The sequence below is a fragment of the Primulina huaijiensis genome, chromosome 3 (assembly GCF_012295235.1).
Source record: "Primulina huaijiensis isolate GDHJ02 chromosome 3, ASM1229523v2, whole genome shotgun sequence".
Classification (NCBI taxonomy): Eukaryota; Viridiplantae; Streptophyta; class Magnoliopsida; order Lamiales; family Gesneriaceae; genus Primulina; species Primulina huaijiensis.
In genome coordinates, this window is record NC_133308.1 from 18,742,291 (window position 1) to 18,806,500 (window position 64,210).

Sequence of the window (64,210 nt, forward strand, 5' to 3'; positions counted from 1 at the left end):
TTTCACAAATTAAATTTATTAATCGATTAAAATCTCCAAAACATTCAACAAGTCATTTAATTCTCAACTTTAAAAACAAACCAATTATTCGACTAATTCTTACTCCATACTTATCACAATAACTTCAATAATCAATGTTTAACCGATAATTCTCAATATAATTGCACAAAAAATTTAACATACACTGGATTCCATAAAACTATATTTTATGAAAGTATTTGATTTCAAGATTTTTCAATTTTTTTTGTATTTTAAAATAATGATATAAAAATTTTCAAAAAAAATAATGATATAAAATGTATGCAATATTATAATCAATTTAAAATCCACCATGTATGATATTAAATACAATAACTAAATAGAGAAAGAAATTTGTTTATAAAAAAAATTGGAAACACAAAACTATTCGAATTCAAGAAATTTCCGATTCAGTTAGACGAAAAGCTTGTACAAATACCTTATATAATTATATACAAATTAAGATACAATAAATTCCATTAAACTAAATTTAACCATAAAACTATTCATAAGTTGTTTAACACAGCTTATGAGATTTTTCAAACATATTTTAAGATTATAAAATAAGTTCTTTGACAACTTATAAACTATTATTAAAAAAAGTAACTTCACACCTATTTTTTAGAAAATATCTTATTTTAATGTTTTACTTCTATATATTATTTTTATATATTTTCTTAAATGTCCATTATGTCCCATTCATTTTTCATATAAACCTAAAAAATTAAAAATATTTTTTATTTGAACATATTAACGATAACATTAAATATTTTTTAAAAAAATTCCAAAGAATAAAAGTTTTTTAAAATAAAATTATAAAATATTTTTATTTTTTATATATATTTAAAATTTATGATAAAATTATATAACTATTTTCATATGTATATAATTATTTAAATTATCTTCATGGTATTATATTCTTTTTGATAATAAAAAGATCATATAATATCAAACACATCAATATCTTTAAGTTGTTAAAAATAAGTTCATCCAAACATTTTAAAAATTTATTTTTAAAATAGGACATGACAGCTTATAAGCTCCTAAAATAGCTTATAAACAGTTTTAATAAGCTTAGCCAAATAAAGATTTACGAATTTGTTTATATTAAAAAAAAATAACTATATAAAATGTATGCCAACAATATTATACTTTGCACATACCACGTGGCTTAATCAGCCAACAATCGACAACCGAGGCATGTGTGAAATTCATAAATTCAAACAAGGGCAACTTATGATTCAGTACCCTAAACCTTTCACTTTTGGTTTTGATACCCAATTTTCAAATTTTTCCCAAAATACCCTTCAAATCTTTGTTCTTAAATAATTGATTTTCTTTTTAAATAATGGCCCATCATGCTTCCGTAAAATAAATTAAATCTTTTACCTTTTTGACCGAAGTGACACCGGGTTATATCCACCGTATTTTACGAACTGCTCCTCATAGTCCAACCACGTGATTGCAACCGATGGTTACCGACGCAGATTCCTTCAGCAACACTTAGCACAACCCTAATTCGTTTTCTACCTTAGGGTGTACAGTAAAAGATGAAATTTTGAAAATAATACATGAGAGGGACTGAGAGCAAAGATCTCTTTATTCAAACACAAACATTTATTATTACATTGAAACCTCCTGCAGAGGAGGAGAAACTTGTTTAGCTACTTATAGTAGCCGAACTTGAAAAACACATAAACTAGAAAAATATTATAATTGGTTTTGAAAGAAATGAGAGAAATGTTCGATGATCTTCACTTCTTTCTGCATGTCTTATTTATAGAAGGCTTCTTCGGATTTGAAACTCGGATTCCAAATCTTGATAAGCCTTTACAGCTTGCACATGGACCATGTAGTGGTTGAATGGTCCATTGAGGTGGTCCCTCCATGTCTTTTTCTAGATCGTTAATCTAGAAATCAACTTTTCTTCTTCTTTTATTTCTTTACAATACCAGCAGAGATGAGCTTGTAAGACATCTACTGAAATCTCGTCTCCTTTTTCTTTATAATGTTTAATTATCCATCTGAGAGCTTCCAGCTGATCTCTATATTTCTTGATTCTTCTTTTCGAAACTTTTAGATATGTGAAATACATTCTTAAGTTTCGTTTTGGTGTGGTTTTACTGGTTCCATTTACCCTTATTTATAGTTGGGATTGGGTCCAGTTTTCTTGTTTTATTGGCTTTTCTTTAAAGATAAGGTATCCAATGTTACTTTGTTCTTTACTACCTATTATTGGTGGTCCTCGTGTCTTTTACCACTAATTAGTGGTGGTTCTTGTTATTCCACTCACATGGTGGCTTTCCTTTTTGCTAGTGGGCTTGGTCACATGTCCACTTTAACTTTGTCGGGGAATCTTTGGCTTTCGAGGTCCCCGAGAAAAACGTGTATGTGGTCCATCACCACTTGGTCCTGTTTCGGCAAAATGTTTCCGATCAAATCTCGGCTTGAAACTTTTACCGAATTCCGGTTCTTTCTGGTTTTGGCATTCAGGACAGATGTTTTCTGACCATCTTCCTATATGTGCCATATTACAGAATTTTCGGCGAGTTTCTTTACTGGCCGACAGCTTGCTATTCCACAGAAGATTTCTTTTCTTTTCAAACAGATTTTCTGCAAATCTTGTTGTTTTTCCTGTCATGGTATTTAACAGGAACGATCCATTTAAAAAATTTTGATAAAACTTAAATGAAAACTTGACTTTGTCTATCTCTGTGAGACAGACCCATATACCCCAAGCTCTTCTGATAGAAATATCGTCTTCAGAAATTGAAGCGACCAGAGGTTTTTCTTCTGTCGGAGGGTCCTTGATAAATTTTTGAATATTTGTATCTGGTCTCCTTAACTTGATGAAATGAAAGGCTTCGTGTGAACCTTTCCCTGCAGGTTCTGGTGCTGCACTGAAAAAGTATAGCTCCAAAATATCTCCTCTGGACAAATAATCATTATTCGCCCAAGTTTCATGAACAGCTTCTTGAATCCATTTAGGTAGTTCTGAAATTTCTGGAAAGCTGGGTGATGTGGTATAAACTGAGGCGAGAGCCCCGAATTCATACCAGGCTTTGACCTGCTTGGGATATGAATTAGGTTTCATCCGTATCCTAGGATATTTTCCTGAAACATCAACCCAGTTGGTAGCTGGGTTAATGCCAATTCTTTTATTTAATTTCTCCCAATTCTGTTGGTAAACCTGAAATGGAGAAATTACAGCTTCATTAGTACCAACCTTAGTTTTGCCTTTGTCAGTATGAGGCCTAAGGTTGATCTCTCCCTCTTCAATCCCCGAGGTGAAGGGTTGACTTGAGGACTCGAGATAAGGATCTGGAGTCTCAATTTTTGTTTCATTCGGCTCATCTAGAGATGATCTCGACTTAACACTTGTGCTAGGGGTACTTGAATCCCTTGCTCAAGGTATAGAGTCCTGTACTCGAAAACTCTCCATTTGAGAAACCAATGGCTTCTCAATGCCTTGGAGGATAGGCCTTTGCATTACAGACCATAACTGAGTATAAGCCTGTAAACATCCTATAATTCGATCAGAGACAATTCTCTTATCAGCTTATTGAAGCCTTTCCGCAGCTTTTGCGTTCAGTGCTAACTTGTTAAACTCGGTTTGAAGCATTTAAAGGTGTTCCCTTAAATGCCTCTGCATTTTGATGATAGCATCAATGTCAATGCTGTCCATCTCTTGTTAAAAAATCTGCAAGAATGTTTTCATGAGATTTAATTATCACAATATCAAAAATGTAATTTTGACATAATGCTTGCCATCTTAATAATCTGGCCTTCTCAGGTTTAGACTCGATTCTATTCCTTAAGAAAGCTTTCACATGTGTGTTATCAACTTTCAAAATGAATTTTTTTTGCAAGTAAAAATAATGGCCATTTCTCAAAAGCCCTTTTTACTGCATAAAATTCCTTCTCGTTGATATGCCATCTGATGGCTTCTGCATCTGAGAATAAACCACTACAATACCTGCATGGTTGTTCTCCATCTGATGTGAGCTTAGTAAGAACTGCTGCCCACCAATGATCACTGGCGTCGGTATAAAATACCAGATCATCCTCATCTTGAGGAATATCCATCTTTGGAAGATTCTTACAAATCTCCTTTAATTTGCATAGTCCCATTGTGTGTTCATCCGAACATATAAATCTAGCATCTTTTTTCAATAATGGACTGAACACTTTCCTGTGTTTTGCTAGGTTTTTGATAAACATCCCAACAAAATTAACAACTCCTAATAAACTTTGAAGTTGATTCTTGTCTTTGAGACTTTCTGGAAAATTCTGCACTTTTTTCACTATGTGTTCTTGCAGAATAATTCATGACTCATCGATTTCAATTCCAAAGAATTCAATCTTTCTTGTGGCAATGACTGCTTTCTTTTCAGATAAAACCAGTCCTTCTTTTTTACAAACATTAGAAAAAATCTCCAAATGTTTAACATGTTCATTCATATCTTTAAACGCTATTAAAACATCATCAATATAAACAAACATAAATTTAAAATAATCTTTAAAAAGATTATCCATCTTTCTTTGAAATATCTGGGGTGAATTAGTCAATCTCATTGGTAATACTTCCCAAATATAATGTCCCTAGGGTGTGAAGAAAGCTGTAAATTTCTTGCTTTCTTCCTGTATCCGAATCTGATAAAATCCGGACTTACAATCGAACTTAGAGAATATCTTAGCATTGCGTATGCAACTTATTAGATGTTCTCTACTAGGTATAAAATACTCATCAAACTCCAGAATCTTAATAATTTCTTGATAATTAATAACTAATCTGGGTTTTCCTCTTTTTATCTCACCATGATTTCTTACCAGAAAACCTGGACTGCTATATGGTGACATTCCTTCTTTGATTAATTCAAGTTCCAAATGTTTCTTGATTATAATCTGCATATCCCTTTGATCAATAATGTTCATTGGGATAGGCTTGCAACGGACAAATTCATACTCTTTGCCTTCCTTAATTTTAAAGCAAGCTTTGAGTTGATTTCTGTTCCACCATGCCAAAGGATCTTCATTGTAATTTTCTTTGATCCTTTTCTTGACATCTTCTAAGGATACCTTAGATTCAAACTATACTTCATTCTTATGCAGAGTTATCTTAAGGTATTTCATATCTTCTGGTTGGAGTATTTTATCTGCTCTCAATTGGAGCATTGTTTCTCCAAACCTTCTAGAATCTTTCATTTTTGGGTTCAGAAGTTGTCCTGAATCACCACGCTTGCTGCGAAACTGGATCGACAATTTTCTATAAAATGCCTCTCTTAGTCTCTGGACTATGATTTTGTGGTTACAAGGAGTTGTAAACACTAATCTTCTAGTCTCATTTTCTTGAGTATAGGACTTGAACAAATGTAGGAAATTGTTTCCTAGTAAAATGTCAGCTCCTGTATCATGAAAATAAATTGGTGGTGTCCTTACCTTGTACCAAGGTGTTTGCCCAGCACCGCCAATCATGATTTCAGTCCTCTTATTCCCTTTACATAAGATTAAGATTCTTCTGGAAAAATCTCTTCCAGGAATCTTGGGTAGTTCTTCTTCCATATTATTTGGAAAAACTCCTCGTTTTGCTGTACAAATACCAGTACCTGAATTAATATAAGCAGCAAAATATTCTGCCTTATATTGTTCATATAACATTCCTACTGGAATGTATATGGAGAATGGACTTGTGGTCATTGGATTTTCCACATCTTATCGTCTTCCATAAACTCCATTCCATACTCTAGTCGTTTCCAAGGTTTATGTTCCTCGAGAAACTCTAGTCCAAGAACCAATTGATCTGGTTTTTTTCCTGGAATCCCTGTGATATGAACTTCCAGTTCTCCAACTTGGATCATTTCTTGGTAAGTTCCTATCATAGGTTGTTCTAAATAGTAGATGGTATTACAAGGAAATTGATTCCTTTGTTTCGTAATATCAAATACTATTTCGACTTCCTTCCACCCTTCTGGGCATTTAAGCTTTCCTATTGTTGAAAAACTTTTTAGCTCCTGTTGGGTTTCTTGGACAGGGGTTTTTCCCCATCTGTAGCTTGTAATTCTATCTTCTTGAAAAGATAGTCTTCTTGATTCCAATCTAAGACTTTGATTCCGTTGTAGAATTGGTTTGTCTTGTATTTGGATATCTGTTTCCTGTATTACAGGAAATTCAATTCGTTATGGATAAATTGCCTGAGCAACTTTTCCAAATATCTCAGGTATTTCAATGAACTCATTTCTAATAAACAATTCTGAATGATGTGTATTAGATAGAGCATATGAAATCTGATAAGTAATAGAATATGGTCTATTACCTTCCTTCATCAGCCTTTTTTCCTTGAAATTTTGATGTAATGTCAAGGATCGACTGAAATCTCGATCTGCCAGGTTGTAGGCTATCCTTGGATAGATAACTTCTACAATTTTTCCTGTACAGAGATTTCCTGAGATAGTTCCCAGTACTGAATCTTGAAGGTTCCCCATTCTTTTATCGCATATAGCAATATCAATATGTGAATCTATACCTTCTTTGAAAGCAGCTTTTATCATAATCTGGATCGCTCCAATATGAATCCAGGACATAGTCCTTGCTACTTCGATCTTGAGTTTTCATAATTCCTCCTTAATTTCTTCAGAAAGAATTAACTGCATCTCCATTCTATTTCGAGTAAGTTCCATTGGGATTGCCATTTCCCTTCTAGAAACTTTATAGATCAGATGATGTTTTCTGTTTCTTAAGTCAAGATTTCCTAAGAACTTTTTTACCTGTCCTGCAGAGAATCCTTGGTATCTCTGTAGAATAGGATTTTCTTTCATGATCCTTTGGACCATGTTATGAGATATCTTTGTCTGGCTAAAAAATCCAGTCAAATCCTCATGTGTTTCGTGTCGAAACACCTCGTCTTTAGTCAGATTCCGATTCAGTTCCATCGGATTCTCCCTGACTTAGAACTTCTTCTTCTTCATATATACTCTCATCTGAGGCACTGTCCTCAAATCGGTATACCTGAATAAGATCTTGGTAATAAACTGCTTCTTCATTATCCGGAGTTGGATCAAATCGTTTAATACCTCTTTTTTCATTCTCTGGACAGTTGGTCAAGATATGACCCCTTGCTCCACTTGTCCTGCAATTACAATCCTTAAACCTTTCATTGGCTCGTGTATTTCTGAAAGTTTTCTTTGTAGGTGTTCTTCCTGTGCTCCGAGATATACTTGATACTTGGGAGGATGTCCTACTTCTGGATGGTCCGCTTCTTTGTCCAGATTTATAAGATCTGGCTTTCTGTCTAGACCAAACGGTTCTAGGTTTCCAAGAACTTCTTCCACTTCTAGCATAAGGATGAGTCCTGAAACTTTTCCTTTTATGCTTTCGTGGTTTACTTCCAATAATTGTTGGAAGATCATTTTCTTTACGACACAAATGAGTACGTTTGTTAATACCCCTTAATCGTCTGTAATTCTTTTGTAATGCTGCTAAATGGCACCATTCCGCCAATTTTCCTGTAAGGAAAGAAGCTCTTCGTGCCAATATATCTGGATTTCCAGGTACATATTCCCTTATGAGCATTTCTCTCCAAAGACTTGGCATTTTTGCGAAGAAAAGCTGTATAGCTATATCTTCTTCAACTCCTGAATTCTATCTATATTTAGTGAATAACATAGTGGGATGTATTCAATGATGAGATTTAATGACTTTCACTGATTTTTTTTAAATGATAGTTTTTCGTGGATTTGGTAGATTTTTATCGACTTTTATAGAATCTCACAGATTTGTAAACAGAATTTCATGGACTTTTGCAGACTTTTTGCAAGATTTTTGTAGACATTTGGAAATTTTTTTTATTAATGATACAAATTTTGTACTTTTATAAATAAATATTTTTTTAAATTTTTTTTGAGCTAGTAATTATTTGACATAAATAACATCTTCATTTTGAAATAAAATTTATAATGTAAATAAATTTAATTATTTAAAAAATAAATATGTTTAATATATGAAAAAATTTACAATTAAATTTAACAAAATCAAAATTTCAATCCTCTGTCTATTTAATATGCATAAATAATTAATCAATAAAATTTTAATTTATAAGCATATATATATAACTAATCAAAACATTATGAAATTTGATAAATTTTAAGCAGTCTTTATGAAAAAATCTAATGTTCGTTATTATCAATATGATCAATGTCACTCCATATTCGATTTGCTATAGCATCCCTCCATGCATTTGCATTGCATTTGCTCATTGTTGTTCTTGAGTGTCAAATATTTTATCAAAGTTATTATCTTCGTAAACTTGTTCTGATGAAAGTTGCGGAACTTCATTATGTGTTTCAACTAGAAATTCATCATATCGACTCTTCTTTCGAAGAAAATTATGCAATCTGGCACAAGCCAATACAAGCTCCGCATGTGCTGTATATGGAAATGGATGAGCAGTTTTGAATGTTTTGAACCGCAATTTAAATATACCAAATATCCTCTCAATTACGTTTCTCAAACAAGAATGACGAAGATTGAACAACTCTTTTGCCTCTTCAGGGTGACGACCTTGGCCAGTGAATTCTTGGAGATGATAACGAACAATATGTTTGAATCAAGGGAAATACCTATCATGTGCTCTTGGAAAATTATGTAATGCGTCTTCAATGTTTCTCCTCTCCAACCAGTCAGTTGTGCAACAAACCATCTTTATTATATATTTCTAATTGATATAAATTTAAAATAGTTTATAAAATCCATTCCAAATAATTTTAATTTAATATAATCTGTAATTTTTACACAAAATATCAAGATTTAATACTAATTAATAAGCACATAAAGTGTACAGATTACTAATAGTTATAACATATGTCCGTGTTGATGATTTAAGAGTTTTTTTTTTCAAAAAAATTATTTAGGTGTTAGCATCCATACATAACAATTGATCTCTGAATCATACCAAATACTTTTCCCTGAATATCCCTCCACTACACTACTCGTATTCTTATGGCAAAAACATCATAAAATAAAAGTTCAAATACAAAATTAGACGAGCAAAAAAAACTCAAACATAAATATTATAATTTATGTACAAATTATTATCCAAATTTAAGTAATCGATTTTTTAATTGTTGAATAATTGGTTTGAGAAAATACAGAAATCGAAACAGATTATTTTTTTAAGAAACTGAAAGTCTGATGTACAGACTTCTCCATATCACATTATACGCAAAAATTTAGAGCACGCACATAAACAGACAGAAACAAACAACGAACGGAACACAGAAAGAGATACATAGAAATCATAATATGTTTTTGTAATCAAATCAATAATGATTCAAGAAAGGAATCACACCTTTGAAATTCGAGGAACCCTCGACTTGTCTTAGAGAGGCGAAAAGTGCCGTTTTTTAATGAGGAAGAGAGATATATGAGTAAGAATGATATTTTGTTTGATTAAAAGTCTACCAAAATCTCTAGGGTGAGTAGAAGACAATTTTTGAGTTTTTAAAGTTGTACATAGAGTTTTAAGGTTTGTACTTAAAGAATTAAATTAGAATCATTGTAAATCTATGGAAATACTGGATACCTATAGATTTTTATGGATTTTTAAAAAGTCAAGTTTGAATACCTCTAAACTTTTTAAGACTCTATAAAAATCTAATTTGAATACCATTAAACTTTTATAGAGTTTATAAAAGTCTATGTTCAATACCTCTAGACTTTTAAACTCTACAAAAGTCAATAAAAGTAATTAAATTTCCAAGATTGAATACGCCCCCATAATATATTCATCCACCAAACATATGTCATGTAATTCAAGACTATACAGAGCTTGAGTATATTTCTTCATCTTCTCTGTATCTTGACTATTAAAATAGTCTACCCCTATAAATTGTGCTTTAAACAGGGTAGCCATTCTTCCGGCTATCTCGCTTAGAGATTCTCTGGCTAGGACTGACTCTTTGGTTTCCACCGAAGTCATGTCCCAAGTAATTTTTACTGATCCCATAAGACTCATTTCCAAGAGTTTAATGAATCCTTCTCTGTTGAGATCAAGTGTTCCTGCTGCAATCCTCATAGCAGATGTCCAATCGTCTATGAGTTCTTCTCTGTTTTTGAAATCTAATACATCAAGGTTAAGCATAATCCCGTAAGGATATATAGGATCTAAACCAGTTTTCCCGTAGGGTGTTTGGTGCAAGGGAATTTGATTTTTCCTTGTCCTTGTTCCCGCTGGGTGTGATCCTCCACCAGTATGGAAATCAGGTTGAGATTCTCTCATATTTATATTTTGAGATCCCACACTTTCCCTTGGTGGTTCCTGAGAAGATGACCAAGTTATAGCAGGTGTTTCACCTCCTGCTGTGTTCATCTTTAGATCTACAAATTTGAGATTTGCGAAAGATTCCGCAAGTTCTTGTAGATCCTCCAGACCAATCCTTTCTAAAGTTGTTATCAGATTAATTTCTTTTCTGATACAGACTTGATTAGATTGATCATCTTTTGTTCTTCAGTCAAAGATTTCGACACTACTCTGGCTTTCCCTTGTTGATGTAACAAAGGTTCAGTACCAAATGATGGTGGTAACCAACCTCCTGAAGTTCTTTTACTAGAACTGGGTTATTGTTCTAGTTTTTGAATTCTTATTTGAATGTCCTTTAATATTCCAAGAATTTCTTCCTGGTTTTCAAGGATTTTTTCTACTCTTTGCGGTACAAAGTATAGTATGTTGCCATAATTTTGTACTGTCTTCTGAATTTCTCTAAGATCTAAAGAGAGCTTAGATGAATCTGGTACTATTTCTATAAACTTATTTGATTGAATCATAAGTTTACCTGATGGTGCTGAGGATTCCCTTTCTACTCTGGATATCTAACAATAATTAGATGTTCTTGTGTACATTCCAAAATATTGGAATAATCCTTGTAAATTATTTTTCTCGAACATAAGTTCGGATTCATAATTTTCGAAATTCTCCTTCTCAAACATTTCGTTTCTTTATAATAATAAATTTTGTGTTTGAAATAAATTAACCTTTGGCTCTGATACCATTTTTGAGAAGCGCGAGGATCAATTAAAATCAAATAAAGAATAAGGGTATAAATGACATTTTTCAAGATATTTTCTCTCTCCATGTATTGGATTCTAACTTTAAACATAATAGTTACTGAATCGGATGTTACCCTTCAAACAAATAAATTAATGATGACAGTGTGGAACACCATGCCACGTATTTGGCTGAAAGAAAATTTTAAAATAAATATTATATATATATATAATATATATATATATAAACACACACACACACAATAAGTGTTCATCAACTGTCCTCACATTTGTTTCTATTAATGAGGTGATACTCTGTGATGAATCATATCAAAATTGTATATACAATAAGTGAATGTCACCTTTAAAATAAATATTATTATGACTACCATAATATATATGTATATATATAGTTTTGTTACGTTGCATATCAACCATGTACACCTTTGTGCCTATATTCTATTCCGTTGGAAGAACTGACTCAAAACCAATATATATTCATTTGTTAGAGTATTTTAATTATAAAAAAAACACATGCCTAAATAATATGATGCTCTGAAACATTTTCTACTCCAATATCAATGATAAACTGGAAGTACATAAGTTGCTTAACAAGTAAAGAAGTAAAGACTAAGCCTTATTTGTCAGAGAGAAATCTCTTAATCAATGATTTAATAATTTTCTATAAAAATTATTAAATCATTGATTGTGAGATTTCTCTCTGACAAATAAAAATTTGTTAATTATACTCCGGGCATAATCGGTGCTATGTTATTTCCCGCCTCCCTTTTATAAATAATGGCAATTGCCGTAAGCTGCAAAACATAAATATAAAAAAAATTAGGTTCTCTGAAAAACTCATAATATATATAATATTACTAAAAATTTTGTGTTATTCATGATCCAAATACTATATATGCTAATTTACAAAATAGAATTTAATATACACTAAATCCCATAAAAAATTTACCATCAAATTATTCGAACTCAAGAATTTTTTAGTTCACTTACACGAAAAGCTTGTATAAATAGTAAATATGCTAAATTTTTTTTAACATACAATAGATTCCATAAAACTAAATTTTAATTCGTTTTCAAGATTTTTCAATTTTTTTTTTTATTTTAAAATAATGATATAAAAATTTTCAAAAAAAATAACGATATAAAATGTATGCAATATTATAATCATTTTAAAATCCACCATATATGATATTACATACAATAACTAAATAGAGAGAAATTTTTTTAAAAAATAAAATTGGAAATACAAAACTATTCGAATTCAAGAAATTTCAAATTCAGTTAGACGAAAAGTTTGTACAAATACCTTATATAATTATATACGAATTCACACAAAAAATTAAGATATTCTAAATTCCATCAAACTAAATTTAACCATAAAACTATTCAAATCAAAATTTTGCGAATTTTCTTATATTTAAAAATGAAGATATCAAATATATGCAATATTATATTTATTTTAAAATAAACTATATATATAGATATATATATATATATATATATATTGTAAAACAATAAAATAGAAAAAAATTGTTTTCTTACATGGATTTATATCAAACACAATCCCGAGTTCTTTCCAACAATAGCCTGTCAGACGATAGTAGGAATTGAGAACGAACGATGCATGAAAGTTCAAGTTATTTGGCTCATAGCACACACCCCCTGGCTTAATCGGCCCACAATCGACAACCGAGGCACATGCGAAATTCATAAATTCCAGAAAATCATCAACGGTGGCAATGAACGCTATGCACCATGTGTTTGACTGAAATAAAAATTTAAAATAAATATTATTACGACTACCATAGAATACATAAATATATGATTTTGTTATGTTACTCATCAACCGTGCTCATATTTGTATATACCAATGAAATGACAGACACTTACTAAACGTGATCATGGATCATATCAAAATCGTATATCCAATAGATGAATGTCTTCTTGTTGCCTATCTTTGTGCCCACCATAGCAACAAGATAGGAAGACAAAAAATAAATAAATAAAATCACAGGCTTTCATTCATGATTTTCGGGGTACTAAGAATTTTATGACATATCTATTAGTTTTTGGATTAGATGGATTCAATGTAAGAAATCTTCAATAAACAATAACAACTTACTTGCTCTTTAGCATAACATCTCCGCGTAACAACTGCGAAAAAGATTGAAAAAAGAAGTAAATAGATCTTTATCTTTATCATTTTTTTAAATCTGGTTTCGTTGTGTGAAGAATTGCAGTTTATATAGCTTTGAAATAGTTGTAAAGTTAACGACAAATCTTTTCGAATCCCAAAAAATGAAATTATATCAATGAATACCATATCTTACTATATAAACTATGGTCGATTATATTATAGGTAATAAATCATATTATTAATTTAGAAGCACGATTTAGTCCATAACTATAAAATCGATTTGCTGGTGAAATTTGCAACAAAAATGAAAATCGATTTGCTGGTGAAATTTGCAACAAAAATATTTCATTTTTATTGGAATGAGATTCTATGCTACACTGTATTAAATTGCCTGAAATAGTACACCGATTTTTTTTATATATATAAAAGTTATATTATCGAAATATTTCATGGAATTGAGAGATAGTAAATATTTAGTTATATCATATTGAATCGATTTTTTAAAATTAAGAAATATAAATTATTTTACTATAATCAGAATATTATCTAACCAAAATTTTCAAGATCAACCATCGTTAAGATTCATTCCTTTTTTTGTAGGATTCACAAAACTATAACATATATTATTTTGATAAATTCTTAGATTTATTTTATTATCAAATCCTTCGACGGTTTAAAAAATTTACTCCATAAATAGATATTTCAAATGATAATCATTACTACTCTCTCATCTCTGTAATCTTAATCTCTTCTCTATATTCTTTATTTTTCACAACAATTTGTTTAATAAAAAAATTATTATTTTTTAATAAGTAATGTAATGTGTTGCACCCTACACGCCTAAGACCCAAAATTCGTATTTTAAGATATTTTCTAATAAATTATGGTTATGTAATATATGTTTAAAATTGATAAAAAATGTTAGGACCAAAATTGTTTTAAAAAATGAATAAACCTTTTAAATTTTTTTTAGCTACAATAATTCATTATTGAAATGTTCATAAATAAACAAAATATCGAAAAATTATATAGAGTTCAGTTTTCAAACCGAACGGAAAACTCTCAACATAATTACGTAGTCTAACTAAATATTTTGGAAATCATTTGAAAAAATGCAAGTTTAAATAATAAAACAGTTTGGTGAAAGTATTTTATCAAATAATTTGTGTGTGATATTTTGGTATTGTACCAAACACATCAAATGTTTTAATAATATATCTCAAAACGATAACAAGTTAACTCAATGAAGCAAAGAGCCACAAATTTGTTAATGAAAGTTCGAAGGCCAAATCTTTGTACTACTACAACAAAAATTACTTTTCGCGTGGCGCAAATAGACTTTCTGTAGTGTACATTGTACACTGCACAATTAAAAGCTGTTGAAAGTTATACGTATTGACAGTGCGCACTGCACGCCATGGAAGATAATATCCGCAGTAGGCCCTACACGTCATGGAAAATGGCATCCACAGCATGTTGCACACCGCGAAAAATGGCATCGACAGCGCACTGCACACCGCGAGGAATAGCATAAACAGCCAGCTGCATGCCGCGGAAAATGACATCGACAGCACACTGCACGTCATTGTGTTTATTTTTTTATTTTTTAATAATATACAATAAAACTTATATTTTAATAGAAAAGTTAATAAATCAAATTTCAGATAATTATCAATCTATATATGTTAGGATCAGGAAAGAGTTCAAAGGGGGGTGAATAAACTCTTTAAAAAATTATCGTTTTTAAAATTTTTTTAAAATCGTTTTTAAGCGGTTGAAACTTTTCTCGAACGGTTAGAAATATGAACCACTTGAAAAGTGGGAAAACTGTTTAGAATTTCAAATGATAGCTACAACCAGTTGGCTATCTTGTTAACAAGAAAATGTTCAAAATGTAAGTGTTTGCAGAAAGTAAGGACACATGATTTTATGGATGTTCGGAGATAAAACTTCTATGTCACCTCTTGTTCCTTTTTAGGAAGCATTCCAATAAAAACTTTGGCTTTACAAACTGTTGCAACAGCCCAATCCAATCAGGACTTATCACACTGTCTGTTTTGAAATTCTTAGTGATCACTTTACACTTTTGGATATTTAAGAACCCTCGGTTCACTAGACCAAGCAGTAAATCAAATTACCAAAGGGTACTGATATAAAGAAACAATATGTTCTGAGTAGCACGAAGTTGATCCTTGAATGATTAGATGTATTTCTGATGAGTGCGTGCTTGATGAGCGATGAAGTATGGAACTTTAAGTGCGCTCAAAATCTTTAAGTATGCAAGATTAGTGATGTGGCAGTGTAGCAGTTTGAAAAGCTTGTATGTCGTAAGCAGAAATCAGCTCACTTCTTCTTTTCTATTGTGTTCTTTATATATCTTGCATTCTTCAATTCTTCATTTATATAAGCTATCATTCCAAAGGTCGACAAAAGATGTGTAACATATACCTGTAGCGTTGAGATGATGTGTCACTATCAGCTGCAAATAAATTTAATGTTTCTCAGCAAATATTTAATGTTTTCTTTACTTGTGCAACTTTGATTCCCGTTCCTCTGAAGAGTTGCTGCTAGATATCCTTTTTAAAGTAACTGTTAGCTCCATCAAAACTTGTAGGATATTTGCATAATCTTTCCATTTTTTGATAGTGTCATAAATGAATATCTTTATCGGGACTGGAGCAAGACATGGTTGACTTGTAGCGATGCAAAACCATTGAATGTCCTGAGCCGGTCAGAGAATGTTATTCATAAAGAGTTCAATAAAGAGCTCTTTTAAATGAAGAGGTTGATGTCTTTAAGTAGCCGGTTGGAAAACTTCTAACGGTTCAGTTGAGATGCAAGAGGTTTAAGTGTTCCTGTTAGACAAGATAAATAACGGCTGTTTCCTGAAAAAGTTAAGTGTTGTTTTGATTTTGTCAATCACCAAAAGTTAAGAGTAATAACAATATCTTAACAATTTCTCCCTTTTTGTTGATGACAAAACCCAGCCACAGAACTATATAACCAATTACAGATAATCATGAAAGCGTAATAAAAGAAAGGTTGTATTTCATTGAGTGAGTGAAATTACAAACTTCAAGCGACTTCAAGCGATACAAATAGTTACATTAACCCAGTGCATTACCCTTTCTTTTCTGCTGGTCTCTTCTTCTCTTCTTCCAGTTGTTTTTTTTATCAAAGCTTCATCAGCTTTGGCACGCTCTGCAACTCTTTTTCTTACAGCCTCTTTCGCTTTCAGAACTTCCTTCTGCCTCTCTCTTTCTCCCTTTTTGACATCACCATGCATAAGAAATTGCATGATTTCAGTAAGCTAAGCTCCTTGGGCATCCATACACTGATCAACATGTGCTTGTAATCTAGACATTTTCCCTGACAACTCAGTGCACATGTTGATATGCGAGGAATTGTGCCATTCTTGTCGGAGGGAAAGACTGTTATTCATCGCGAGAAATTCCTTGGAGAGGTCATATTTCATAGTCTAAAAAGCTTCCTTAAGATCAAATTGCTTCTGGTTGAGGGAAATAATCGATTTATCCATAAGCTCCATGCGGTCCAAAATTAACTTTTGGCTGTCTTTCTCAACAAATTCTTCCTCTGGTTCGAAGAGTTTCGATGAAGATTTCGGAAGCTAGGACATCAACCGCCTTGTCATAAGCAATAGAATAAATAGGAATGGCATCGCTGGGGACCTCTTGTGCCATAAGACCGATCGATGGATCATCAGGAATAAAAGAGACTATAGGTAATCAAGTGGTGTGTGTCAATGACATAAAATTAGCCCCCACTTGTATCTATTCTACATCCCACAACAACTACCTAAATGAAGCTTATACACTTATTGTCTTACCTAAATTTTGAGAGAAATAAGTTCATTGGGTGTTGTAATGATTCGAATCCTCCTTGAAAAGAAAGAGAAAAATTAAATGTGCAAATAGGAGTTTTTAAAAAAAAGAACGTGAATCAAAAGTGTTGAAAAAAAATTTTGGGAAATGAAGGATATGAATGAGAAGAAAACAATAAGTGGGTGGTGAATGAAAAGAGAACGAAAATGAGTGAAATTGATGAAGTTCAAATATTTCTCTCAAATTTTGATCTCCATACCTTTATTGTAGCCATGAGTCGTAGCCGAACGTTACAAACCTACAAGACATATAATCCTTATCACATTTGTCCAATATACTAGTGGAGAAAAGTTGTTCAAATCAAGCTTATGGATACCTGAGAAACATGGTTAACGAGTATAGACTTTAATCGTTTGCATACAAGCATCCCATTGTGTGACTTCATCTTTGGTATACCCGTGTTGAATATCTTATGAGTCAAATATTCACCAATAAAGTCCTTGGTGATATGTGTAAGTAATTGTGTATTTTAATGAAGTGTGGGTTGAACTGAGCTGAAGATTGCTTGAGTTTATAAGGCAAATAGGTGTTGTGAATCTATTTGAGCATTCGATGAGGTAAGTAAACATTGACGTATCACATACGTACATGACTCTCGTGTAATTGTGAATCACATGAAAATAGATAAGTCGGAGGCCAATATCACTTTTGCATATCCATGACTTTAGTTGTTAACATTACTTCTTTCGTGAATCTTATTTTTATTGTTATTTTTGCTCGAGACTAGCAAAAGTTCAAGTTTGGGGGGATTTGATAAGTGCATTTTGTGCACTTAAATTATCCTTATAATTCATATAGATTGATAGTTTTCTTGGGCGGAATTATGCGTTTTTTGTTATCTTTGGTGTGATTGCAGGAATTTAGTTGAAGATACTACATGGGCGTAAAAAAGGGCGAAAAGGGCGCTTAGAAGAAATTTGTGTTGATGCCCAGCTTCAAAATCAGAGAGACCCGCGCATATGCGCGAGTCAAGGTTGCGCATATGCGCGCATGACACAAGGCAAGACCAGAAGGACCCGCGCATATGCGCCGGATAAGGCGTGCATATGCGCGAGCAAGGAAATTGCGGATGCACAACAGAGGACTCCGCGCATATGTCGCGCATATGCGCGAGAGACGATCGCCCAACACAGAAATAGGCGCGCATATGCGCGAGTTTTGGCCACGCATATGCGCGCGACGCGAGGTTCAGAATTAAATAGGTTTCGTCGTGGCCTTAGAGAAGGGATTTTTTGGGAAAAATTAGACACAGCCGACACAGAAGAGAAAAAGAGGCGAAAAAATGAGAGACAACGGAGACGGAACGCGAAGAACGGAGATAGAAGACGCTGAATCCGGACACGGAGACGCACTTGCACTTCTCCTCAACACGTTTCTAATTCGGTTCTTTACTTTTACGTTTTTAATTATTACAAATAGGTTTTGTATTGATTTAAATTCGAGTATGAATTAATTTTATTTTTTAGAGATTGACGTAGTCGTTGTCGAACCTATGTTATTGACGTTTTGATTATTCATTGAATTAATTCATCGTGTTTATTTGTGATTTCTTGTTTTTAATGCTCTTGGATTACTGGCCATAATTCGATTGATTAAATAATCAAGATCTAACACTCGAGAGAGGGGATTCAAATTAGGACAGGGGAAATCACATCGTCAGATGTTTATAACGTGCAAAAGACGTATAACTCTGGTGAATCCATAAAAAGTACCTTGGTTGCATATATTATGTGTTACGTGATTTTGAATAGACATATTAAAATCAGTAATAGATAATACAGTTCTATTTAACACTTGAAAAAGAGAATATAAAAATTGCGAGTTCTTGGTTAATAAACATGATGCAATTTAATTAAATGTTAGTCAATTTTAATTTAGCATAGGGGAAACCAGACGAAATCATATCTCTAGATTGATCTATTCACTTAATTTCGGCTGTGTGCATAAGATTTACCTTATTTGTTATTTTCTTTGAATTGATTATAAACTCTCTCTTTGATTTTCTAAATAAAGTTGAACAATGTTAATTATGATACTTAATATATAGTTTTAAATAACTACTCATCGTGGGATTGATATTTGTACTCATACTAGTACTAAAACTTGACATTGTATACTTGTGGTAGTGAAAACAATCAACAGAAACAACATATATTCAAGTTTAAAATGTATTTTTCATTATCAAAAGGTTATTATTATTTTTCCATACATTTTAATTTTTTGCTTTAGGGGTATTATTTATATATATTTTTTATATGGTTCACACATATATGGAATAATCAAACACAAAGTCATGGAAGAGTGAAACATATTCTCAAATAATGATATAAAAGGAAATTTTTTTTTTATCATTATTAATATATTCACCTACCATATTAATATTTGAAAAAAATAAAAAAATAAATACATAATTAAATGTGAATTATTTTCAATTTATTTTTTAAAATTCAATTTTAAATTTGATATTCCTTAAAATTATAAAATAAATTTAAGTATTTGTATTGATTATATCATTTTATTTAATTTCGATTATGATTTTAAGTTGTGTGTTATTTTTATATATTTTATATTTAATACTATCTATCATATTAAATAAAATATAATTTTTTATATATAATATTATATTTTTTAAATTTTAAAAAAATATCCGTAAACTATTATTATTATTATCATTATTATTATTACATATCTTAATAGAACTGTATAATATGTATATTAATAGAAATTTAATATAAATATTTTTAACGTGTCCAAAAATAATTACATTTTAATCAAAATTTATCCATCAAATAAATGACAAAAAATTTGAATTTTTGAAAAATGTTTATTTATTGTTTAAATTTTGATAAATAAAATAATATATGATTTTTAAAATTTTTTTTATTCTTTTTATTAATAACAGATTCAATTAACCAAGTTAAATAAGTCAATTTAACAACAAAATATTGTTAGTATCATTTGAATGTTATCTCTTATTACATAAAAATTTTGATATAATAATTTTTTATGATAATATTTAAAATTTAAATATATTCATTATATTATATCAATAATTTAAAATAATTATTCATTAATACTTACTAATTTAATTATTATTTATATAAATAATACTTTATACATGACACGAATGAAATAGTAATTGACTTTAAAATAGGTCTCTTGTGAGACGATCTCACGAATTTTTATCTGTGAGACGGGTCAATCCTACCAATATTCACAATAAAAAATAATACTCTTAGCATAAAAAGTAATACTTTTTCATGAATGACCCAAATAAGATATTTATCTCATAAAATACGACTTGTAAGACCATCTCACACAAGTTTTTGTCTTGACTTTAAACCAAGAACTCATTAAAAATAAAAATAAAAATAAAAATAATAAAAAAAAGCCCCGACTCTTTACTCTCTATGGGCGGATTTGGATCCTGACTCGTAATCCGATCCAAATTGTTTCTCCAAGACGCGTATTCGTCCTATGGTGTTGACATCTCCTCCTCTCTCTGCTAGCAAGATCCGGATTGTTAGCGGTGCAGACCCAAATAGCATAAATCGGAGAGTTGTCAGTCCCCACTGAAGAGAGAAACTAGTTTGATCATTGAATTCTGCTTCATAAACTGCAGAGATCTGTCTTTTACTGGTCCAGTTTTTGCCGTCATCCTCTTCAGGTATTTTTTCCTTGTATTCTGTTACTCTAGAATTTAGCTGCTGATTTTAGGAACAATTTGATGGTTTCTTGGGTGCCGAAGTGAATGTCGAGTGAAATCTTGGATCTTTTGACTTGGGTAATCAATTTGTTACTTTTATTGATTGTTTATGGAAATGGGTAGTTGGAATTTGTTATAAAGATTTGATTTTGACTTCATTCACTTGGGATTTTATTTCAATAATTTGTTGATTTGCGCAGTTGAAGCTCATGGTTTGTGGAAAATCTCCATTTGTTTTTTCCTGGGACTGGATCTTTGACTTGTGCTTGTTTCAATATGTTTTCCGGATTTTACAGTCTTTTGAGTTTTCTTTAGGTCCTTTATTTCTCTTTCTGTTAGTGATGGTGAAGTCAGCGTAAATTTCGTAGTCATTCATACGAACCTAAATCCGTCAAAACTTGTACTTGATATCGGGTATCATTTTACCATTCAAATCTGAATATTTTAAAATTCTGGAGTGTTAATTTGTTAAATAAAATGAGTTAGTCGTAGGGGTATATCAATGATTTGCAACCATTGCATTTCACTCTTGGTTCAGCCTATGCAAACTGCAAGATTTCTGATATGGTGACACAGAGGACTTGCATGAAAATAGATGAAAATCAGTTTTGATTAAAAAACCTTCGGTGGTTATGAAGCAGAAAGCAGAAGAGAGAGGGCTTTCCCGTGAAAGGAGTTCAATTGTTTCGAGTTCTGCCTAGAATTATATCAATCTTTCAGGAGTTTGGAATGATGTCATTTGCTCAACAATGTAGATTTTGTTAGTACTGAATCATTCCATCCTTAAGCTTGCCATTGGCATTTATTTTGTGTATCAATCATATATAGGTCTCAAAAGGTAAAATCCTAAACAAGTGCACAGTCTCAATGTATTTAATAGTTGAAGCTTGTATTTGAAGAAATGAAGAAGAAAAATACGTAAGTTTTATAGATGTGACATGAGCTGTGCGGTGCAACCCACATATATCAGGAAACCACGTCTTTTTCTCTTTTTACTTTTGGACTTTATCTTCATGTTAGATAATTACGGGTGCATATTAAGAGTTTATTGCACAAAAAAAAAAGGGCTGTTCACACAGGCAACATTATGAATTTGATTATGCAATGGGTTTTGTGACATATCGTGATTGTCTGGTAATGTTGCGATGTTAGACATCTATGTTTGTTCTGGCTATGATACTGGCAGGAAGAACTGCCCAATTCCATTAAAAATTCATAATGGGAGTTCATTGACGTAATATTTCGGAAAAATGCTAGATTTTTTCCCTAGTATGAGTAATTTTTTTCTTTTATAGAACATATTTTAATGTTGTGGCATGATTTTGTGCACTCAGCATTGGGAAATGAGAAGTAGCGAATCAAAACGGGTCGACGAAATCATTATGTCCGGGCAGACTCCCAGTAGGAACCAAAGATCCAAGGGAATCAAAGTTAAGCATGTTCTGCAGATCTTTTTGTTACTTGCTGTTTGTTTTTGGTTGATATACCAAGTTAAGCACTCCCGTGATAAGAAGAAAGAATTTGATGAAAGTGATGTGAAAGCCTCGACTACCAGAGGAGGTAGTGACGGTTTTATAAGATTTGGTAGAAAAGATATCCATCCTCAAGAGGAGGATGCTATCACTAAGAATGAGAAGCATGACGAAGAAGAAGAAAAAGAGGAGGAAACAACCGGAGTTGTGGACGAAAATAAGCATGAAGAAGATGAGTTGGAAGACAAGAAAGATGAAGATACTGAGAATGAAAAAGTGGAAGGTGGAGATGACGAGATAGAAGATCATGGACAAGAGAAGTTAGATCCAGAGGTTGATCGTGAAGAAGATTTTGTAGATGGTGAGAAGGAGAGGGAAGGCGATGATGAGAATGAGAACAAGAATGAAGAAAAAGATTCCGAAGATGGACAAATGGAGAAGGAAAGTTCCATAGAAAAAGGTGATCGTGATGGAGATGATACAAGTACCCACGAGGCACGCGAGGAACATTACAAGGCTGATGATGCTTCGAGTGCGGTAACTCATGATACCCAAGTAGAGACTACTGAAACCGAGAATCAAAATGATGAAAACATTAATGAACAACCAGATAACATTTTGGAAGAAACTGATATGGGCGAGAAGAGGATAGAGTTGGAGGAAGGTGGTGAAATGGTTCTGGATGAGAAACATTCAAATGTAACAATAGGTGAAGATAAGGAAAATGTGATGGATGACTCTGAAAACGGCTCATCTCTTATCACCACGGTGAGGGAAGTCTCCGACGATCATTTGAAAACTGGCAACAGCTCACGAGAGATCTCAACAAAGACGCGTGATCAGGAAATTCTATCTGAGGGTGCGTCTTTTGAAAGATTGAACTTGCAAAGTATTGATGTAGAGCAGGCCAATAATTCTATTTTAGTCATGGATGATGGTCATATTGCCTCTAATTCTACAAATCCTGATGAAACCAAAGATGCTGAGTTAAGCACGCTGAAGTCATCTGAAATGTCTAATAATACAGATTCTTCAACAGAAACAAATGATGCGATTGATGCTCAGAAATCTGATGCAGATGATGGTGCAAATGAAATATCGGAATCTGAAAATACCAAAAATACCGAAGAAATTCAACAGCACTCAATTGATGTATCTGATTCTTCCCATTCCTTGGAGGAGACAGACGCCCGCTTGGATCCTGATACCCTCCCCGAGATACAAACTGAAGGTAGTAATACTGAAGATGCTGCATCAGAATGAAGTATCTTGGTACTATAAGCCGCATCAATTCCCTTGAATTGAAGTCCTCACACGTGTTTCTTTTTTGCAAACACAAATATCTCAGAGTGCCCCTTTTGTGTGTAATGTTTCTTACCATATAGAGAATCCGCTGGTAAAATGTCGAAAAGATGAAGCTATTTCTTGACGGCTTGTTTCTTACTGTATATATTGTGCGTTGTATGCACAGTAAACCCACTCTTTTTTTTTTCCCAGATTCCTAGTGTTGTAACAGCAGCTGGATTATTGGGTTTGCAATAATAGGATATGTGTACCGAAGACTTTTTCTGTCCAATTTTTTAAGTATAATTTGGACTACATAATCTCGAAACAAGTTGTAATTTGTCGAAGAACTTTAAAATTCGACTCACTCGGAAGATTTGGTGTAATGGTAACCTATTTATGACTTGAGTAATAATAATGTGGTTCCATATACTTTTTTTTGTTATTTCATTTGAGTATTGACCTTCTAAATGGAAATACTTAGTAAAGTTTCTGTGTGGCATAAATGTTCATAATAAATGTAATCGTATTTTAATTCTCGATAATTCATGATATTTGTAATATTATTGAGTGTATGAAGTATATAATTGACAATAAAAATGGAAAAATATGTTGTAATAATGAAATATTGTATTAGTAATTGATTTATGTTTGAAAATTATGTTGAACCGCAATAGATAAGCGACACATGTTACGTTTTCTGGCATATTAATCTGAGTATTATTTAAATGAAATGAAACCAATTTCATTAAAGCTAATACATAACACTGAAATTTTTATGTTTTGAGTTTTGTCCAAGTCCATTCGGAAATAGAGGCAAAATCACCTCGAAGTGTGTCATGCGCATTGAAGTTCTTCCATTGACACATTTTAGGAGAATGAGCATAACTTTCGTGTCTGGTATTCAAATTTAGTGAGATCAATGGCAAATGAAAGACAAGACATAGATCTTCAATCTCATGTTGACGACAGTTGCTAATTCCAAGTGCAAAACAGAGTTTCGGACAGAAAAAGGAGCATACTCGCGCGCCACCGCCAAACTCTTTCCAGACAACAATAAATGTGTGGCCGCATGAGATATCGCGCAACTGTGCCCACCGCCTTAGCTGCACAAGTTTCAAGTTTGATAAGCATAGTTATGTTGGCAAAATTCTTCGTCCTTCCTCTGTTCTTCCATGAAAAAAGATGAGAAATCAAGTTCTATCATCTGAATCTAACTTTCTCTTGCATTCAACACTTTTATTTATTTAATTAATGGAATATCATGTATTTGAATTTGAAATCAATATATGCGATAGAATAGCCAATGTGAAATTAAATTTCAAAGTCGAAATTGAATTATATTATGAATTCAATTTTATATGAATTTTCAAAGTTTCATAACAATTCTGCAACTTGAAATTTTGATTGTAAATTATTATATGGATATTAATGATTGTATAACAATAAGTTATTAGGATTTATAATACCATATCATTATCCTAATAATGAAAATGTTAAACTGAATAGCGTAGAACGAATTGAGACATTCAGAAACACTATTAGAGTTGCATTTGAATGATTTCATTGATTGAAATGAATAATTTTATTATGTAGATCGATTTTATGTATTGAAATCCTAATATCGGATAGAGCTACATTAAACCGAGGACGAAGAATTGAGGTATGTTGCGACTGTGTAACATGCGACATATATTTGTGTCATATGATATCTGATTGATTGATTTGACTGAAAGTATATGTGTTTATATGTCTTATTTGTTGGGTTGATGTGGCATACATGACATTCATGATTGGTAGATCGATGTATAAAATAAATATTTTGTTAACACACATCATTTTATGCATACATTGATACATAACAAGTACGAGCTATGATCCTTGGATACCTTGATATCATTGGAATTTGATTCCGGGGTTTTGAGCACGATACTATATGGCATTATGTGACATGTAAAAACATAGTCATTCGTGATCCCTATAATTTATTGTGATTGATTGGTTGAGATTTGAGATTTGATGGCACTTTGTCGACTCTATCATACCGATATTCTCTTATACTTGGCCAAGGCTGGTGTGCCTGCTCGAGCATTTATTTGATAGCGATTCGATTGATTCTGATACATGCTCAGTAGATGGGCATTTGACCTGATATATTCACGACATGCATGCATTGCATATCATATATCATTGTGTAGATACATGTTGTATTTATTATGGTTGTTTTATACAGAGCGTTTGCTCACCCCCAAGGGGAGCTGTTGTTGTCTTTGCGTGTGGACAATGGTAGGTACTCAAGGTTATCAAGAGACCAGAGAAGGTACTTCTGAAGGGAGTCACATCTGAGTTGAGGTAGAGTAGTTTATATATTGTATATATATCTATATAACGGGGCATGTCCCAAAGATATGAGTTATTTGTATGTAGTTGATTTCAGTCATGTGTGGACTTATCTTATGATGTGATATGTTTAGACGAAACTTTATTATATAGTATTATTATAATCATAGTTGTCACATTTTGGACTCGTCGCAAATAAATTTTTTACTCTTCTCTGTTATAATTAATTAAATTTAATCAAATTGCATCTAAATAAAGATTAAGAGTTAAAGGCCCCATATATATGACGTGGTCTCGAATTAGGTACTTTTCGTTCCAATTTAAGTATCATATTTTTACTTCAAAAATTTCACCATCACTCAATATTAACTTCAAATTATATATTTTTACATCTTCAAATAATCGAATTTGACTATTTTAGTGTCGAAAACAGGTATTTGTGGTACCTAATTAGGTACTTTTTGAACCAATTTAGTATCGTATTTTTACTTCACGAACTGTTCCATCAAAAGTCATTATTTGACATCTCCAAATAATAGAATTTGAGTAATGTAGGGTCAAAAACAGGTATATTTTTACTTCAGGGATTGCTCCATCAAAAGCCAATAAATATTAATTTCAAACTATATATTTTTTCATTCTCAAATAATCAAAATTGAGTATTGTAGGATAAAAAACAAGCATAGGTGGTAGGTATTTGTTTTACCAATTTAGGTATCAAGTACCCCAACACAACTGACAGTGTCTTGCGCGCAAAGGGCACGTTGGGGCCGGTGCCAAGACTAAGCTCCCGACACTGGCCAGAATAGAAAAAATAGGCATCAAGGTGCCCAGAGTAACCACCCAAGCGCACCCATCACTGACCAGAATTCAAAAAGAGGCATTGGAGTGTGTGGAAATTGGATGTCTCTCAATTGCAATTACACAACCAATATCTAAGTTTTGACAACATAAAGTTTTTAAACTCTCATATATAAGCAACGAAGTTTGATACCAATACAGTGGCCTTGTTGAATACAAACAAAAAAAAAAAAAAACTTAATGATAGCAGATCTTGTAGCTATTTTTGAACAATTTTCAATAATGCTTTCTTAGTTTATCAAACGCTTATGTCTGCAAGAAATAAAAAAAAATGTTGGTAAGAAATTTTGAAAATAAATAACAAACAAAACAACATAATAAATTTAATTCCATGAAAAAATATAATATTAATATCTATGTGAGTCAAACAAATTTTCACAATGAATCACAACATACATGAAACTGTCATTAAACATAACAATTTAATGATTAATTTATAAATCACTTCATAATGCATCTCTCAATTGGAATTACACAACCTACATCCAACTTTAACATAAAGTTTTTAAAATCTCATATATAAGAAACAAAGTTTGATACCAACGTAGTGGTCTTATTGAACACAAGCAAAAATTAATCACATAATGCCACCAAATCTTGTAGCTATTTTTTAACAATCTTCGGTACTGGTTTCTTTCTTGGTTTAACAACCGCTTAAACTTATAAGAAATTAAAATAAAAATAAGATGTTGGTAAGACATTTTCAAAATAAATAACAAACAAAACGATTAAATTAGCTTAATTACAAGAAACAATATATTATTAATGTTTATGTGACTCAAACCAATTATGGAACTGGTTCTTTACACTGAATTGACACTGAGAATGTTGACTCAAATTAGAAGTGTTTTAAAGCTAGAATTTGCAAAAGCAATTATTTTGGGAAAATATGATGCCTGAAATACCTATAAGTTCTATGCAAATTGAGTTTTAAGTGATTCAGAGTAGTTCTTGAAGTTGAAAGAGCTTTGAATTTATGGGGTAATACGCCTATTTTCTCTTGGAAATCAACTTATACTGCCAAGTTTGACCTTGAATTGCCGTTTTTGAAGTCAAAATGGAGTTCAATCGGTTGATGGATTTGCTCGGGGAGGGACCAATGGGTAGTGGATTTGGCTGAGGGATAAGATGATGGATTTTGTTGGAGAGGATTTTAATTTAATAATAAAAAGATAAAAAAATTTAAAAAAAAATAGTTTTGTAGAGAGTTAAAACTATATGTGACTTATAGCAAATCAACAAAATATATCATGTAGAGACTGAATTTTAATTTAATTTAATACAGAAATGATAAATAAAAGAAAGATTTAAAAAAGGCAATGTTTTGCATAAGATACAAGATTTGAATTAGAATATTATACGATTTAACCCGTCCAGATTTCGAATAAATTTCACGAACAAAGGAACCGAAAAGTCCCATCAGGCCAAACAATTGACACATACCAATTCAATCTCAGATAAACCGAATCAAACCTCAAAAATTAAATTTTACTACCATGGAAGCTGTGGATAGCTGTAAAAAAACAATATTGATCAGACAATCACTGTACACTCTTAAGAATGAAAATTCGAAGTCGAATAGGAATCCAAAACCACGAACAGGCTATTCGGGATTCACTGGTCTGAGCTCTTTCCTAAGCTTCTGAGAAAATAACTTGCAAGCATCCATACTAAGATCCATGGCAGCAGCCAAAGATACAAAAGCTGCAGCATCTTCGGTGCAGGAAACGTGCTGAGCACCGACTTCGACCTCCGGTTTGCTGCACTTGCCACTGCCCTCCACCGTGGACGCCATCACGAATCCTCTGTATAAGACCTGCGCCCAAGAACCGGACCCCGATGTCGATCCTAGGTCCGACCCCGAACCCGAACCAAGATCGAAGCTGCTATTTGGACTAGATATTGGGGTAGGTCCATTTGTAATGTCTATGCTGAATTTCCCTCCATTTCTGGCGTTAATGGTCGAATTGGCAAGTGGGATCGAGTCTGTTCCCCCATCCGGAATGTACTCGAATCGGTAGCCGACGCCATTATGCTGGCTTCGAGGCGGCCCCATGGTTTCCATGTACTGTTACTCGGTCTTAGAATGAGCCATGCCCCTGGATTGGATCTGCTGACACTGTCGGTCCCCGAAGATGGCACAAATGGTGTAACCATAGATGCCGCGGCCACAGGGGAGCCCGAAAGGTCATGGATAGTGAGGGACCATCCCTTTCTTTCTTTCGTGGAAGGTCCTTTCTCTTCTGTAAATGAATTAAAGCACCTGAGAGAGGTGCTTGGTTCTGACGAAGATCTGTTCAAGAATTAAATCATATTTCACGAAAACCATCGAAGAAATATGTGCAAAACCAGAATTCAAACTCTATTCGGCTGATGTTCATTTAAATTTAACTCTATTTAGTTAATGTATTCTAATAGATGAGAAGTACTTATGAAAAATACACCAGAAAAAGTACAAACAATAGATTTTTTCCATGGAGCCTCTACAGTGACTACACCGACTCAAGAGTTTAAAGTGTGGATTAATGGTACATCTCTCTAGTAATAATTTACGGAATAACAAAGGAATTCAGTTCGTGGAATCAAACTCAGAATAATAAATAAAATTGTATATAATTACAATGCAAACCAACGCAAATCCAGAGAACAGAAATACACAAACCATTATTAATTCAAGATTCTTCATTTCGACTAAAACTATATTACCTGGATAGCAAATTTCTTTCCCCGGAGCTCCTGAAACTGAATTTACAGCTAAAAACAGGCTGCTTCACATTCCCATTGACCTGGAAAATCTGGGGACTGCACTCGGGCTCCCCATCGAATCGAAACACGAATCTCGGGTCGGGCTCGGCCCTCACATTCAGATGAAATTTCACCTCCGACCCACCAATCGAAACCCACCCGTTCTGAACAACACATCTCCGATTATTCTCCAAAAAACTCTTCAAATCCAATTGCACCACAACGCATCCCAGAAGCTTCCCCCCACTCCCAAACCCACAACTATTGCTCCCTCCACCTCGCCTGTAAACTCGACCTTCAAACAAGAAAACCTGCTCGATTTCTCCGCTAACTTCTCCAGCTCCGCCTTCCTCAGCGTGAAGCAGGCAAGAATCTTGCTCTCAATAGCATCACTGTCCGAAGCAAGAGCTGAAACATCCGAAACCTGGGTGGGGAACCATTTGAGCTTGAACTTGCAATAGAACGAAAGAGACGAAGTAGGGGGTCTTTCGGGGAACTTCAAAGCCAAGCTTCCTATAACAATCCGCACAAAAGGACATGGATCCATCGCTGTATACCGTCCCACGCAGAAATGATTATCAGGGGACAGCAAACAACAATATACCAACGAATTTTCTTCCCAGAAAGAGACGTATACAAGAAAGGTGTGCTGGAATAATAAGAGCAACTCCAACGCTGCGCCAAAATGGTGTTTTCAGCTTTCAAGCTCCAATGAGGCTGCGCTATCCCTCTTCCCCTGCGCCAAATTTGGCGCAGGGGAGACCCTTGCGCCAATTTGGCGCAGGGGTCATTTTTTTTTTTTAATTTTATTTTTTAATTTTTTTAAATGTTTATTTATTATAAAAATTTGTATTAAAAATTGAAAATATTATAAAATAATAATATAATATTTATTTTAATAATTAGATATTTAATCTTAAAAATTTTTAAAAATATAATTGTTGATTTTTAAAATATTTATTTATTTTTGTTAATTATTAATATTTAAAAACTAATTTGATTTAATGATTTTTAATTAATATAATTTAATACAAATACAAAAAATTAATATAACAATACAATTCAAAACTAAAATGAAAAGATAATTGAAATACAAATGTAATTTGAAACACATAATTTAAATACAAATACAAACACACAAAAATTAATTATAATTATATTAGAAAATTTATAAAAATATTTCTAGTTTTTTATTTTATTTTTGACATTTTTAACTCTCGTAAATATATAATTGATAAAATATCAGAAAAACCAACAACAAAATTTTGAAATTAAAATTACAATACCCAATTGAAATACAAATACTAAGATAATACATAATTGAAATACAAATTCGAAGATAATACATAATTTAAAATTACAAAGATAACAATGCGAATAAAAACATAAAAATGACAAACAAGGTAGATGATCAATAATCTCCTAAATTAGATCCCGATCCTCCAAAATCACCAAAATATTTCCCAAATGTGTCATTTTCGTGTTATCCATGTTCTTCATTTCTTTTTTTCAAAATTTTGGCTCGTTCCTTTCGAACAATCTCGCGCATTTCAGGATCACCTATCGTGCTTAAATCCATGTACAAAACTTTATTCTCCTCTTGAAGGGTTGCTAATGCTATTTGTTGTTGTCTAGTTTCAATTTTTTTTTGTTGATTTGATAATTTGAGCTGCTCATTTTGCAATGCTAGGAGTTTCATCTCATAACTTTGTTGAAGTTCAGTGGATCCTTTTTGTAATACATTTACAAGATCGCGATGCCCTTCTTTCATTGTAGATATCAATTCCAACACATTGTCGTCCCTTTTTTTCTTTAGTTTAGATTTTTTAACACCAAGAGGTCGCTGGGATGAAGTGCCGCCTGCATTTTCATCACTACTTAAATTAATTGAAAACGGAGGTAATCCAGGAGAACCTGATATTGGAGTATTTGGTGTCTGGCTATCTGACTGTGACGAGTCCAAACTTGTGACATGCATTCTTGCTGGTGTGCTCATTGGATTGATGTCACTCGAGAATTTCTCCATATCTTTCATAATATACCACACATGATCATATTTGAAGCCTTTACTAAAATCAGCATCTTGCATGAACAAATCTTTTGCACGATTTAACTGTACGAAAATATCCAACTATTATCTTATAAGAAATTAAACTTGTAATTTAATAAATAGTTGAATAAGAAATACTTACAATATCCTCTTCTGATGCGCCACTTGGGCGGAGAGTTTCAATTTGACGAATGCATCCCCTTAGTTTTCCAACTTCACGGAGTATATTTCTCATGCGACACTGCAATGATCTTTTGTTACGTACTTGTAGATTGTTTGGTTTACTGATGTTGTAAGCTTCTTCGATACGAGTCCAAAACTGATCTTTGGATTGATTGATACCTATTATAGGATTTTGGGATATATCAAGATACATATGACATAAGACTCTGTCTTCTTCGACATTGTAAGAAGCAGTTCTAGAATTTGAAGCCATTGAATTGCTTGGAATAAAGATTTGATTGGAATGAAAATTAAAGTTGTGATGATCTCATGAATCGGATATATTTTACTTATAGTAGAAAGAAGATAAGATTGTAATCTCATCCAACGGGCAAGATCAGATGTAATCTCATCCAACGGTCATAATACTGATGAGGTTGTAGATAACACAATCTAATTCAACAGACAGATTGTAGATAAGGCAATCTCATCCAACGGTCAAGATGATGATAAGATTGTAATCTCATCCAACGGGCAAGATCAGATGTAATCTCATCCAACGGTCATAATACTGATAAGGTTGTAGATAGCACAATCCAATCCAACGGTTAGATTGTAGATAAGGCAATCTCATCCAACGGTCAAGATGATGATAAGATTGTAATGTCATCCAACGGGCAAGATTAGATGTAATCTCATCCAACGGTCATAATACTGATAAGATTGTAGATAGCACAATCCAATCCAACGGCCATATTCTAGATAAGGCAATCTCATCCAACGGTCAAGGTGATGATAAGATTGTAATCTCATCTAACGGGCAAGCTCAGATGTACTCTCATGAAACGGTCATAATACTGATAAGGTTGTAGATAGCACAACCCAATCCAACGGTCAGATTCTAGATAAGGCAATCTCATCCAACGGTCAGATTTTTTGATAAATTATTATATAATGCGACGAAATATCCTAGATTCTCACACCACATTCTACGCTCTCACAAACTTGAAAATGAATTCTCATTTCCAATTTCACGCATCATCCTCTAGTTCATCTTCATTGTCTGATAATGAAGATGAAACACCTACTAATTGGATGGATGATTTTGAGAATTTGGATAATACACGAAATGCAATATTGAATATTGTAGCACAAGATCAACAGTTGGTTGCTACCTACATTATCCACCAAGAGCAAGAAGTCACACACGGAGGTTCAATACCAGGTCATATAGTAATTCACCGTGATCGGGAAATTGCCGACCGTAATCTGTTCAACGATTACTTTGCCGAGAACCCAAGATATAACGAAGCAATGTTCCGACGGAGATTTCGAATGTCTCGAAATCTTTTTCTTCGTATAGTTGATGAAGTAAAGAATCATGATATTTACTTCACACAAAGAAGTGATAGTGTGGGGCGTCTCGGGCTATCGACTATTCAAAAAACAACTGCTGCTTTGCGAATTTTAGCTTATGCACTACCCGCGGATGCTACGGATGAATATATCAAAATTGGAGAGACCACTGCAATTCAATGCATGCAACGCTTTTGTCGAGCCGTGGTGGAAGTTTTTGCTGAGCGATACTTGAGATCTCCTACTGCCAATGATATTGCCAGGTTACTTTATATTGGTAAACAACGCGGATTCCCTGGAATGTTGGGAAGTCTTGATTGCATGCCTTGGAAGTGGAAAAATTGTCCAACCGCTTGGGCGGGTCAACATGCAGGTCGTAGTGGTTCTCCAACAATAATTTTAGAAGCAGTAGCTGACTACGACCTTTGGATACGGCATGCATATTTTGGTATGCCCGGATCCAATAATGACATAAATGTTTTGGGATCTTCCAATCTATTTTCCAACATCGCACAAGGTATTGCCCCTCGAGCTCATTATACAATTGGAGGAAAAGAATATGATACATGATATTACTTGGCTGGTGGTATTTATCCTAAATGGTCAACTATTGTACAATCTATCCACGATCCACACGGTCCAAAAAAAAAATATTTTGCAATGAAACAAGAGTCCTGTAGAAAAGACGTGGAACGTGCATTTGGTGTTCTCCAATCTCGATTTGCGATTGTGGCATCTCCAGCACGTGCTTGGAAGAAACATCATTTACATGATATAATGACAGCATGTATTATAATGCACAATATGATTATCGAAGATGAACGTGACCTTAGCGCACCCATTGAAAATATGAGAGAAGCACCAACTCCGGATGTAGAAATGGTTGTCGATGAGAATATCAGATTTCAAGAATTTCTCGCTCGATATAAAAGGATAAAAGACAAAGATGCTCACTATGCACTACGAAATGTTTTAATTGATCATTTGTGGGAGGAATATAGTTGTTCAGATGTTTGAATTTGGATTCATATTAAGTTCTAAAAATAAATTATCTGTATTAAAATTATGTCAATTTTAATAATGAAGCATTTGTATTAATTCATATTATAAATATTAGAGTTACTATATATAAGAATCAAATAAATAAAATTAACGATTAATAAAAATAAAATTATAATTATAATACTAATATTAACATTAATTATAATTATATTGTTAAATTTATAAATAAATAGTAAACAAAAAGAATATTCTAGGAATATACTTTTTAGTGTAAGATTTGAAGTAAATGGGTTGGAGATGAATGTTATATTTGGTGCAGAAACTGCACCAAAATAGATTTATGGGTTGGAGATGGCCTAAGGAGAGCAAATCCAGAAAACGAAATGGGCGTATGTATGTATATCGGGCGATGGTTGGGTGGATGACAGGCTGTATTACGTTGCACGTATGTAAGATGCCAGCAATGAGAATCCTACGCATAATCTGTCGACGGTAAATCCCACAAAATCCCCGTAGTTTCTTGTTTTAGTTAAAAATGACGTAAAAAACCAAAACACTGTCTTCTTTTTTCCTTTTTTACTTGGGTAGTTTCCTTTTTCTAGAAATTTATTTTAAAAATTTATGTAAAAAAAATTAAGAATACATATCATCTATAAAAGTTCATTTTATCAGAATTTGTGATGATTTTTCTTTTGTTTTTTTTAAAAAAATGGTGAATATTTTATGGTATTGTAATCATCCCATGTAACAAGTTAATATTCTTAAGTATCGTTTAGTTCGCTATATTATTTATCTATATTTTTATTCAATCTAATATCATGTTTGGTACACCATATTATTTATCAATCTATCAATCATTGTGAGGTTCATTTACTCTAACGACAATTAATTATCAAACAATAATTATTTGATTTAAATCTGTAGCGAAAAAAGAGTTTAAAATACTTTAAAATGGATCTCAGGGCCTAGAAAAATTTCGGCATGACCTCCACGTAAGTTGTACATCCTGAAAACTCAAGCATCGTAAAATAGTAAAAATGACTCAAGACTGACGCTGCGATAAATCATAAACAATCACATGCAAGTGCAGACCAGGCACACGACATAAATATCACAGACAACAGTTCAAATAAGTCAGCAAGGCTCCCAAACAACATAAATCAAATCCAAATAACAATACAAATACACGGGGCATCTCCCCGGATAATAACACCTGGCATATAACTGAAAAAAACTCCAAACAACCATAAATACTATCTGGGAAAACTCCGCTAGACACAACCAAGCAATCTCACTTCAACCATGAGCTCTGCTAGCGGAACCTCTGCCTGGTGCTGCAAAATCCCTCGGGAGATCTACCTAATACCCAAAAACAATCACAGTAGCCCCCCAGTAAACAACTGAGGTTAGGATTCTGGTATGAAACAGTCTAAAAATAACAAAAATAAACATAAATCATGCATAATCATATAATAAAATGTAATATGCAATGCATGGAAAGCTCAATGAATAATCGGGATAACCGGAGCCAATAAACGGTACGATCACAACTGGAATAATGCTCGAGCAACAACACACAGGGGAGCTACATCGTCATGCAGCTAAATCGTCCTGCCAAGTATGCGAGGTATGCCAGGTTTTGCTGAATAACACCCCTGACTCGACCTCCATACAGCTGATACGATACAACATGATGGCACAACAGAACGAACTAGATGATACAATCCCAGCGCTCACCTCAAAAGGCTGCACTAACCACGGGATTATTCAATCATATATATGATCTCATGTGTATCAATGCAAATAGACCTATCAGCCACATCATGATACCAAGATAAACAACAGTGCCATATAACAACTGATATCAACAACGGGCTAAAAAGAACGATAGGGCTCAACATGAATGTCATAACAGTATGCCCTATGCTAAATGCCAATAACATGTCACAATAATAAACATATATCACAACGAAGGCATTTAACAATTTACAATAGTCAACAAGTCATAGATACGATCAGTGCAACACAGAATGACAATTAAACATAATTTATGTTTTACCATCGTATGTTACCGAGCTGTAACATACCTATACCAACTTGAAAATTCCAATATCGACTTTACTTCGAGATCTTCAGCCTAATCAAAACAACAATAAGACGATCAAGAAAACTACATTCTATTACATTTCTATATTCATCACTTAAGAGCTTAAAATTCATATATCGCTCTATATTGACTCAAATCAATATCCGCTAATTGTAAATGAATGATACTCGAATATCTAACTTTGTTTAGAAGAAACCGTCTTCAAAATCTCAATAGATTAATTCCAGAATTATCTATAACACCCTGCCTCTCACCAATTCTCGGACAGAAAATCTATTACTGAGCACTTTCAGAAAAACAACCATAACTTGCACAATTTTTACTGTAATTTAATGATTCAAGTATCATTTCGAAGACAAGACATAGTCTACAACTTTTATTTGAAACAAAATTCCAAATTTTAAATGCACAGAGGTCATATTCTCGAATTGCAGAAGGTATTCTACACAGCTCAATTGCAGAATTCGGTTTTGACACATTTTGATAGAAAAATCATAACAAATCTATTTCTAATCAAAAACCCATTTTTCCAGTGGCTATAAAAAGTTATGTAAACCACTACAAAGTTTGTTTAGGTCATTTCTACAAATTCAAGTTGTAAAAATCGCAGCAACACAAAAACTTTCACCCAAATCCGGGAGAATTCGCACAAAAACCAGAGCATCGGAACAACAGCTTAGATCTACCCGAGTCCTTGCTCAAAATTCACGATTTATAGCTTGAATTGAAGCTTATGATGTTAGGAAGACAACCCTTTAAGAATTTTTGAGTTTCGACTTGGGACGGAGGAGATATGGCGACTTTACCGCATCTGCTCCAAGGGTGACATGAAAAGAGGTTGAGGGAAATGAGTTTTCTTTCTTTTCTCTTCCTTCCTTATCTCGTTTTCTTATTTTTTTGAATGAGATATGTGTGTATATATTTTTATAAATATAATAATTGGTCATATAAAAAATAGTAACTCAAGCACATTTATCTCGGTTTGTATTTATTTTGCTCTCGTGTGTTATTTAAACTTTATATGTATTTTATATCGTTAAATTCTCCGATATTATAAAATGCATATTTTTAACACACTTCTTGAATTTATTTGGCATAAATAATTATTTTAATTTACAAATCAATAATTATTTTAATTATGCCAAATTATGAGATAATTAATTACAGGGTCTTATACTTCTCCACCCCTTAAAACAAATTTCGTCCTCGAAATTTCTGTTTACACACGTACATCTTACACACGATACAAAAACATCAATACAATACTAAGAATCAAATAGATATGGATAAGATGCTCTCATCTTCTCTTCTGTTTCCCACGTTGATTCTTCTACCTCATGTCTCGACCACTGAACTCGAACAAGTGGTATAACTTTATTGCGTAAAACTTTATCTTTAAGATCCAAGATACAAACAGGATACTCAGTGTAGGATAGAGAAGGATATAGTTCAACCTCATCAGGCTGAATCACATGAGATGGATCGGGCTCATACTTCCGCAATATAGAAACATGGAAAATATCGTGGATGCCAGACAAGGACTGGGGCAAATCCAAACGATAAGCGCAAGTCCCAATACGCTCAACAATCTCATAGGGACCAACGAAACTAGGTGACAACTTACCTCTCATACGAAAACAAGCAACACCTCTAAACAGAGAGATTCTCAGAAACACAAAATATCCAACTTGAAATTCTAGAGGTCGACGACGTCTGTTAGCATAACTAACTTGTCGATCCTGAGTAGCTTTCATTCTCTGACAAATCAATTGGACTTTATCATGCATTTCCTGAACAATTTCAGGTCCAGTCAATTGCTTCTCAACAAATTCATCCCAAAAAAAAGGTGATCGACATCGTTTGCCGTACATGCTTCAAAAGGAGTCATACCAATAGTCACTTGAAAACTATTATTCTATGAAAATTCTACTAGTGGCAAAGCTTCTTACCAACTATCTATGAAATCCATAACCACTGCTCAAAGCAGATCCTCGAGTGTCTAGATCGTACGCTCTGTCTGACCATCTGTCTGAGGATGGTACGCAGTACTCATCGCAAGTCGTGTACCCATTTCTTTTTGAAAACTAGTCCAAAACTTGGATGTGAATCTAGGGTCACGATCTGAAACTATTGCAACTGGAATTCCATGAAGTCTCACAACATTTTCAATATACAGACGAGCCATCTTCTTGTACGAATACGTCCTCTCATACGGGATAAAGTGTGCCGATTTAGATAATATCTCCACAATCACTTAAATGGCATCAAAATGACGAGAAGTACGTGGCAAATGCGTGACAAAATCCATAGTCACGTGCTCCCAGTTCCACTGAGGAACCTCAAGGCTGTGCAGTAATCCTCCAGATCAACTCATACATTCTGCTTTGACTTGCTGACAGATCATACAACGAGACACAAACTCAGCCACGTCTTTTTTCATATTCTTCTACCAAAACTGAGGCCGTAAAGTCTGATACATTTTCCTTCCTCTTGGGTGGATGCTATATCGAGTAAAATGAGCTTCTTTAAGGATGCCTGTACACAATTCAGGAATATCTGGGACAACGAATCTACCATTCAACCGAAGAGAATCATCTGAGTGAATGGAGAAACCAGATTGGTGTCTTTGAGATACTAACTCATAAGATTTCAGAACTCGATCATCGGTTTTCTAAGCTGACTTTACAATCTGAATCAACACTGGCTCAACAGAAATCTGAGATACACAAACAACATTACCTTGGATTTGAAAATTCAACCCAGAAGTGCAAATATCATCTCGTAACTTAGAAACATGAATCGAGGATAAATTAACATCAACAACCTTACGACTTAAGGCATCCACAATGACATTCACTTTTCCCGGATGATACTGGATCTCACAATCATAATCTTTTAAAAGATCCATCCAACGTCTTTATCTCATATTCAGATCTGACTGAGAGAACAGATACTTCAAGCTTTTGTTATCTGAATAGATTAAAAATTGCTCACCAAACAAATAATGTAGAACCCGTAATTAGACTGCGTATAAGCCATGCATAATTCTAATTTTTTTTTTTTATTAAATTGACTTCATTGCATGAGTATTTAAATGCATTCTTTGAAGCTAAGTATTTTATTCAGTAGTTTAATCTTTATTCTTTTCAGTTCATTAAGTGAGGCCGGACCGGAGTTGGAGTAAAGAAATAAATTTTAATATTAAGAAAATATTCTTAGAATTTATTTAAGATAAATAATAAATCATTTTAAAATAAAAGAAGGTTTAGGGATTTATTTAATTAACTTGAGATAAGTAGCAAATAAATTCTTTATGTCCAATAATTTAATTAATAGCCTAAATTTAAATATGTGACCAATTGAGATAAGTTAATCTAGACTTATTTTAGTTAAGAAATTATAATTTATCCTGATAGTAAATTTACCTTTAAGATTTAAATATCTAACCATGTATGCAAGATAATGTTATTCCTTAACTAATTAATTAATACTTAATGGGTAGATAAAACTTTAAATATTTAAAATACATGAATTAAGCAATATTTCTACCTAATTTAGCATTCAAAATTTCGGCCCCCTCATTATCCAACCCAATCTTGATTATTTTGGCAACTCTCCATTGATATCATTTCCTTAATCATTTCTTGGTTTGATAATTCCTACACTTTTAATCCTCATTAATTGATAATTAAGCAATTTTCCTACCCCATTTATTTAGTAGAAAAATCGGCCACCCTTGTTTAAGATTTAAAAATATTTGACAACCCATTTAATTAATAGTCTTCCTATCTATTTTTATTGGGAGATAATTATATCACAACAAATCTTCTATGATAATTAATGGAGCAAGATCCCACCCAACCTAGCTAGATAAAATCGGCCATGTTGTTTTTTTAAAAAATTAATTGTGATTTTTATTTCAACTCATTCTTTATTTATCCCCTTAAATATTCTAGATAGATTTATCCTCCCCAACTTTTAAATCACTACCAAGATTTAATTAAACCAATTCTCCCTTTGCACCTAGACCTCAAAATCGTCCTTATGCACCTCTAATATCCCCAAGAAAAATCTTTGACATCATTCTTTTCCTTATCACTCAAACTAGTAGATAGAAAGAATATTTTCCCTTCCCTTTATCTTGTATCTTCCCATTTAAGTTCCTAGACTCCCTCCCACTCCATAATCTCGAAAATTCCAGCCTCCTTCAGCACTGAAAAACCGTGAGAGCATAGGGTAAAATAAGGAGGAAAAACAAGAAAGAAAACAAGAGAAGTAACTCCGTCTCCTCCGCGCCGCGTCGCCGTATTCTTTCGTTTTTCATTCAAACGACATCAAGGCATGTATATGTTTTCCTTTTCTCTTCAATCAAGCCATATAGGTATTTTTAAACATCATATGTACACGATTTCATGCAAGAAAACCGAAATATGACAGCAAATTTTTGTAAAATTCTGCACAGATTTTTTTAGCCTTCCTTGTGCACTTCACGTTTTCTGCTGTTTTGATGGTTCAGGTGGTTGGCTCGATTCCAGTGGCTCGGCGCTGCATCTAGACATGTACTAGGACATGTTAGGGTCATGTAACAACGTTGGTTCCAGCCCCTTCACGCTGGAGATAGAGTTTTGACAGCAACACCCCAAACATGTCACTTTGTGGATCGAAATTGGCATGTGTATTGTCAAGGGTGATGCTTCTGATCTTGGCTGCCCTAGGGGCTATAGCCATGGTTAGAACATCTCCTTGTTATGTCTAAGACATGACCAAGTCACCCTTTTGAGGCTTGGTCCACGATGGAATCGGTTTTCAAATAAAAGAAACAAGAACAGATTTTCGGCCCCTTCATTTTTCCTGCATGTGTAATTTCGGTTTTGGTGGATGGGGTGGATCTGGTTTGGCCTATGGCCCTTAGCCACGGTTCATACCATACCCCAAGATGTCTAGGTCGTGCCATGGTCAATGAAATGGCCACTGGAACGACACGAGACAACGAACAAAGCAAAACACCCCTCACGCGCGCAAGGGTGCTCTCGGGTGGAACTTTTCTGATGTTGCTGGAATAATTCGAATGGTGGCTGGCCTAGGGCCCTTAGCCATGGTTCAAATCATTCCTTGGGATGTTGTGGAGAGGCTCTGGTCGGTGGTTCAAGACCCAATGGCCAAAAGTCTCGCAAATGACGCGATGCAAGCGAAGTTGCTGCTGCTGGAATTTGACAGCAACTTGCTGTGTCGGTTCGGAGGCTCGTTTGTGTTCTTGGTTGGCTTTTAGCCTATGGCCTTGGACTGGACAGTGCCTCATCGAGTTAGGAAGGCCACGTTTTTGGCCGTTCGAGATTCGGATCATTTTTGAGGTCGTACGAGAATTTACGGTGCGATGTGCCAAATTGACTCTCGAAAGAGCGTTTCATGTTTTGGCCTCCATTCACCTAGATTTCGGCCCTCACCATTTTAGGAGCATAAATTCATAATTTTAAGTGTATTTTAATCATGACTATACGTTGGTTCAGTGTTGGTTCGGGTTGGCTCGGAGTCATGATTAAATACGAAGTCGTCGAGCGTCATTGTCGCATTTTTTTAACTTAAATTGCATAGTTGGTCAAGTAGAAGCTATTGCATATTTTTCATGGCATATTTAGGTTGCAGCGAGCCTGGGAACGATCCAATCCAGTTAGTAAAAATAATACAGGATATTTCATTATGCAATTTAATTATATTACGTGCATGAAAATAGAAAATACTTATTTTTGAGATTTATGCGATATTGCTTGTGGTCAATTCACTATTTTGGGAGCACTATTTACTCGGTCGCCAGTGACCGATCAGTTCAGTTTGGTACCACCCGGTCGCCAGTGACCGGTCAGTTCAGTTCAGTTTGATACTCCCCCGGTAGCCAGTTACCGATCAGTTCAGCTCAGTGCAGGGGCCACATGCGTAGAACATAATCTCAACAGAAAATTATTACCAGTTATTTCAGTACCGGGCTCCAAGGAGCAACATTTTTAATATGATTTTAATTCAGTCATGCACGTATTATAATTGCTCAGTACAGGTTATTTTCAGTATGCCCCATGACATGATATTTTATCCCATGCAAAATTTTACTAGTATTTACTCGTTACCTACGATATATGCATGCTGAGTCTTTAGGCTCACTAGACTTGATTGTTGTAGGTACTGATGAGGTCAGGGCCGAGGGCGGGGACCAGTGAGCCAGCTTGGGTCAGCAGTAGTGGCACCCGAGGACCTCAGTTCAGCATTTATTATTTTATTTCTCAAACAATTTTTATCAGTTGTGGGATACTCTTAAATTGTTATTTCGCAAATAAATCTTTTCTTCCGCTGTCATTTTGAATATCAAAATTTGTTTAGCGGTTTAATTATGAATGAGGCATTTTGATTATTTAAAAAGAAAATTTTTAATTTTTCCGCAAATTTTCAAGCACGGAGGTTTAGGCCTTCACAAATAATGTGTAAGGCCCTGTAATTAATTATTCGGTAATTTGTCATAATTAGAATAATTATTGAGTTGTAAATTAAAATAATTATTTATGCCAAATAAATTCAAGAAGTGTGTTAAAAATATGTATTTTAGAAATATCGGAGAATTTAACGATATAAAATACATATAGAGTTTAAATAACACACGAGAGCAAAATAAATACAAACCGGGATAAATGGGCTTGAGTTACTATTTTTGGTGAACAATTATTATTATTAATACATACATATACACACACACCCCATTTATAGAAAGAAGAATCGAGAGAAGAAAGGAAGAAAGAAGGAAAGCCAACCCATTTCCCATCACCTTTTGAGCAGTTGCGGTAAAGTCGTCATATCTCCTCCGTCTCACATCGAAACTCAAAAATTCTTAAAGGGTTGTCTTCCTAACATCCTAAGCTTCAATTCAAGCTATAAATCGCGAATTTGGAGCAAGGATTCGAGTAGATCGAAGCTGATATTCCGATACTCTGTTTTCTGCGTGAATTCTTCTGGATTTGAGTGAGAGTTTTTGTGTTTCTGCGATTTTTAAAACTTGAATTTGTAGAATTGACTTAAACAAACTTTGTAGTGATTTACGTTAACTATTTATAGCCACAGGAAAAATGAGATTTTGATTAGAAACAGATTTGATATGCTTTTTCTACCAAAATGTGTCAAAACCGAATTCTGCAATTGATCTTTGTAGAATACCTTCTGTAATTTGAGAATATGACCTCTGTGAATTTGGAATTTGGAATTTGGGTTCCAATTAAAGTTGTATAGCTATGTTTTTTCTTCGAAATGAGACTTGAATCGTTAAATTCCAGTAAGAATTGAGCACGTTATGTTTGTTTTTCTGAAACTGCTCAGTATGAGATATTCCGTCTGAGAAATTGGTGAGTGGCAGGGAGTTCTAGATAATTCTGAGATTAATCTATTGAAATTCTGAAGATATTTTCTTCTAGACAAACTTAGATAATTGAGTTTCTTTTATTTCTAATTGACGGATATTTATTTGAGTTAATATTGAACGAGATATGAATTTTACGCTCTTTAGTGCCAAATAGGACATTGGAATAGAATGTAGTTTTCATGATCGGTTTATTGTTGTTTTGTTTTGACCGAGGATCTTGAAGTAAAGTCGATATTGGATTTGTCAAGTTGGTATAGGTATGTTACATCTCAGGAACATACGACGATAAAATATAAATTATGTTTTAATTGTCATTCTGTGTTGCACTGATCGTGTCTATGATTTGTTGACTGTTGTAAGTTGTTAAATGCCTTCGTTGTGATATATGTTTATTATTGTGACATATTATTGGCATTTTGCATAGGACATAATGTTATGACATTCATGTTGAGCCCTATCATTCTTGTTAGCCCGTTGCTGATATCCATTGTTATCTGGCACTGTTGTTTATCTCGAGATTATGGTGGCTGATAGGCCAATACACATGAGACCGCAGATGTGATTGAACAATCCCGTGGTTAGTGCAGCCTTTTGAGGTGAGCGCTGGGATTGTGTCATCTAGTTCGTTTTGTTGTGTCATCATGTTGTAACGTATCAGCTGTATGGAGGCCGAGTCAGGGGTGTCTTTCAGCACAGCCTGGCATACCTCGCATACTTGGCAGGGCGGATTAGCTGCATGACAATGTAGTTCCCCTGTTGTGAGGGCCCGTTATCCTAATAAAGATTTATTAGCATGCAATCATGAATAATCTGTAAACAGCGGAAAAGTGAGTTAAAAATTTCGGCATGACCTTCCCATAAATAGGACAGATCAGAAAATCAAATACTCAAAATACACAACATATGCCCTCAATAAACACAACAACATAAACATGTGTCAGCCAGACACAATCATGACATATACAAACCAAAAATATCATAGAGCCGACAAGGCTCGATAATACCATAATAGAATCCTCCAAATATATATATATATATATAGTATCTGGGAGACAGCAACACCACGCAGTACCTAAATACAATTGAATCTACTCTCAAGGAGCTCTGGTACTTCCTGAGGCTTCCTCTCGAGCGCCTGAGGTCGAACCACCTGTACCACCTGTCATGTCCACACACAAAAGACACGACAGCCCCCTCTAGGGGGTCAGTAACCCCAGTACGAGACATCAAGAAACCAAGATATATGACATAGAAATGCAATGATGCCATGCATGAATGCAATGCATGTATAGGTGCAAGACATCAGGATATCACGAATCAAATGATCGATATCAGCAATCATACATATATGCTCGAGCTGGTCCACGACTCAACGGACCGTGCCTGGGATATGGCCCAGCCTCGAAGCCATCAACTACCTAAGCCGGACCGAATCAAGGTAGCCAAACATCTCCAGGACACCATATCATATCATATATATAACGGATCTCAACCGAAATATAACTGGATCTCAATAACAGATAGGCTCAATATGATATGTTCAGTGGTATTGATGTGTCTCACTAAAATAAAATGTATGTGAACAAAAGAAACATTTTATTTTATTTTGCACATCAATTACCAACTGATAATATGCGAGTCAACATATAATATCACATAAATCAACAAATAACAAATAAATCATACACAGGATCATCAGATGCCTCTGTCAGACATCGTGAAAATAACTGATCTCTACGTACCTCAACTACTTTACCAGTAACTTAAATCTTCAAGAAAATCCTGGAAATGCCAACTCAGACAAATCACCTGAATATTAATTTAAATGGTCTTATTATTATATAAAAATTCAAGAACCATTTAAATTCACTAAAAATCTAATTTCAACTATTTAGACATTTTAAATTCTTAAAATTCTAATATTCGACTAAAATGCCTAAAATCAATCATTTATATTTTATCGTCGCAAAATATATTTTATTTTTAGCTTTAAATAATGCTAAACTGATATTCAAGCGACTTCGATAAATTCTAGGTTCACCAAATTATACCTCCAACTCGTACAATTCCGGAACCTACAACAATAACACAATAATTAATTCATAACGATACAATATTTGAGGTGAAAATGAATTAAATTCACATAGACAAAAATTCGCACCGAAGCAGCTTGTAATCTGAACAACAGTGGCTAAAATCGAGCCTAAATCGAAGCTAACCGGCAACAGGCGGCGAACTCGCCGTCGGAATCAGGCAGAAACACAGAGGGTCTCGAAAATTTGCAAACGTGGTACCAAAAGAAAGATTATAACATAAGGAACAAAACCGCTCAATCAATTTTTACTTTTGAGAGGCGGAAGACGGCGATTTCAACAGTAAAACCGACGACGTTTTTCGACGGATTTTCAGAATTCACGATTTCACTTAGCAAGAGTAGTATCAATGGATAGCTCTCATCATGGGCTTTCCAAATATGTGGTTATTTAACTTTTTTGATCATCGGTGCGACCACAATCGGCTGGCGAAGGGAAGCGGCGGTTTGAAGAGAAAAGTTACGGTGGAGAGAGGAAATCAGTGTGTGTTTATAGGTGTAGTGTGTGTGAGAGAGTATATTAATATATATATATGTATATATATATATATTAAAATTATATGGATTTTTATCTTTTGCTATTTTGTGTTCGAAACTTGACCCGGTCTATTTTATTTCCACTCTCATGTACTATAAAATTTAAATATTCATTTTAATATCTTCTATATTTTCTAATACATATTTTAAACACACTATTTAATTATTTGACTTAATTATTTTAAATTCCTCAATTTAAAATAATTAATCTTACTTATCGTCAAATAACATATAATTAAATCGGGTCATTACACCTGTGTTATGTTGCTCGAGCATTATTCCAATTGTATCGTACCGTTTATTGGCTCATGTTATCCCTATTATCGTTGAGTCGTTCATGCATTGCTTATTATATTTTATTATATGATTATGCACGATTTATGTTTATTATTGCTATTGTTGAACTATTTCATACTAGAATCCTAATCTCAGTTGTTTTTTGGGGGCTGTTGTGGTTGCTATTGGGCACTATGGTAGATCTCCCGAGTCATTTTGCAGCATCAGGCCGAGGTTCTGCCAGTGGAGCTTGGGATTGAGGTTGGATTGCTTGGTTCTGTTCATTAGAGTATCCCAGTTAATATATATGCATGTCTTGAAGTTTGTTTCAGTCTTGTGTTGTAGTTTATTTGTCGGGAGATGTCCCGTGTATCTGTAGTGATATTTGGTTGTTTTTGTGATGTTCTGAGTCGACTCTGCAGTTCTTATGATTTGGTGAGTATTTTGTAAGTTTTAATTTCGGCTTAGTTCTGGCCAGTGCGGTTATAGGTTGTTTGACTTCTGTTTTTGTTTTAATGACTCTATTTGGAGTATATTTTGATATAAACTACTGCTTGAGTTTTTCGGATGTCCTACTTACGGGGAGGTCATGCTGATATTTTTCTAGACCCTGAGGTCTATTTTAAAGTATTTTAAACCCTTTTTCCGCTGCAATTTTAAATCAAATAATTATTGTTTGATAATTAATTGTCATTGGAGTAAATGAGTCTCACATAATGTCTCCAAATCTTGAGAGCAAAAACGATAGCAGCCAATTCAAATTCATGTAAATGATACTTAGATTCATGCGGTTTCAATTGACGAGAACCATAGGCCACAGCTCTGTCATGCTGCATCAGTACACAACCAAGAACTCGATCAGATGCATCAGTGCAAACCACAAATCCTCCAGAACCACTTGGAATGGTAAGAACTGGAGCAGAGGTCAATCTCTTTTTCAACTCAAAAAAACATTGACTCACATTCATCAGACCAAATGAATCTCTGATTTTTCTGAGTCAGCTGAATGAAAGGTCTAGCTATCTTTGAGAAATTTTCGATAAACCTCTGGTTATAACCAGCTAAGCCCATGACACTACGAATCTCTAACATATTGGTCGGTCGTGCCCAGTTCAGAACTGCTTCCACTTTACTTGGATCGACAGAAATACCATGCTGAGATATGACATGTCCCAGAAACACAACTCTATCTAACCAAAACTCACACTTGGATAGCTTGGCGTACAACTGCTTCTTTTGAAGAATTCGAAGAACTATCATCAAGTGTTTGGCATGCTCTTCCTCGGACTTGGAATCAAGAAGAATATCATCGATGAATACAATCACAAAACGATCGAGATATTTACGGAACACTCGATTCATCAAGTTCATAAACACAACAGGAGCATTGGTCAAACCAAAAGGTATAACCAAAAATTCAAAGTGTCCATATTGGGTGCGAAAAGCTGTTTTCGGCACATCCTCTTGTCTGACTCGCACCTGATGATATCCACAACGAAGATCATTTTTAGAATACACCGAAGTACATTGCAACTGATTAAATAACTCATCAATCCTAGGGAGTGGATATTTATTCTTGATAGTAGACTTATTCAGTTGCTGATAATCAATACACATCCGAATCGTACCGTCTTTCTTCTTGACAAATAGAATCGGTGCACCCCATAGTGAAGAACTCGAATGAATATAACCTTTACTCAGCAAATCATGTCTTGTTCTTTCAGTTCTTTTAACTCAACAGGTGCTAAACGATATAATGCTCGAGATATGGGTTCAGTTCCTGGAATTACTTCGATACTGAACTCGACTTGTCGTTCTGGTCGAAAACCAGGAATCTCTACTGGAAACACATCAAGAAACACAGGAACTATAGGAATATCAGAAATCAAACACTCATCTTGCAATAGATCAACAGCATAACCAGAAAACTTTCATGACCAAAATCTAACAATCGATTCATTTCAATGAAAGAAACTAGAAGAATCTTGGCTTGAGAACTAGGGCCATAGAAATTCCATTTAGGAGAAAAGCTAGGCCTGAAACGAACAATTCCTCGATAACAGTCAACAGTGGCACGATTTGCAGTCAAAACATCCATACCAACGATACAATAAAAGTCATGCATAGGTAGGACTATGAGATTCAGATATAGAACATTTTCATCATGAAACAACACCGCATTGAACACCACATGATCAGTGATAATCATTTTACCCATCGGAATAACAACAGATAGATTGGAATTCATACTAGTGGTGCAAAGATTATGCAAAACAATGAATGCATGAGAAACAAATGAATAAGATGCTCCAATATCAAATAACACTCGTGCTATAAAACAACATAAAGTACATTTACCGGTAATGACAGTACCTGGAGCTATCTGAGCCTCATTCTCATTCAAGGAAAATACACGAACATGTGATTGATTTTGTTGTCCGCCCTGCCCTCTGGACTGATGTGAAGGGCGACTAGGCTGGTGGGAAAATTGAGATGTTGCTAGGAATCTATTACTTTGAACTCCACTACCTGCCTGGGATGATTTCTCCGTTTTACTAAGACAGACTCTAGCAAAATGACCTGTTCGACCACAAATATTGCAAAGCCCTTGAACTCCAACACATTGATTACTGGAATGCTTGCCTCCACAGTGATCAAAGTAAGGTCCACTATAACGATATCTACCACGGTTCCCTGAACTAGAACCAGGATTCTTAAATTGCTTTCCACTTGGACGAAGAGATGCAGAACCAGATGAACTGAATTGTTGTCTCCCCGACTGATAATGTTAGGTAAGCACTCGATTTCCACTCCTCTTTAGACTAGCCTAGGTCCTTTTGCTATTTCCACTGCTTCAAGATAATTCAGTGGCTTACTGGTAGAAACAAAAGGATGCAGACGATCATTCAATCCTTCATTGAAACTTTCAACAACACCAACCTGGTTTGCAGCAACATGAGGAGCATATCTTAACATAGCATAAAAAGTATCAGCATACTCCGCAACTGACATATCGCACTGTTTCAAGTTATGAAACTCCGAAGTCTTAAAACTGTAAAATGATGAAGTCATAACTTTCCTTAAACTTCAGTTTACATATATCACACGATATAACGATCCTCTGAGCATCTAATGTCATCAAAGTAGTAGACCACCACATTTTGGCACGATCTTTCAACTGATGCACAGCTAATCTCAATCGACGCTCTGAAGAATACTCGATCAAATCAAACAATTCCTCAATCTCAGAAATCCATAGTTCAGCTTTCTCAGCTCTCTCAAAACCACTAAATCGAGGTGGATGCATAGAGTGAAAACGGGCAACTAACTCATCCATCCTAAGATGCTCTAGCTGATCAGCAGCTTACTCAACAAAAGTATCATCAACAACATGGACACGAGGTCTACCACGACCTCGACCACGACCACGACCTCGACCTCGAGCTAAAGGAATCTCATCAATAGGAATTTCTCCACCTCCTTCCATTCTATATGATAAAGCACCAAAACAATTAGAATGAAATAAAAAAAATCATATAATCACATAAGCATGTTGTCAAGTAGCATACACAGACGCAACAACCATTTTAGTGCCAAAACTCAAGTATCCTAGACTCTAGTTCGAGCGTATCCCAGTTTACGCTCTGATATCAAGACGTTAGACCCATTTACTCTAATGACAATTAGTTATCAAACAATAATTATTTGATTTAAATCTATAGAAGAAAAAGAGTTTAAAATAATTTAAAATGGACCTCAGGGCCTAGAAAAATTTCGGCATGACCTCCCCGTAAGTTGGACATCCCGAAAACTCAAGCATCAGAAACTAGTAAAATGACTCAAGACTTACGCTGCGATAATCATAAACAATCACATGCAAGTGCAGACCAGGCACACGACATAAATATCACAGACAACGGTTCAAATAAGCCAGCAAGGCTCCCAAACAACATAAATCAAATCCAAATAACAATACAGATACACGGGGTATCTGCCCGGATAATAACACCTGACATATAACAGACAAAAACTCCAAACAACCATAAATACTATCTGGGAAAACTCCGCTAGACAAAACCAAGCAATCACACCTCAATCATGAGCTCCGCTAGCGGAACCTCCGCCCGGTGCTGCAAAACCCGTCGGGAGATCTAGTATGGTACCCAAAAGCATCCACAATAGCCCCCTAGTAAACAACTGAGGTAAGGATTCTAGTATGAAACAGTCCAAAAATAAACTTAAATCATGCATAATCATATAATAAAATGCAATATGCCATGCATCGAAGGCTCAATGAATAATCGGAATAACAGGAGCTTATAAACGGTACGATAACAACTGGAATAATGCTCGAGCAACAACAAACAGGGGAGCTACATTGTCATGTAGCTAAACCATCCTGCCAAGTATGCGAGGTATGCCAGGATGTGCTGAATAACACCCCTGACTCAACCTCCATACAGCTGATACGATACAACAGGATGTCACAATAGAATGAACTAGATGACACAATCCCAGCGCTCACCTCAAAAGGCTGCACTAACCACATGATTGTTCAATCATATATATGGTCTCATGTGTATCAATGTAAATAGGCCTACCAGCCACAACATAATCCCAAAATAAACAACAGTGCAAGATAACAACGGGTTAACAAGAACGATAGGGCTCAACATAAATGTCATAACAATATGCCCTATGCTAAATGCCAATAATATGTCACAATAATAAACATATATTACAACGAAGACATTTAACAATTTAAAACAGTCAACAAGTCATAGATACGATCAGTGCAACACAGAATGATAATTAAACATAATTTATGTTTTACCGTCGTATGTTACCGAGCTGTAACATACCTATACCAACTTAACAAATCCAATATGGACTTTACTTCAAGATCTCAGCCTAATCAAAACAACAATAAGTCGATCAAGAAAACTACATTCTATTACAATTCCATATTCATCATTTAAGAGCTTAAAATTCATATCTCGCACTATATTGACTCAAATCAATATCCGTCAATTGTAAATGAAAGATAACTCAAATATCTAACTTTGTCTAGAAGAAACCGTCTTCAAAATCTCAATAGATTAATTCCAGAATTATCTAGAACACTCTGTCACTCACCAATTCTCGGACAGAAAATCTCGTACTGAGCAGTTTCAGAAAAACAACCATAACTTGCACAATTCTTACTGGAATATAACAATTCAAGTCTCATCTAAAAGAAATGACATAGCTCTACAACTTTCATTTGAATCAAAATTTCAAATTCCAATTGCCCAGAGGTCATATTCTCGAATTACAGAAGGTATTCTACACAACTCAATTGCAGAATTCGGTTTTGACACATTTTGATAGAAAAATCATAACAAATCAGTTTCAAATCGAAAACCCATTTTCCAGTCGCTATAAACAGCTAACGTAAACCACTAAAAAGTTTTTTTCAGGTCATTTCTACAAATTCAAGATGTAAAAATCGCAGCAACACAAAAACTCTCACCCAAATCTGGGAGAATTCGCACGTAAAACAGAGCACCGGAACATCAGCTTCAATCTACCCGAGTCCTTGCTCAAAATTTGCGATTAATGGCTTGAATCAAATCTTAGGATGTTAGAAAGACAACCCTTCAAGAATTTTTGAGTTTCGGCTTGGGACGGAGGAGATATGGCGACTTTACCGCAGCTGCTCCAAGGTTGACGGGAAAAGAGGTTGAGGGAAATGAGTTTTCTTTCCTTTCTCTTCCTTCCTTATCTCGTTTTCTTATTTTTTTTGAATGAGGTATGTGTGTATATATTTGTATAAATATGATAATTGGTCATAAAAAAATAGTAACTCAAGCACATATATCTCGATTTGTATTTATTTTGCTCTCGTATATTATTTAAACTCTATATGTATTTTATATCGTTAAATTCTCCGATATTCTAAAATACATATTTTTAACACACTTCTTGAATTTTATTTGGCATAAATAATTATTTTAATTTACAACTCAATAATTATTCTAATTATGTCAAATTACCGGATAATTAATTACAGAGCCTTACAATCATTTATCTTACATCAATCAAATCATCAATTATTTATATCACATCAATCGAATCATTGAATTGAAATTACAATATTATCCTTAATAAATAATATTATAAATATTTTCAAAAAGAAAAAAACGATAATATCACATTATCTCAAATTTAATCAAATTAATCAATCAAATCAAACATTATATTAACTATCATTTTTATATATCTTATTATTAAAAAATATTATGTATCTCCATACTATTTGTCTCATACCACGAATCAAACGGTAAGAGACAATTATTACTTAATTAAGAAACATATATTTAACAATGGCTATTTTTTATATGGATATTGGAGAGGGGGCTTAAAATCGAGACTTTGGCTCATATTTGGGACGACGAGTGTCACTAGGCTAAGAGATATATGTTATAATTGGTAGTTTTTTATTGGTTACTCTAAATAGTGTGCGTGTGTGTGTGTGTGTGTGTGTTTTGAAATACACACTAAATTGTATTATTTGTATAATAATGAACACCTCTTGGTTGGTAGGATGGGATAATAAAGCATATATAATATGAAGATAATAATCGAAAACTATTGATAATATGATGGTTTTAAACTTCGATTTTTGTTTGGAATAGCTTTAAATGTTGAATTAAATTAAGATATGAAAATAATATTTAGTGTATATTTTGATTTGAATGGTGCTTTAATATATAACATTTGAGTGAATGGAACAAAAATAGAGATGAGATATTACTCCTTTTGATTGAATAATAAAATTATTCAAAACATCCGCAAATTTTTAGATTTTCATTAATTCTTCTCAATAAAAATGTTTAAGACAAATAAAAAGCAAAATAAAATTGTGAGAACCTGAATTTTATTAATAAATATTTGGCAAGAATTAGAAATAATTATTTTAAAGTACGAAATTAAAATAATTAATCCAAATAAATTTAGATGTGTATTAAAAATATATATTAGAAAATATCAGAATTATAGATGATATCAAAAAAGATATTGAAGTTTAATATCACACGGTGGTTCAAAAAAATTTGACTGGGTCACATTTTAACATTTTTGCATTAAGAATTTGTAGTTGTAGTTCAAATAGTACTTGTAGTGCTTTGTGTTGGCTGTCATTGGTCGCTGGAATAATCGAATTCTATTAAGTTACAGATTTGATATGAAATTTCTACTAGAATGTGTCAAAACTGCGTTCCGTGATTGAGGTGTGAAGCAAAAGCTACTGTATTTCATGGATATGAGCATTGTGCACTCGGATTCTAGAATTATTGTTCAAATAAAAGTTGTAAAGCTATGTATAATCTTCGAAATGAAACAAGAATCGTTTAATTCATTAAGAATCAAAATAGTTATGCATGTTTTCTAGGAAGTGCTCAATTGCAGATCTCTGTCCGCGAATTTGGTTGGTTGCAGATCTCCGGATTATGATTTTGTGATCACATGATGTTGTGAATATTATTCTTCTTATCTCATTTTCTTATATATATGATTTAACCATTTGTAAGAAATTATTTCCTAATAAGATGTTTGATGTTTGCCCATGTATTATGAAAATAAATCGATTGTCTCTTCACCTTGTTCCAAGGTTTCTGGCCTGTCGATTAGTATTTTAGTTTTATGAATCCATTTACGTAATATTAAGATTATTTTTTAGAAATAGCATCCAGATATTTGAGGTAATTCTTCTTCCAATTCATTTGAAAAAAAATCATCTTTTTGCTGTAAAAATTTCTGATCCTGAATCAATATAAGCAGCAAAATATTTCACTTAATGTTGTTCATATGACATCCCAATTGAGATGTACATCAAGAATTGATTAGTGGTAATTGGATTTTCCATACTTGGTCTTATACCATGAATTTTATTTCATTTTCCAGTCGTTTCAAATGTTTATGTTTCTCAAGAAACTCTAACCCCAAAACCAGTTGGTCAGGTTCTTTTCCTGGAACATCCTTAATGTAAAACTACAAGTTTGCAATATTTATCACTCCTTGGTAGGTTCTTATTATTGGTTGTTCTAAATAATATATGATATACTATTTCAATTTCTTTCCATTTTTTCCGGATATCTAAGCTTTCTTATTGTAGAAAAGCTTTTGGTGCTGATTGGATTTCTTGCACATGTATTTTTTCCACTTGTAACTAGTAATTATATCTCATTGAAAAGATAGTCTCTTTTTGGTTCCTGTCTAAGACTTTGATTTCTCTGTAAAATCAGTTTGTCTTGGATCTGGATATTAATTTCCTGTATTAATGGAAACTCGATTTTTTCTGGATAAATTGAGCAAAATTTTCAAATATTTATGGTATTTCAATAAAATCATTTCTAATAAACAATTATGAATTATGTGCATTAGATAAAACATTTGAAACCTGGTAAGTAATAGAATATGGTCTATTAACTTTTTTCATCAGTTTTTTCCTTGAAATTTTGATGTAACGTCAAGACTCAGCTAAAATATCGATCTGTCAAGTTGTAGGCAATTCTTGGATAAAAAAATCTTAAAAATTTTCCTGTACAAATATTTCTTGAGATAATTCATAATATTAGATTACCTATACTTTTATCGCATATAGCAATATCTATAAGTGAATCTATGTCTTCTTTTAAAGTAACTTTTATCATGATCTGGACTTTTCCAATATGAATCTAGGACACGGTTCTTGCTACTTCTGGCTTGATTTTCTGTTATTCTTCTTTTATCTCTTCAAAAGGAATTTATTTCATTTACATACGGCTTCTGTAAATTCTATTGAGATTGACATTTTCCTACTTAAAAACCTTATAGATCAGATGATGCTTTCTTAATTAGGCCAAGATTTTCTGAGAATTTTTCGACCTATCCTATAGAGAATCAATGATATCTCTATAGTTTAGGATTTTCTCTAATAATATTTTGGACAATATTATGAGATATTGCGGTCTGTCTAAATAAGCTGAAAAAATCTTCATGTGTTTCGTGTCGAAACACTTTTTCTTCAGTTTGATTCTGATTCTATATCTCCATCCAACTCGTTCTTTGAGATGATTTTGATGTTTGTATTGATATCTTACTTCATGATAGTCTATTTTTTTGTCCAGATCTTTAAGATCTGACTTTCTATCTAGATCATGTTATTCTTTTTTTCCAATAATTTCTTCCACTTTCTCCTCTTCTGGTTTATGGATGAGATCTATAGCTCTTCATTTTTTGTCTCTATGAGCTACTTCTAATAATTGTTGAAAGATAATTTTGTGTACAAGATAAAAGAAATGATTTGTTAATAACCCTTAGTCTTTTTTAGTTCTTTTTAAATGATGTCAAATGACATCATTATGTCAATTTTCTTTTTTTTTTTTTAAAAAAAAGGCTATTCGGGCTAGAGTATCTGGATTCCCTATGATGTATTTCCTTATTAGCATTTTCCTCTAGGGACTTGGTATTTTGGCGTAGAAAATTTGCATTTTCGTACTTTTTTCGACCCCTGAATTCCATCTATATTTAATGAATAACGTAATGCATTCATCTTCTAAACAGTTGTCCTGTAATTCAAGAATATACAGAGCTTGTGTATATTTATTTTTCTTCTTTGTCTCATGAATATTAAAATAATCAACTCTTATAAACTGTGCTTTAAATATAGCGGTCATTTTTCAAGCTATTTCACTAAGAGATTCTTCGGTTTGGCGTGACTCTTTGGTTTCTGCCGAGGTTATGTCCCAAGCGATTTTCACTTATCCTATAAAACTCATTTCTAAAAGTTTAATGGATTCTTCTTTATTCAGATCAATTGTTCTCACTGTGAATCTCATAGCCATTATCCGACCATATGTGAATTCTTCTATGTTTTTGAAGACTAGTACATTAAAGGTAAGTATAACCCCATAAGGATGTATTAGTTCTAAAACAGTCTTCTAATATTATGTTTGGTAAAAGGGAATATGATTCCTTCATGACCTTTTCCTTGCTGGGTGTGATTCCCTTCCAGTTCGGAAGTTTGTGTGGTTTTCTTCTATATTTGTATCATAGGATCCCACACTTTCTTTACTTAGAGGTTCCTGAGAATTTATTCTAATTAGGGATTGATCCCCCCAGTTGTCTTTATTTTTAGATATACGTCCTTGAGATTTGCAAATGATTGTGTTAGTTCTGGAGATCCTCAAAACAAATATTTTCCATAGTTGTCATCAGCTTTTCTTTTATAAGACAGTCTTGATAAAATTGATATATTTTTATTCATCGGTTAGAGGTTTCTGCATCACTTTGGCTTTTTCCCCCCCTGATGTAATAGAGGTTCTGTACCAAATGATGATAAACTTCCTCCCGTGACCATTTGACTAGAATTAGGTTTTTGTTCTAGGTTTGGGATCCTTGTTCGAATATCCTATAAAGTTTCCAGAATTTTTTCTTGGGTTTTAAGGATACATTCAATTTTTTGTGGTACATAGTATAGCTGGTTGTCATAGTTTTGTACTTTTTTTTTTGTATTTTTCTAAAATCTCCCGAGTATCTAACATTCGTAAGATTGTCTTTTTTAAAATATTCCAAAATATTAAAATAAATCTTGAAAATAAAAAATCTTGAACATATGTTCATATCCATAATTTTATGAGAAATCTCTCCCTCATCAAGGTAAGTTAACCAATCATAATAATATTAAAATGTCTGAAATAAAAATCATAGGCTCTGATACTAATTTCATGGCCTAGTATACACAATTATTAGGGGTATTATGCGAAAATTATTAGGTTTTATAAGCTTAAGGGACAAATCAGGGTATACCTTTAGCATAGTTTGGTACACATGATAGGATAAACATGTGATATATAATATAAGGATAAGTTAATGATAAATAAGATGTAGGATATTATATTTAATATTTGGTATGATTTAAATAAGAGTGATTAAATTTATATATTAGATTGTAATGAGAAAATTAACCTTATCATAATAAATTTTATAATTTCAAAGTTGTTGCTTGAGTTCATATTTTTTATCTGTTCATCCGCCGATAATGCTTGCATGATTTATTTATTTTACCTAATTTTATATAGTATATAATATGATAGTTGAGCCATTGATTTTATGAGTCAAGTCAAATATCAATTTTTAAGGTTAATTGAGTGATACTAATAATTTTATTGAGATTTATAAAAATTATTTATATAATTTTCTCGAATTCATTTATATATTTATCATATTATATAATATATAAAAATAATTAAAAATATTTATTTGATTTTAATTTCTATATACTAGCATAGATTTATAAAAATAATTTATAAATTGAGGGTAATTAAGTGCTTTATAGTGTATTTTATCATTAAATTAAAATTATCATACCTAATAGAAATGACATTTTATCCTTCTAAAAAATTATTTATCAAGGGTCATGGGCTTTTTAAAAAGATACCAAACGTGAGATAAGGAGGATTATTTATCAATCTCTCTCTTATCTCGTGTACCAAACTCTGCCTTAAAAGATGAGGAACTGATTTAGGGAGGACGAAAGAAAAAAGGTTATAATTGAGAATTATGTGAAACTATGGTCACATTTTAATCATTTTCCCGACGAAATACATCTATAATTTAAATAAGTCGATGAATGTTTATGATATATCATAAATAGCATATATTAAAACAATTCTAAATTCAAATAAAAGAGACAAAAAAAAAGTAACTAACTTTTAAAAATATTGGATAAATATATATTTATCTTATACTACTGTTCATTTTAATAGGTAGATAAAATTGTTACGATTGTATCTTCAAATAATGTGATTTGTTTGGCAAGAAATACGTTCTTTAGGCCATCTCCAACCCAAAATTCTATTTTAAAGCAACTCTACTTTAAAATAGTGCAATTTCTGCACCAAATATTATATTCATCTCCAACCCATCTACTTCAAATCTTACTCTAAAAAGAATATTATCAGAATATTCTTTTTTAAAAATATATTTAAATTATTTCTTATTAATTATTAAATATATATTTCTAATTTTATTTATATAATTATAAGTATCGTTTAATATTTATTTAAATTGTTTAATGATTATTTAAATTGTTTAATAATTATCGTTTAATATTTATTTAAATTGTTTAATAATTATTAAAAATTTATTTAATTGTTTAATATTATACAAATTGAAACATAAATTATTTAAATGGATAAAATATAATAATACATGACATTGAATTAAAAAAAACATAGTACAAATACATGACATTAAATTAAAAAATACATTACAAATACAATTTCAAAATATTTGAATGACCATATTCATCCCATAAACGATCAATCAAAGCATTTCGTAATGCAAAGTGGACGTCTTTGTCTTTTATTTTTTTTATATCGAGCGAGAAATTCTTGAAATCTGATATGTTCATTGACAACAATTTCTACCACTGGAGTCGGTGCTTCCCTCGCATCTTGAATTGGTGCACTAAGATCACGTTCATCTTCGATTATCATATTGTGCATTATAATGCATGTTTCATTATATCATGCAAATGATTTTTCTTCCAATCACGGGCGGGAGATGCCACAATTGCAAATCGTGATTGAAGAACGCCAAATGCACGCTCCACATCTTTCCTGCATGACTCTTGTTTCATCGCAAAATACTGCTTCTTTTGACCACGCGGAGCATGGATAGTCTGCACAATAGTTGACCATTTCGGATAAATACTATCAGCTAGATAGTATCCAACATCATATTCTTTGCTTCCAATATTGTAATGAGCTGGAAGAGCAATTCTTTGTGCAAGATTGGAAAATAGACTGGACGACTCTAAAACATTTATATCATTATTGGTTCTGGGCATACCAAAATATGCATGCCATATCCAAAGATCATAATCAGCCACCGCTTCTAAAATGATTGTTGGAGAACCACTACGACCTGCATATTGTCCCGCCCAAGCCGTGGGGCAATTTTTCCACCTCCGATGCATACAGTCGAGACTTCCCAACATTCTAGGAAAACCTCGTTGTTTGCCAATATAGAGTAGTCTAGCAACATCATTGGCCGTAAGTAATCTCAAGTACTGCTCAGCAAAAACTTCCACTATAGCTCGACAAAAGCGTTGCATACACTGAATTGCAGTCGATTCTCCTATTTGGATGTATTCATCAGTAGCATCTACAGGTAAGGCATATACTAGCATTCTCAATGCATCAGTTGCTTTTTGATTAGTCGACAGCCCGAGCCGTCCCAAACTATCACTTCGTTGTATGGAATAAACATCGTGATTCTGTATACCATCTACTATCCGAAGAAAAAGATTCCGAGACATTCGAAATCGTCTACGGAACATTGCTTCATTATATACTGGATTTTCAGCAAAATAGTCGTTAAACAACTTACGATCAGCAATTTCACGATCGCGTCGAATGAATATGTGACCCGGAATTGAACCTCCATGTGTGACTTCTTTTTCTTGTTGGATGATGTAGGAAGCAACCAAATTTTGTTCTCGAGATATAGTTGTCAGTATTGCATTGCTTCTGTTTTGGAGATTTTCGAAGAATTGAATATCATTTTCATTATCTGACAATGAATATGAGCTAGACGATATTGCATCAAATTGAAAAGTTGGATTCATTTTTGTGATATGAAGAATGCAAGATTTTTGTGTTAGTAGGATAATACAATCCACATTATATAATGGTAGATTTGCAATGGTAGGTGCATTTGGAACGGTAGATGGATTTGGAACGGTAGGTGCATTTGGAACGATAGGTGAATTTGGAACGGTAATTGGATTTGGAAGGGTAGGTGGATTTGGAACGGTAGGTGAATTTGGAAGGTTAGGTGCATTTGCAACGGTAGATGAATTTAGAATGGTAGGTGAATTTGGAACGGTAATTGGATTTGGAAGGGTAGGTGGATTTGGAACGGTAGGTGAATTTGGAAGGTTAGGTGCATTTGGAACGGTAGGTGAATTTGGAACGGTAGGTGAATTTGGAAGGTTATGTGCATTTGGAACGGTAGATGAATTTCGAATGATTATGTGCATTTGGAACGGTAGGTGAATTTGGAATGTTAGGTGGATTTAGAACGGTAGGTGAATCGGTAGGTGCATTTGGACCGGTAGGTGCATTTGAAACAGTAGGTGGAATTTCTACTATAAATATACTCCTGATTGTTTGAATGAATTATCAAACATTACAAATCATACTCCAAATAATATATTTCTTCAAAGAAAATCAATGGACTCCAGTAGCCGAACATCTAACTACTCTATCGAAGAAGATAAGCTATTATGTCATGTTTATCTTGACGTCTCGCAAAATCCTATTATCGGTATAAACCAATCCAAAGATCGATTTTGGCGTCGTATTGAAGAAGCTTTCAATGGCAGCAGATCGAATAACATGCAAGAACACAATAGAAGATCAATACAATGTCGCATGCAAGTTATCCTCCGTGCTGTTAGAAAATTATGTGGCTGTGTAAGCATAATTGAAAAGCTGAAGCCGAGTGGCGCATCCGAGGAAGATATTGTAAGTCTTTAGTTTTAAAATATTTTAGATACGCTAACTTTATTTTTATACGGGTTGGATATTTTTGTGCAGTTGAACCGAGCAAAAGACTTAATGATGCAAGATAAAAATTTCAGTCGAGGATTCAAATTTGATCATGTGTGGCCTATCATGAAAGATTTGGAGAAATTTTCGGCCAACGACAGTGCACCGATACCACTAACAAAACAACATGTCACAAATTTGGATTCGTCACAATCAGATAATCAAGAACCAGAATCTCCAATGTCAGGTTCTCAAGGAATAAATTCATTTTCAATTAATTTAAGTAGTGATGAAAATGCATGTGGAACTCCATCTCAGCAACCACTTGGAGTGAAAAAATCCAAATTAAAGAAAAAAAGAGAAGAAAATGAATCAGATTTAATTTCTACGATGAAGAAAGGTCATCGCGATCTTATCAATGTACTACAAAAGAGAGCTACCGATATGCAACAAAATTATGATATTAAGCTGTTAATGTTGCAAAATGAACAAAAAAAGCTAGAAATTTGTCAACAACAAATAGCATTGGATGCATTGCAAGAGGAAATAAAATTTTGTACATGGATCTGACCACAATAGGTGATCCAGAAATGCGTCAAATGGTTCAAAATGAAAGATCAAGAATTATACAGAAAAGAGAGGAAGAACGCCGTCAACGTGAAGGCAACACATTTGGAAATTTTTTTGGTGATTTTGGAGGATCTGGATCAGAACCTGATTTTCCAGATTATTGATAATTTAGTTTGATTCTCTTTTATTTAATTTATTTTGATTCTCTTTTATTATCTTTGCAATTAAATTAAATGTATTTGATTTCGTTTTTTATTTCAATAGTGTGTTTGAATGTTTAAATATTATTCAATAAATTTGTGTATTCGATTATATTATTTACAGTAATGATTTACATTAACCTTTCAATTTATAGATTAATATGTTAATCAAATAAATTTCAATTATTAATACTAACAAAATATTTTTTTATTTAATATATTAATTAAATGCTTTTAAATCATTTAAAATATATTAAAGAATTCATATATTATTAAATATATTATTTATTAAATTAATCATAATTTAAAAATAATAAAAAAATAAATAAAAAATTTATAAAAAAAAATAGAAATTTGACGCAGGGTGCCTCCTGCGTCAAATTTGACGCAGGAGGTGCTGGGCGCTATTTTGGATTCAAAAATAGCGCCCTGATTGGAGAGCATAGGACAGCAAAATAGTGTGAAATGCTATTTTCAAGTCCCGATTGGATATGTCCATAGTGATTTTATAAGTTGTGATCGGACGTGTGGTTCTGGAGTTGACAGCTGGCATAAACTGTGGACTTCTTACCTTTTATTTTACATTTTAAGATTTAATAATTTTAAATATTTGGAATACATAAATGTTCAACGGACCGTAAACTTTTCTTGATAGGAGATATTTGCTTTTCAAGTCTGAAATATCACTTGAACAAAAATCATCGTATGATCAAATTTTAGATTTCAATTAAATTAAGTAGAAATAACTCATGATTTAGGTTTCAGAAACACGTACACAACATTCAAAGTGCTTGTAATTCACTCCCTAAATTATTTACAATTTACAATAACATAAAAATGGTACACTACATAGAACGAAATGCACACGTGCGACAAGAGTTTATGAGTTCGACACTTTTAATCAAATAATTGACAACATTGTGACCAATTTGCTTAATTGAGTCGTTTTGGTATCTCAATTAGGGGTATTTATCTGATAACTAATAACTAGAAATTCACGTATACGAAAATTCGCGTGCATAAATAATTTATGTTATATATAAAAATAAATTAATATTTATATATTTTTAAATTAAAAAATAAAATTGGAAGATAGTAGTTTATAAATAGTAAATAAAATTTTTTTTTATTGAAATGTAAAATAAGACATTTTTTCATCCATTAAAATGACCAATGTGTTTATTTTTAGAGGTTCATGTATTATTATACAGCATAGGTGTTTGAATGCTTCTTTTTAACCTTTTATAAAATAAAATTATTGGTTTTTCAATTACCTTTAATTGAATTCATGACATTTATGTGAAATAATTTCGTTGTACGTGATGAGTTTAGTAGGATGGTGCAACACATTCCTAAATTCTTATAAGATTGTTTTCTCAATTATGTACGGGATGTAGATACATGCGACCATCTCACTGATATACACGAGACCTACTCATAGAAAAATAAACTTAGTTCTATAAAAATATAAAACATGAAGTCAATTTCAATAAAACACGTAGTCTTACACTTACAATTCGACCTTTTATTTGTTTACAAAAACTTAGGTGAAAAGGTTTCACATGTTAATTTTGTGAGTCGGATCTTTTATTCACAGATAGATGTCCATGGTCGCAAGAGATCTCTATTCATAGTTGTTTTGAGCTTGAGTTTAAATTATATGTACAATCCTATATGTAAAGGGTCCTCAAGAATTAATAATTGAATGGACATATTTATTTTCAAACATTCCAAAACTACATCGTAGATGTATCCATACATCTATACATTACATAATAATAATATTATTAATATAACCATGTGAACCAAGTCGAAGTTTTACATTGTGTGTTGTTAATTTTGTCCTTCGTTTGTATACAATCGAGAAATTTAGTGAGAATATTTTGTAAAGTCGATAATTATGATAAGGTCAAACCAAAGTCGAAGTTTTTCATTATGTATCGTCAACTTTGTCGTTTGTTTGTATACACTTGAGAAATTTAGAGATGATATTTTTGTAAAATCAATAATTATGATAATGTCAAAATTGAAAAACTACGTGCATGTATATTAGATAAGGATCTAATTCCCTAGAATATTGAAATACCAAATTATTCTAGTTCTCATTTACTTGTAGATAAAGTGAACATATTTTTCACAAAAATTTTAAAGATTTTTTCCACAAAAATCCTAATTAAATACTGATTTAATTTCCTAGAAGATTGAAACACTAAAATACTTTAGTTTTTATTTGCTTGTAGATGAAATGAACAAACTTTTTTTCACTAAAATATTATCTTAATTTGTGTAGAGATCTGTTGAGCTAAGTAATTAAATCGCGTGTTTATAAATATGTATTAGAAAAAATCGGATTTATAAAT

General features: G+C 33.1%; 5 protein-coding genes, 2 long non-coding RNA genes and 2 pseudogenes across 9 annotated transcripts; 2 read left to right on the forward strand and 7 right to left on the reverse strand.

Moving 5' to 3' along the window:
• Nucleotides 1-11,788: 11,788 nt before the first annotated feature.
• LOC140974097 (uncharacterized) lies at nucleotides 11,789-13,269 on the reverse strand. The gene is made up of 3 exons (XR_012174726.1): nucleotides 13,199-13,269; nucleotides 12,619-12,841; nucleotides 11,789-11,870 (listed from the first exon to the last, which is right to left on the reverse strand). It is a non-coding gene; the product is annotated as an uncharacterized lncRNA (long non-coding RNA).
• Nucleotides 13,270-20,545: 7,276 nt separating this feature from the next.
• On the forward strand, nucleotides 20,546-24,217 carry LOC140973584 (uncharacterized). Of its 3 annotated transcripts, none has more exons than XM_073436510.1 (2): nucleotides 20,546-20,899; nucleotides 22,156-24,217. In XM_073436510.1, exons 1-2 carry the CDS (start codon nucleotides 20,867-20,869, stop codon nucleotides 23,554-23,556), a joined length of 1,434 nt encoding a protein of 477 aa, XP_073292611.1. In that variant the 5' UTR covers nucleotides 20,546-20,866; the 3' UTR covers nucleotides 23,557-24,217. The 3 variants fall into 3 exon arrangements, with proteins under 3 accessions (XP_073292611.1, XP_073292614.1, XP_073292613.1); XM_073436513.1 differs by having other exon boundaries at nucleotides 20,547-20,754; XM_073436512.1 differs by having other exon boundaries at nucleotides 20,548-20,782.
• Nucleotides 24,218-28,268: 4,051 nt separating this feature from the next.
• LOC140973585 (uncharacterized) lies at nucleotides 28,269-30,212 on the reverse strand (annotated as a pseudogene).
• Nucleotides 30,213-30,738: 526 nt separating this feature from the next.
• Nucleotides 30,739-32,175, reverse strand: LOC140972198 (uncharacterized). The gene is made up of 2 exons (XM_073434656.1): nucleotides 31,716-32,175; nucleotides 30,739-31,636 (listed from the first exon to the last, which is right to left on the reverse strand). The coding sequence occupies exons 1-2, from the start codon at nucleotides 32,007-32,009 to the stop codon at nucleotides 31,007-31,009; spliced, it is 924 nt and encodes a 307-aa protein (XP_073290757.1). The 5' UTR covers nucleotides 32,010-32,175; the 3' UTR covers nucleotides 30,739-31,006.
• Nucleotides 32,176-32,603: 428 nt separating this feature from the next.
• Nucleotides 32,604-34,464, forward strand: LOC140972199 (uncharacterized; annotated as a pseudogene).
• A 3,001-nt stretch (nucleotides 34,465-37,465) lies between these two features.
• Nucleotides 37,466-39,108, reverse strand: LOC140972530 (uncharacterized). The gene is made up of 3 exons (XM_073434945.1): nucleotides 38,940-39,108; nucleotides 38,651-38,795; nucleotides 37,466-38,072 (listed from the first exon to the last, which is right to left on the reverse strand). The coding sequence occupies exons 1-3, from the start codon at nucleotides 39,106-39,108 to the stop codon at nucleotides 37,466-37,468; spliced, it is 921 nt and encodes a 306-aa protein (XP_073291046.1).
• A 5,381-nt stretch (nucleotides 39,109-44,489) lies between these two features.
• Nucleotides 44,490-46,189, reverse strand: LOC140972200 (uncharacterized). The gene is made up of 3 exons (XR_012174463.1): nucleotides 45,758-46,189; nucleotides 45,648-45,671; nucleotides 44,490-45,405 (listed from the first exon to the last, which is right to left on the reverse strand). It is a non-coding gene; the product is annotated as an uncharacterized lncRNA (long non-coding RNA).
• A 995-nt stretch (nucleotides 46,190-47,184) lies between these two features.
• Nucleotides 47,185-50,087, reverse strand: LOC140972531 (uncharacterized). The gene is made up of 9 exons (XM_073434946.1): nucleotides 50,071-50,087; nucleotides 49,870-49,989; nucleotides 49,617-49,788; nucleotides 49,329-49,519; nucleotides 48,875-49,230; nucleotides 48,549-48,832; nucleotides 48,292-48,429; nucleotides 47,464-47,980; nucleotides 47,185-47,414 (listed from the first exon to the last, which is right to left on the reverse strand). The coding sequence occupies exons 1-9, from the start codon at nucleotides 50,085-50,087 to the stop codon at nucleotides 47,185-47,187; spliced, it is 2,025 nt and encodes a 674-aa protein (XP_073291047.1).
• Nucleotides 50,088-59,030: 8,943 nt separating this feature from the next.
• Nucleotides 59,031-59,867, reverse strand: LOC140972532 (uncharacterized). The gene has a single exon (XM_073434947.1). It carries the CDS (start codon nucleotides 59,865-59,867, stop codon nucleotides 59,031-59,033), a length of 837 nt encoding a protein of 278 aa, XP_073291048.1.
• Between the last annotated feature and the right edge of the window lie 4,343 nt (nucleotides 59,868-64,210).

What these genes read in the sequence shown, in the direction of transcription:
- LOC140973584 (XM_073436510.1), top strand. Translation starts at nt 20,867, where the DNA reads ATGTCGAGTGAAATCTTGGATCTTTTGACTTGG. An exon ending in TCTTGGATCTTTTGACTTGG is followed by an intron (nt 20,900 to 22,155) that starts GTAATCAATTTG and finishes TTGTGCACTCAG; the next exon opens with CATTGGGAAATGAGAAGTAG.
- LOC140972198 (XM_073434656.1), bottom strand. Translation starts at nt 32,009, where the DNA reads ATGGCTTCAAATTCTAGAACTGCTTCTTACAATGTCGAAGAAGACAGA. An exon ending in GCGCATCAGAAGAGGATATT is followed by an intron (nt 31,637 to 31,715) that starts GTAAGTATTTCT and finishes ATTTTCGTACAG; the next exon opens with TTAAATCGTGCAAAAGATTT.
- LOC140972530 (XM_073434945.1), bottom strand. Translation starts at nt 39,108, where the DNA reads ATGGATCTTTTAAAAGATTATGATTGTGAGATCCAGTATCATCCGGGA. An exon ending in GTTGAATTTTCAAATCCAAG is followed by an intron (nt 38,796 to 38,939) that starts GTAATGTTGTTT and finishes CCATTCACTCAG; the next exon opens with ATGATTCTCTTCGGTTGAAT. An exon ending in ACTTTACGGCCTCAGTTTTG is followed by an intron (nt 38,073 to 38,650) that starts GTAGAAGAATAT and finishes CTCCTTTTGAAG; the next exon opens with CATGTACGGCAAACGATGTC.
- LOC140972531 (XM_073434946.1), bottom strand. An exon ending in TGAGGCTCAGATAGCTCCAG is followed by an intron (nt 48,833 to 48,874) that starts GTACTGTCATTA and finishes GTTGTTTTATAG; the next exon opens with CACGAGTGTTATTTGATATT. An exon ending in AAGTCGAGTTCAGTATCGAA is followed by an intron (nt 47,981 to 48,291) that starts GTAATTCCAGGA and finishes GGATATCATCAG; the next exon opens with GTGCGAGTCAGACAAGAGGA.
- LOC140972532 (XM_073434947.1), bottom strand. Translation starts at nt 59,867, where the DNA reads ATGTTCCGTAGACGATTTCGAATGTCTCGGAATCTTTTTCTTCGGATA.